At 42.4% G+C, this 72089-nt stretch overlaps 1 protein-coding gene across 1 annotated transcript; it reads left to right on the top strand.

The window, feature by feature from the left end:
* Window positions 1–38670: 38670 nt before the first annotated feature.
* Window positions 38671–40556, top strand: LOC147427220 (uncharacterized). The gene has a single exon (XM_086498658.1). It carries the CDS (start codon window positions 38671–38673, stop codon window positions 40129–40131), a length of 1461 nt encoding a protein of 486 aa, XP_086354784.1. The 3' UTR covers window positions 40132–40556.
* The last annotated feature ends 31533 nt before the right edge of the window (window positions 40557–72089 follow it).

Here is a 72089-nt window from a genome sequence, read left to right as displayed (position 1 = left end):
GATAATGTGGTTTCTACATCTCCTATCACGCAAGCCGTTGTCCAAGCAAAGAATGTAGAGAATGTGGACACTCAAGAATTGCAAGAACGACAAAAACGCTCAAAGAACATCGTCATTCGTGGAATCAAGGAGGAAAGCATGGAAACACCCCAATCTCTTGCGGTTGCTATTGAAGAGTTTTTTGCTACACACTTTGGCATGTCAGGAATCATGGCTTATGGTGCACATCGAGTTGGAAAACAAGGAGTCCCTCGCTCGGGAGAAAGACCTATTGTATGTACCATGGCTGATGAGGTAAAGAGAAAGATCATCCTTGACAATGGTTGGATCTACCTCAAAGGAACGGGTTGTAATGTATATGAGGATCGCACTCTTATGCAACAAAATGTACGTCGCAAAGCATACGAGGAAAGAAGCAAGAAGGTTAAGGTATCATCTCAAGAAGAAAAGTCACTTGAGGAGGATGCAAGTCCACCCAACAAATAGGGACACATGATCTATGAGACCAACTCACGCTTGCGAATAAGCTTTTGGAATTGTAACGGGTATCCATGGAATGCGGGAATTGGCATTGATGAGCTTACCAATGACTCCGATGTGATACTTCTTGTCGAAACATGGGAGCATGATGCGCAACGAATTCATGGATTTGACAAATACGATGTACATTCTTTGATGTGGGCCAAAAATGCAAAGCAACGAAGAGGCCAAGGAGGCGTAGCATGTATGACCAAAAAGGGTTTGAAAGATGTTTCCATTGTCAAAGAAGATACGTATAAACGCTACTTATGGCTGAAAATCAGCCCACCAAATGGTCAAGTCATGTTTGTGGCCGGCTGCTACATTCCTCACTATGACTCCAACTTTTATGGTCGCTTGAATATGGATAGAGATCAGCCCTTTGTTGAACTAGAGGAAGACATTGCTCATTACAAGGATCAAGGTGAAGTCATTGTTTTTGGAGACATGAATGCTCGCACAAATATGTTACAACACGACACACAACAAGTCGACATGCCGCATGTATCAAGAAGAGTGGATGACTCATACATGTATAATCGAAGTTCTAATGATGCAAAAGAAGTGGATCACTATGGAAAGTCACTTCTACATATGTGCAATAGTACCGGAATGCTCATTGCAAATGGTGTATCTCTATGGCAAGGCACCAATGACTTTACATGTAGAAAGCACAATGGTGCTAGCGTGATTGACTATATGTTGTTCTCAGAAGCCACTCTAGAATGCATACAAAGCTTTACACTTGGTGAATGGAATCCGGAATCGGATCATAGGATGTTATGTATTGACCTCAAGTGTGGTAAACGGCCCGAGCATGTAGCCTCCAATCATGATGTGAATCATTTGTACCTACGTCTAGACTTCAAACAAGCACTTATATATGCTGATATGGTGGACCAAATGTTAAGCATGATAGAGCATCAAGGGATCCCAACATTAGAATGCAAGTGGAAAGTTTTCAAAGAAGTAATTTTCTCTTGTGCGAAGGAATGCTTTTCGGTGAAACACATGTCTTGCAAAAGGTCTAAGAAGGGTAGCACCAAGAAGAAATGGTTTGACATGGAATGTAGTCAAGCCCGAAAACACTTGCTAAGATTGGATGCAATCAAAGACAAGGAAGTTTACTTGGAATGTTCACACACATACAAAGCACTTGTTCAAAAGAAGAGGAGAAGGTGGGAAGTCGAAAAACAACTTCTTTTAGCACAAGAGAAAGCACATGCATGTGGCAAGTTTTGGCAAAATCTAAAAGGCAAGCGCGTTGAGAGCTTTGGTGACTTGACTCTTGAGGATATGTATATGCATTGTAAGAACCTCTATGAGAAACCCAATGTTGATAAGATGGAGGGTTGTAGCTCCCTTCCATTTATGTCTCCCTTCTTTACCATTGAAGATGTATGCCGCGCGCTTGAGAAACTTGCTACTCGCAAGGCAGGTGACCTTCAAGGTGTCAAGGCTGAAATGATTAAATGGACAAGCAAGAAAACACGATATTGGATATGCGATATGTTTAACCTTGCACTTCAGTATGGCATGCCTCATGATTGGAGTGCAAATTGGATCAAACCTTTGCACAAAGGAGGAGATGTAAACAATGTGAACAACTATCGCACTATAATGGTTGGTTCTTTGATGGCAAAGTTATTTGGATGTATCATGGAGATGAAGATAAGTGAATGGGCTGAAAAGAATGGCAAACGTGCGCTTGGCCAAGCAGGTTTTCGAAAGCATCATAGCACTATTGATCACCTTGTCACTCTTCGAGTTCTTATGGAAGCGTCTCGATTGAAAGGAAAAAAGTTGTATTGTTGCTTTGTGGATTTCAAGAAAGCTTTTGACATGGTACCGCGAGGAAATCTTTGGAGACGTATGCAAAGCCTTCAAGTGCCGAGAGAATTTATGCATGCAGTCTTTCGCATCTACCAAAAAGTGATATGTCGATTACGTATGGGAGATGGAATTTCAGAATTTTTTGCAAGCACTATTGGTGTCAAACAAGGATGCCCACTTTCCCCAACCCTCTTTGGGCTACTCATTGATGAATTGGAATACATGGTTCTTGATTTTATGCAGCAAGAAGGCATAGAAGAGGTTAAGATTGGAAATGCGGTGATCATGCTTTTGCTTTATGCCGATGATGTAGTGCTCTTGGCACATACCTTAGAAGATGCACAAAAGCTTATGAGTGTCTTGGAACGCTTTTGCCTACATAGCGGGCTGATCGTGAATGGATCCAAAACCAAGGTTATGCTTGTAAAGACCCTCAATGACGAAAATCCATGCATTGTATACAACAATGAGAAACTTGAAGTGGTAGATCACTTCAAGTACCTTGGACTTGAGGTTCCATCCAATCATAAATGGAAGGATTGTGCAATGTGTCGCTTGGAAGCCGGAAAGAGGGCTTATTATGCATTTGAGAACATGTGCAATGCAGGAGAGATCAAGTGTTGGGCTCTCAAAAAGTACCTCTTTGACACATTGGTGACACCGGTGCTTCTTTATGGAGTGGAGGTGTGGGGTGGAAGCATCGGGAAGTCTACTTGGAAAGAGTTTGAGAATGTCCAAAAGCGTTTTCTCACCAACTTTCTCCAAGTCAAGACACAAACACCCTACATGCTCTTACTTCTTGAGTCCGGATCGCTTCCCATTGAGGTCTTGGGCATGGAAAGGGTTGTGGAGTACATGCGTAAGACACAACGTAGCCCTTTGCATCGACTTCCTAGAATCGCATATGAAGCAAGTCAAAAGGTTCAAAAGACATGCAAGAGCAAAATACTAAGTTCGGGGTGGATGCTTGATATCAAGAAATGGTTTGGAAGATGGGATACATGTCACTTGGTCAAGGATGCGTCGATCGACTCCCAAGTTAATGAGGCCTTCTTACAACGCCAATGTATCATGGCTTGGGTGAAATCCGGAGGTTCTCGCTTCAGCCATTACACCACACACGTTGCCCCAAACTACAAATCTCTCTTCTTCTCGGAACAAGGTAACCGAACCCATTCCTACATCCTTGAGCCCATCCCGTTGAGTGCGATCCGCACCATTGCCTCCATTCGTCTTAGCTCCCATTCTCTACACTGCGACACAGGACGTTGGGGCACTGGCGAGGAGTGTCATCGACTTTGCACCTTATGCCCTCGTCAAGTGCGAGAGAGTGAGTACCACACACTACTTGAGTGCTCAGCTTTTGACCACATTAGGTCCTCTTTTCCCCATATATTCAGCCATGAGCTCTCCCTACATACCTTCCTCTCCCAACCACGATGTGGACTCTCTATTGCGACGCTCATTTCAGCCATTTTTGAGCATCGAGAGTCACTTATGAACTCCACTCACACCACGTGACATGTTCATTTGGTCCCATAGGTCATATTTGACCTCCCAGGACGATAATAGAACTATCTATCTCTCTCTCTCTCTCTCTCCCTCTCTCTCTCTCTCTCTCTGTGTGTGTACTAAAGGCACGCAGAGACAACCAAGTACTCTTTGGAAGTCTCTACGCACGCCTTTAGTACTATGGAGAGGCAAAGAGAAAGAGTGTGAGAGAGACACACTCTTTCTCTTTGCCTCTCCACAGTACTAAAGGCGTGCGTAGAGACTTCCAAAGAGTACTTGGTTGTCTCTGCGCGCCTTTAGTACACACACACACACACACACACACACACACACACACACACACAGAGAGAGAGAGAGAGAGAGAGAGAGAGAGAGAGAGAGAGAGAGAGAGAGAGAGAGAGTCTCTGTGCGCCCCTGTATTTGTGTGTGTGTATCTGTGTCTGTCTGTGTGTGTATGTGTGTGTGTGTGCTCAACAATATAGATTTGTTTGTTTCCACACACACACACACACACTCTGCTAGCTATTGTTAGAAATAGAAAGAGAGAGAGAGAGAGAGAGTGAAAGAGATGACCTTTTGTTGGGGGAGTTTGCAGAAACTCCATGGGAGGCATCTGCTCCATTGCGCTCTCTCTCTTTCTCTCTCTCTCTCTCTCTCTCTTTGACAAGAATCAGTCCCTCTCTCTCTCTCTCTCTCTCTCTCTCTCTCTCTCTCTCTCTCTCTCTCTCTCTCTCTCTCTCTGTGTGTGACAGTAATGAGTCTCCCTCTCTCTCTCTCTCTCTCTCTCTCTCTCTCTCTCTCTCTCTCTCTCTCTCTCTCTCTCTCTCTCTCTCTCGATCATAACTTCTTCATCCGAACTTTGATTTGGGTGATCTATAGCCTCAATCGAAGAGCACGAAGTCCTCTACGCATTGATGTAAAGACAGAAATTTTCAGAGTTATGGAAGGTGTTTCTGTAGCAGCATTTCCGAAGTGAACAGGTTCAAATTGCAAGAGACCGTAAACAAACAAGGCGAAGACTTACGAGCACTTGCAATGGAGAATGGCACACTAAGGGTACTTGTGGTTGAGAATGAGAATCTCAAGAGGACACTTGAGATGCAAACAACACGTTTGATGCAACTTGAAGAGGAAGTCAAGGAATGTAAACGCTCTCTTGTGGACTTGAATGCTTTGAAGGAGCGAATGAGCAAAGTAGAGCATGACCATGTATTGAAAGAGGAGAAATTTGACACTATGAGCCGGGATGTATGCGACATGAAAAATGTATGCACAAACAAGTCTTGGGCTGATGTATGTGGTAGCAATGTGGTTTCTAATTCCTCACTTATACAAGCTATGGTTCAAACAAAGAATGTTGAGAATGTAGATGTGGAGGAGTTGAAGGAACGGGAGCGACGTTCCAAGAACATTGTTATTCGTGGAATTCCCGAAGAGAAGTTAGAGACACCTCCTTCTCTTGCCATTGTTATTGAAGATTTCTTCAAAACCCACTTTGGCATGTCCGGAGTTATGGTCTATGGAGCACATAGAGTGGGGAAGCAAGGAGCTCCTCGCTCGGGAGAACGGCCAATTGTATGCACCATGCCGGATGAGACCAAGCGAAAGATTATCCTTGATAATAGTTGGATCTATTTGAGGAATACAAAATGTTTTGTATGTGAAGATCGCACTATTAAGCAACAAAATATGCGTCGCAAGGCATATGAGGAAAAGAATAATAAAAACAAGGAAATCTTTCATTAAGAAAATGTGCCCAAGGAGGAGGCAAGTCTCTCAAGCAAATAGGGATGCGTGACCTATGAGACCGAGTTACAATTGAAAATATGCTTTTGGAATTGTAATGGATACCCATGGAATGCGGGGGTTGGCATTGATGAACTAACAAGCAAAGCCGATGTTGTACTTCTTGTTGAAACTTGGGAGCATGATACACAAAGGATTAACGGCTTGGAGGATTACAATGTACATTCATTGATGTGGTCAAAGAATCTCAAGCAACGAAGAGGACAAGGAGGGTTAGCATGTATGGTTAAGAAAGGATTGGAAGATTTTGTGTCAATTGTGAAAGATGACAAGTACAAACGTTATGTATGGCTGAAAATTATGACACCAAAAAGAGCACCCATTTTTGTAGCCGGTTGCTACATTCCTCATCATGATTCTCCCTTTTATGCTTGCATGGATAGAGATCAACCATTTTCTGATTTGGAAGAGGACATTGCTTATTTCAAAGGTGAAGGTGATGTTATTGTATTTGGGGATATGAATGCTCGCACAAAAACATTGCAACATGATACTCAACAATTTGATATGCCATACATTTCAAGGGAGTTGGAGGAAGTTCACTTGTATGATCGTACTTCAATGGATGAGAAAGAGCCGGATCACTATGGAAAGTTACTTTTACACATGTGTAATAGCACAGGTATGCTCATTGCCAATGGTGTATCTTTGTGGAGTGGAACTAGAAGACATAATGGGGATAGTGTGATTGACTATATGCTACTCTCTGAAGCCATCATGTATCGCATAAAGAGTTTTATGTTTGGTCAATGGACCCCGGAATCCGACCATCGCACCTTATGTATTGACCTTTCATGTGGAGAAGCAACTAAGCATGATAATCTCAGCCAAAGGAAAGAGAAGTTATCACTATGTATGGATTTCAAACGGGCACCAATGTACATTGAAATGGTTGAGCAAAAATTATGGATGACAAAGCTTCAATGTGATGCACCATTGGAAACTAAATGGGAAGCTTTCAAGAAAGCTATTTGTTCTTGTGCGGAAGAATGCTTTGCCATAAAGCATCCCCATGGTATCAACAAAGATAGATCACGCAAAAGGTGGTTTGATAAAGAATGTCAAGATGCTCGAAAGTCCTTGATAAAGCTTGATGCAACTATGGACAAAGACAACTATCAAAGTCATTTGTATACATACAAAGCATTGATTCAAAAGAAGAGAAGAAGATGGGAAGTAAAGCAACAAGAATTTCAAGTCCAAGAAAAGGCACATGCATGTGGAAGATTTTGGAGAAACTTGAGAGGCAAGCGGGTTGAGAATTTTGGTAACTTGAGTCTAGTGGATATGTACACACATTGAGGGAAATTATATGAGCAAGAAAATACTGAAAAAATGCCATTTTATGGTTCACTCCCATGTATGCCGTCTTTTTTTACTATTGAGGATGTATGCGGTGGGCTTGAAAAGTTGCCCACTCGCAAAGCGGGAGATCTTCAAGGTATCAAGCCGGAGATGATCAAATGGACGGGAGATTTTACCCATGAGTGGATGTGTGATATGTTCAACCTTGCACTTCAACATGGTATGCCTTATGATTGGAGTACTAATTGGGTTAAGCCTTTGCATAAAGGAGGGGATGTAAAGAATGTAAGCAACTACCGGACTATAATGATTGGGTCTCTTATGGCAAAGTTATTTGGGTGCATAATGGAGATGAAATTGAGTGATTGGGTTGAAGAGAATGACAAGCGTGCAAAGGGACAAGCGGGTTTTCGTCGATGCCATAGCACCATTGATCATCTTGTCACTCTTCGTGTTCTCATGGAGGAAAGTCGGTTGAAAGGCAAGAGATTGTATTGTTGTTTTGTGGACTTTAAGAAAGCCTTTGATATGATTCCACGTAACAATTTGTGGAGAAGGATGGAAGAACTCCAAGTGCCAAGTGAGTTTATGCTTGCGGTTTCTCAAATCTATGAGAAGGTGATTTGTCAATTGCACATGGAAAGAGAAATTTCAGAAATTTTTGTAAGCACTATTGGGGTTAAACAAGGATGTCCATTGTCACCAACTCTCTTTGGTCTATGCATCGATCAATTGGAACAAATGGTACTTGACTTTATGCAAGAAGAAGGCATTGAAGAGGTCACTATTTGCAATGTGGTAATCATGCTTTTGTTGTATGCGGATGATGTAGTGCTTCTAGCACACACTTTAGAAGATGCACAAAAGCTTATGGTTGTCCTTGAGAACTTTTGCTTGCATAGTGGGCTGATTGTAAATGAATCCAAAACAAAGGTTATGCTTGTGAAAACCAACCATAAGGAGAAGCCATGCATTGTGTACAACAACGAGACACTTCAAGTTGTTGAGAGCTTTAAGTACCTTGGCCTTGAGGTTCCATCCAATCACAAGTGGCATGAATGTGCTATGCGTCGTTTGGAAGCGGGAAAGAGAGCATATTATGCATTTGAGAACATGTGTAATGCGAGAAACATCAAGTGTTGGGTTCTCAAGAAGTATCTTTTTGATGCATTGGTGACACCGGTTCTTCTTTATGGAGTTGAAGTGTGGGGTGGGAGCATCTCAAAGTCTACTTGGAAAGAGTTTGAGAATGTCCAAAAACATTTTCTTACAAACTTTCTCCAAGTTAAGACACAAACACCATATATGCTCCTACTTCTTGAGTCGGGATCTCTTCCAATTGAGGTTATGGGCATGGAAAGGGTTGTGGAGTACATGATAAAGATGCGTCAAAACCCCTCACATCGACTTCCTACAATTGCATGGGAAGTAAGCAAAAAAGTTCAAAAGACACATAAAAGCAAGATCTTGAGCACGGGATGGATGCAAGACATAAAGAAGTGGTTTGGGAGATGGGATGCATTACACTTGCTACATGATGCTTCAATTGACTCTCAAGTGAATGAAGCTTTTCTACAACGCCAATGTATTACGGCTTGGGAGAAATCCGGTGGGTCACGCTTCATACATTACACCACCTATATTGCCCCCAACTACAAAACCATGTTCTTCGCTGAGAGAGGAAACCGTACTCACACTTACATGCTTGAGCCTATTCCCTTGTCCGCGATACGCACTATCGCAGCAATTCGGCTTAGCTCCCATTTCCTTCGATGCGAGATAGGGCGTTGGGGCAATGGAGAAGAGTCAAATCAATTATGCACATTATGCTCACTGCAAGTTCGAGAGTCTGAGTACCACACACTACTAGAGTGCTCAGCTTTTGATCACATCCGAACTTGCTTCTCTCACATTTTCAGCCATAACTTAGACATACACACTTTCCTCTCCCAGCCAAAGTGTGGGCTCTCCATTACGACTCTCATCACTACAATTTTGGAGCATCGAGAGTCACTCATCAGCCATACACATACTACATCACATGTAACTTTGGTCCCATAGGTCATATTTGACCTCCGAGGACGATAATAAAATCTATCTATCTATCTATCTCTCTCTCTCTCTCTCTCTCTTTCTCTTCCTCAATTTTTGAGTTTTCACTCTCTTTCTATGATTCTCTCTCTCTCTCTCTCTCTCTCTCTCTCTCTCTCTCTCTCTCTCTCTCTCTCTCTCTCTCTCTCTCTCTCTCTCCCCCCCCTCTGGACACGTATAATGGTTATCACCCGGCGGTGCCCCACATGTTGATTAAAATAGAATCTATACGGAATGATGCCGCACGTTCGATCATTTAATGCGGCGAGATATGTTAGTAAGTGACACCTAAAAAGTATGAGAGAAAGAGAGACACCGAGAGAGTCAAAGAGAGTGAGAGAAGGAGAAATTGAGCGTGCGTCTGCATCTGCGACAGAGAGAACGTGAAAAAGAGACTAGGTTTGGCGTCTTCTACCAAGGTTTGGCCTTCTCTCTCTTGCTGTGTCTCTCTCTCTTTCTCAAAGGTCTCCGTGTGCCTCTCTCTCTCTCTCTCTATCACCCTCTCTCTTTCTCAAAGGTCTCTCTCTCTCTCTATGTTTCTTTCTCTCTCTCTCTTTCTCTGTCACAGGAAATTTCCATATCTCTCTCGCTTACACACACACAAACACACAAACGCCACACACACACACACACACACACACACACACACACACACACACACACACACACACACACACACACACACACACACACACACACACACACACACACACACACACACACACACACACACAGAGAACCTCTCTCTCTCTCAGCTCGGCCATGTCCTGTGGCCATCTGTGCTCGGCCCTCCCGTGGCCTTTTGTGCTCGGCCCGAGCAAAACCCGTGCCGACCTGCTGACCCGTCTATACAGAGCTTTGAGCAAGGCTTAATTTCCTCTATTTTCAAATCAAACTAAGCCCTCAATCCCGCCCACCACACTCTCAGATCGAGAGAGTTTCCAACTAGACAAGGTATCACTAGCACCGATGTCATCATTTGACACTCCCACTGCACGCAAGAGTTTTCTTGCAGTGGCTGCAGCACCAAGGAAGGACCCTGCCGCCCGCCAAGAAGCAAGGTTCATAGCCCTCAAGGCTCGGATTCAAGAACTCATTAGGGAAAATGAGAAACTCAAAGAACGGCTACGCAAGCTTGAAGACGCAAAGGAGGTAGAGAGCCAAGCTCTACTTGCAAAAACACAGGAGGTTCAAACCTCACTCACCAAGACTGTCATGGAAACAATACAAAAAGAATCACACGAAGCAACACATAAGAAGATCGACAGCAAGATACAGGCAGCCATACATGAATGCCGACTACAAGAATCGCTCGGCCTCAAGGTCAAGATTGGGGGCCTCCACTCACCGTGGTGCACCATCGAGGACACCCTTGAGGAGGCAATCTCCAAGCTAAATGACATTCTTCAACCTGTCTACATCAAGCCCGAAACTATTTCATGGATCAACGACACACATAGGCATGTGCCACCCGAACATTGCATACTCACCTTTAAGGACAAAGATGAGCGTATGAAGCTGTTATGCCAATCTCGACTTCTCAAGGGAAAAAAGCTTTGGATTGCTGAAGAATTGACCACGAATCAACTCAAGAGTAAAGCAAGTGAGCTCAAGAAGATGCATGAGGCACGTAAACAAGGAAAATGGGCAGTCTACCGAAATGGCAAAGCGATCATCCAGGAATTTCGAAATCCTAAGCCGGCTATCCCCTCAGTTGAACCCCCTTAGTTTTGTTCTCTCTTTTATTTACTTTACCCTCTTGATGGACCCTCAGTCCTTAACTGATATGTATCACACCCCGCTCCAAGAAGAAATTGTTGTAGTGCTCCTTTTTGGTCCCATTGGTCATATATGACCTCCGTGGACGATAATTCAATCAATCTATCTATCTATCTATCTATCTCTGTGTGTGTGTGTGTGTGTGTGTGTGTGTGTGTGTGTACTAAAGGCGCGCGGAGACAGCCAACTACTCTTTGGATGTCTCTACGTGCGCCTTTAGTACTAAGGAGAGGCAAGGAGAATGAGTGAGAGAGAGGGAGTGTGTGTGTGTGTGTGTGTTTGTGTGTTTTGGTCTGCTTTGGAGAGAGAGAGAGAGAGAGATAGATAGATAGATAGATAGTTCTATTATCGTCCTGGGAGGTCAAATATTCCCTATGGGACCAAATGAACATGTCACGTGGTGTGAGTGGAGTTCATAAGTGACTCTCGATGCTCAAAAATGGTTGAAATGAGCGTCGCAATAGAGAGTCCACATCGTGGTTGGGAGAGGAAGGTATGTAGGGAGAGATCATGGCTGAATATATGGGGAAAAGAGGACCTAATGTGGTCAAAAGCTGAGCACTCAAGTAGTGTGTGGTACTCACTCTCTCGCACTTGACGAGGGCATAAGGTGCAAAGTCGATGACACTCCTCGCCAGTGCCCCAATGTCCTGTCTCGCAGCGTAGAGAATGCGAGCTAAGACGAATGGAGGCAATGGTGCGGATCGCACTCAACGTGATGGGCTCAAGGATGTAGGAATGGGTTCGGTTACCTCGTTCCGAGAAGAAGAGAGATTTGTAGTTTGGGGAAATGTGTGTGGTGTAATGGCTGAAGCGAGAACCTCCGGATTTCTCCCAAGCCATGACACATTGGCGTTGTAAGAAGGCCTCATTAACGTGGGAGTCGATTGACGCATCCTTGACCAAGTGACATGCATCCCATCTTCCAAACCATTTCTTGATATCAAGCATCCACCCCGAACTTACTATTTTGCTCTTGCATGTCTTTTGAACCATTTGACTTGCTTCATATGCGATTCTAGGAAGTCGATGCAAAGGGCTACGTTGTGTCTTACGCATGTACTCCACAACCCTTTGCATGCCCAAGACCTCAATGGGAAGCAATCCGGACTCAAGAAGTAAGAGCATGTAGGGTGTTTGTGTCTTGACTTGGAGAAAGTTGGTGAGAAAACGCTTTTGGACATTCTCAAACTCTTTCCAAGTAGACTTCCCGATGCTTCCACCCCACACCTCCACTCCATAAAGAAGCACCGGAGTCACCAATGTGTCAAAGAGGTACTTTTTGAGAGCCCAACACTTGATCTCTCCTGCATTGCACATGTTCTCAAATGCATAATAGGCCCTCTTTCCGGCTTCCAAGCGACGCATTGCACAATCCTTCCATTTATGATTGGATGGAACCTCAAGGCCAAGGTACTTGAAGTGATCTACCACTTTAAGTTTCTCATTGTTATATACAATGCATGGATTTTCATCATTGAGGGTCTTTACAAGCATAACCTTGGTTTTGGATCCATTCACGATCAGCCCGCTATGTAGGCAAAAGCGTTCCACGACACTCATAAAATTTTGTGCATCTTCTAAGGTATGTGCCAAGAGCACTACATCATCGGCATAAAGCAAAAGCATGATCACCGCATTTCCAATCTTAACCTCTTCTATGCCTTCTTGCTGCATAAAGTCAAGAACCATGCATTCCAATTCATCAATGAGCAGCCCAAAGAGGGTTGGGGAAAGTGGGCATCCTTGTTTGACACCAATAGTGCTTGCAAAAAATTCTGAAATTCCATCTCCCATACGTAATCGACATATCACTTTTTGGTAGATGCGAAAGACTGCATGCATAAATTCTCTCGGCACTTGAAGGCTTTGCATACGTCTCCAAAGATTTCCTCGCGGTACCATGTCAAAAGATTTCTTGAAATCCACAAAGCAACAATACAACTTTTTTCCTTTCAATCGAGACGCTTCCATAAGAACTCGAAGAGTGACAAGGTGATCAATAGTGCTATGATGCTTTCGAAAACCTGCATGGCCAAGTGCACGTTTGCCATTCTTTTCAGCCCATTCACTTATCTTCATCTCCATGATACATCCAAATAACTTTGCCATTAAAGAACCAACCATTATAGTGCGATAGTTGTTCACACTGTTTACATCTCCTCCTTTGTGCAAAGGTTTGATCCAATTTGCACTCCAATCATGAGGCATGCCATACTGAAGTGCAAGGTTAAACATATCGCATATCCAATATCGTGTTTTCTTGCTTGTCCATTTAATCATTTCAGCCTTGACACCTTGAAGGTCACCTGCCTTGCGAGTAGCAAGTTTCTCAAGCGCACGGCATACATCTTCAATGGTAAAGAAGGGAGACATAAACGGAAGGGAGCTACAACACTCCATCTTATCAACATTGGGTTGCTCATAGAGATTCTTACAATTCATATACATATCCTCAAGAGTCAAGTCACCAAAGCTGTCAACGCGCTTGCCTTTTAGATTTTGCCAAAACTTGCCACATGCATGTGCTTTCTCTTGTGCTAAAAGAGGTTGTTTTTCGACTTCCCACCTTCTCCTCTTCTTTTGAACAATTGCTTTGTATGTGTGTGAACATTCCAAGTAAACTTCCTTGTCTTTGATTGCATCCAATCTTAGCAAGTGTTTTCGGGCTTGACTACATTCCATGTCAAACCATTTCTTCTTGGTGCTACCCTTCTTAGACCTTTTGCAAGACATGTGTTTCACAGAAAAGCATTCCTTCGCACAAGAGAAAATTACTTCTTTGAAAACTTTACACTTGCATTCTAATGTTGGGCTCTCTTGATGCTCTATCATGCTTAATATTTGGTCCACCATATCAGCATATATAAGTGCTCGTTTGAAGTCTAGACGTAGGTACAAATGATTCACATCATGATTGGAGGCTACATGCTCGGGCCGTTTACCACACTTGAGGTCAATACATAACATCCTATGATCCGATTCCGGATTCCATTCACCAAGTGTAAAGCTTTGTATGCATTCTAGAGTGGCTTCCGAGAACAACATATAGTCAATTACGCTAGCACCGTTGTGCTTTCTACATGTAAAGTCATTGGTGCCTTGCCATAGAGATACACCATTTGCAATGAGCATTCCGGTACTATTGCACATATGTAGAAGTGACTTTCCATAGTGATCCGATTCTTTTGCATCATTAGAACTTCGATTATACATGTATGAATCATCCATTCTTCTTGAGACATGTGGCATGTCTACTTGTTGTGTGTCGTGTTGTAGCATACTTGTGCGAGCATTCATGTCTCCAAAAACAATGACTTCACCTTGATCCTTGTATTGAGCAATGTCTTCCTCTAGTTCAACAAAGGGCTGATCTCTATCCATATTCAAGCAAGCATAAAAGTTGGAGTCATAGTGAGGAATGTAGCAACCGGCCACAAACATGACTTGACCATTTGGTGGGCTGATTTTCAGCCATAAGTAGCGTTTATACTTATCTTCTTTGACAATGAAAGAGAGAGAGAGAGAGAGAGAGAGAGAGAGAGAGAGAGAGAGAGAGAGAGAGAGAGAGAGAGAGAGTCTCTGTGTGTATGTGTGTGTGTGTGTGTTATAGGGAGAGGGAGAAATAGGTGGAGATAGGGGGAGAGGGAGAGAGAGAGAGAGAGAGAGAGAGAGAGAGAAAGAGAGAGAGTGTGTGTTCTCTCTCTCTCTCTCTTTTCTTTTCACTAACGGCGCGTGGAGGCGTATTTTATCGTCAAAAAATTCTTTCACGCGCGCCGTCAGTAATGAGATAAGTTTTGGTGAGAGATAGGGAGAGTTTTGGGGGGGGCGGGAGAGAGAGAGAGAGAGAGAGAGAGAGAGAGAGAGAGAGAGAGAGAGAGAGAGAGAGAGAGAAGGTTCTATTATCATCCTGGGAGGTCAAATATGACCTATGGGACCAAATGAACATGTCACGTGGTGTGAGTGGAGTTTTAGAGAGAGAGAGACACTCTTCTATTTGTATATAGTGGAATGGCTAGAACAAAGGCCACTGCAAGAAAGGTGGGCAAGGGACCAGGGTTAGCAGCTAAGGCAAGTAGCAGATCTGCAACCCCAAAGAAGAGACCTGGAAAACCAAGTAAAATTTTGAAAGGTCCAAGGATGAAGAAGTTACAGAGCTGCATGGGACTTTTCAGAGAAATCAGTAAGGCACAGAAATGTGTTGATTTGTGCATACCAAAGCTGCCCTTCCAGAGGATGGTGAGGTCCATTTGTGAGGAAGCGACCTGGGGCACTAAAAGGTGGAAAGTGGTTGAATTGATGGCTCTACAGGAAGCAACAGAGGACTTCCTGCTTGAGTACTTCAGTGACATGACCATTGTAGCAGCCCATGCACACAGGGTGACTGTAATGGACAAAGACAGCGAGACACTAAAAAGGGTAAGGTGGAGGTATGACAAACTTCTGGTACCCAATGACTGCAGGGATAAGAAAATGAGGGAAATTTTGCTATACCCCCCTGAACTATTGGCACAAGTGACAGTTGTAGATGTCACACATGATGTTAATACAAGGGAAAGGGCAGAGACGGTTTCTCGCCAAACAGAAGACATAAGGGAAGCAGAACTTAAGGAGAAAATGAAAGTAGTAGTGGAGTCACAGAGGCAAAGATAATTCAATGTGACCCGATCCATAGATGCCAACAACAAAGACACTCTACTTTCAATGAAGGATGGTTTGCTTGCAGAGATACCATTTATAGATGGAGTCAGAAAGCTGGCTCTGGATATAGTGGACATTAATAGATTCCTGGATCCAGATGCTTAGATATCAGATACACTTATCTACGTTTGTCTTAAGTAAGTTTTAATATTTTACTAACTTTGAAAACTCAAATGATAGGTGTACTAAATCAGGTACACTCCTTACAGTTTGATCAAAAGTCAACTTCCACTGCACACCCACACAGAGGTGTTTCTTCTTAATCCACAAATGTCTGTGATTATTAGACAGAAGAACAATCCATCTGGCACATTCGAAAGTTGGTTTCTCCACTATGCTATGCTGGAAGTAACCGTTATCATCTTTCCTTATGAGAACAACCATCACTGGGGTCTCATATGCCTTGATGTTGACCAACCAGTAGTGTGGGTGTTCAAGTCAATAAAAGGAATCCACCCTGAAATTAGGCTGTAAGTGTTATGTATTAGAAAGTGTTTCTTATGGATATCCATGTAAATTTAAAAGCCTCAAGCTAACATCATGATACTCCTTTATGTAGTTGTGTAAAGAGATTATTGCTTGCTTATGGCAAGCTATGTGGAAGGTACGAACTATACAAGGCCCCAATCAAAGAAGTGCCTGTACCAAATCAAACCGATGCAACTTCTTGCGGCTGGAGATGTCTTCTCCATGCAGAATATGTCCTGCAAAGCTACTTTTCATTACAACCTTTCATGACTAAGGTGACCATTTGGCAATGCATTCAGTCATTTTTGGTTTTCTTTATACAAAAATTCTCACCATGTGGTCTTTCAATTTTGCAGAGTGCTCTGAAAAAATACACATATGATTATTTGCAAAGATATCGGGCAAGTCTAATACAACACGTGCTCACTATGTCGAACCCCAAAGAAGCTGAAGATAGCTACTTGGATGATCGCACAGTCGATATGACAATACGTGATGAGCCACCACCACAAGCCACTACATCAAATACAGTGGAACCACAACGGGCCAAGGGGGTCATACCAGCCAAAGATAAAAGGGTCGAGGATGCAGAAAGGCCAAACGAGTCTATGCAAGGTGCTAGTGTACAAACAGAGGGGCTTATGGAGGAGACAATGAAAGAGGCAAGTAGGCCAGTAAAGGAGCCAAAAAAGCCCATGGAGGAAACCCTGGATGAGGCAAGGATGGATGAGGAAAGCAAGCCTATGGATGAGGCGATCCGGCCAATGGAGGAGCCCCAAAGGGATATGGATGAGGCAAGCCGGCCAATGGAGGGTGAGGAAAGTGACCTTGGAGGAAACCCTGGATGAGGCAAAAAGAGCCATGGGGGAGACCCTTGATGAAGATGAGAACAATGACTACAATGACGAAGCAAAAGTAGAGGATAAAAACAACGACAACAACACTATAGAGACCCAATATGGACCCTTGCTACCTGTAGATACGGTTGTTCCGATAATGTCTATTCAAGTATGGCAAAATATGTTCAGCTTCTAACTACTTATATGTACTTGTCAACTTTCACAGAGGTTGATTATCTTGGACATCAATGGATTGCTGCTGATGTGCGTGCCTCTTGGTATAGCAGACACCTACGAGGATTTGCAAACACTTCGGATGGGTACTTGTCGAGTTGTGGTTCGTCCAGGAACAAAAGAATTTATTCAGTTTCTTCTTCCGCGCTTCAGAGTTGCCGTATGGTCTTCAATGCAAAGGCAAAACTTGTCGCCACTAGTTACAATAGTTTGCGGTGTATCCGATGCTGATACGGCAGATTTTTCCTTTTTGTATGATCAGAGAAAATACGTTACTGTCGAGGGCCACTACCACCCTAAAAAACCCAACTTACATCTTTTGTACAAATCGTTCAGCCAAATCGATGTACCCTTTGATGCAAATAATACACTACTGATTGATGATACTCCTGAAAAGGGAAACCTAAATCCACCAGGAACAACTATTTCACCACCCTCTTTTGAGGGGCATACCTTTGATTTTTACCTTGAAGACATTTTGATTCCATACTTATAGAAATTGTATCTCAGTCCATTGTTCATGGACGAGTTTGTACTTTCTAATGAATTAAGATGACTCTTCTATCATGTCTTTGAGTTGCCTTACATTGAGAGAGAGAGAGAGAGAGAGAGAGAGAGAGAGAGAGAGAGAGAGAGAGAGAGAGAGAGAGAGAGATGTGGCAATGGCTAAAGAAATGTATTTCAAGAACACTTATATTCACAGACCACAATTGATAAATGAGCTAAAAAAAACTTCATGTATTGAAAGTCACTCGTATACACTTGGGTTCCCAAGAATCTCTGTTACATTGACACTATTTCAACCCGACCATCCAACTCTTTGCACAAAATATCTTTGTCCCTACGCCGCATCAGCTTATGGCCAGCTAGGAAAAAGGAAAAATCTGAAAGGTCCCTGTCCATTGACTCTTCAATTATGCTGTGCCGCAACTACAGAAGACTGCATAGCTCCCTTATTGTAACCAGTAGCATTAGGCCATGCTCTTCATCAAACACTTCCACATCCACAACAGGATTATCTTCCAAACCTGCAGAAACCTAGTCCATAGGAATGTACTTACCTCTGAGCATTTGTGATCGCATATACCAAAAGGAGACTAACATTGATTGGCTTGCAATCATGTACTTGACAACTAGAGTGTCAAGTGCGACCTCACACCATTTGCCAATCTCTTCCTTTACATACCATCCTCTGTCAAGAAGTTTGTCATAAGATGACTGCTGAAATGACTTGCACATGGACATAGTTTTAATAACACGTATATTGTAGTTATGAAACAACTCTATGAACAGTGTAGCAAGACAAAAGTTTGCAATTCTAACCAGTTTGGTGCGAATAGAGCTACGTAGAGACCTCTGTATATCGTTATAGAGCTTACTTCCCATTGCCTCCACCATTGTTTCCTCAGGAACTGGCCAGTCCAGAGTGTTCCAGTTGGTTGGTAGAGGCACTTTCACCAACATGCCATTCTTATTCCCTGGGCAGAGTTGGTAGAAGTGGTCATAGAAAAATATTCCTTCATCAGCCAGGTTTTTGCTGGTTCTCCCTGAATACTGTAGAGAACCAATGTGGGCATGAACGACAAGGAAGAGGCCTATTATGCACTCCACAGGCTCCCATTGCTCATACGAAGAGGGATAAAAATCTGCAAAATATATAACAAGAGTTAAACTAAGAGTATCAATAAGTGAAAATGACAAATCTAATGTAGTTGACATGTGAAGAATGGAGCCATTGCTCACAAGAAGAGGGATAAACATTGCAAAATATATAGCAAAAGTTAAACTGAGAGTATCAATAAATGAAATGACAAATGAAATGCAATTGAGATGTGAAGAATACTTACAATTGCAACGTGGTTGATGTATATTTGACACATTTCCACCGTTTGCTATCATGTTTGGATGGGTAAATACATGCTGAACAAGAACATCCTTTACAAATCTTTTGCCGGTTTCAACTTTGAAATCCTACACTCTGGCCTTCCATGCTGAGCGGTAAACATTGATAGCACTAGACCTCTTGGCTCTTCTTGGTTGCATTAGGACCCATGAACCTTTGTTTATCCTTTGTCCAACCAATTGGTTCTCTGCACTTATTGAAGTTGATATTGTAATTGATGATATGCTACTACTTGGCCTTCTAGGCAAAGTGCATGTATTGCTAGTTGGTGTGAGAGACCATATAAACACCTAGAGCTTCTTGGGTGGGAATACGTGGAAGCCATAGCTCTGAGAGAAAAGCTTTAGTGGAGGGAGATTCACTTTGAAAGCATCCTAATGGAGGTAAAGTGTTTTACAATTCCAATATCTTGTGCGGGCTTAATGGCCACCCTCTAGTACGTTAATGACCATAAGAATACGGTAATATGGAAGATAGTAGACATGTTCAGCAGACAAGCTCATTTTATACCCCTCAAAATGTAACATTTAATGGTCTAGTAACTTGTGTGTAGCGCAAAATAGCATGAACATAGTGAGCATTTCATTAGAATAGGTACCTAACGAGAATAACAAGAGTGCTTGGGTGGAGATAGCAACAAAAAACATAACACCTAGTTAGATAGCGTGAACAATACTTCAAAAGAGAGAGAAATTAAGCTATTGAAAAACAGTTGAGGACCGGATTTGCATGGAGCCGGTCCCCCGTCCAAAAGGCTTTGTATTATGGTTTCTCCCATAAAGAGAGACATTGTACAATACAATTCTTTGTGTTTGAAGCACTTAAAATGGAAACTTCAAGCACTAAGCAAAACACTTATCAGACACAACATCAATTCCGTCACGGTCTCAGACCCAAGACCTCACACACCTTCGAAGATGGTGAGAGCTAGCGGGGTATGAGAGTAGATTGAGAGGAAGAAGGAGTATTCTTACGAGAAAGATGTACATCTCCTCACATAATCACTCATATTAGCATAGCTTAGCTTAGTAATTAGCATGGTAGGGGAGATGAGCATGCATTGAAGATTGTCTCTTGGTTGGATTTGCATCACAAATCCAAGAGTTGTTGCTGTAGGCCTCCCTTCTCACAAGCTTGGAGTAGGTGATAAGCTTTCCATTAAATCTTGAGAAGAGAGAGAGAGAGTCTTCTTACTCTACACATGAGCTTGTGTGAGTGTGTGTGGATAACTGCCTTCGAAAAATCAGCCCCCTCTCTCTCTTGGTCGACCCCTCTTGCTATTTGCTCTTGCTAGCACCTCATTGGACCTCCCCAGGCTTAGCCAATAGGATTTCAAGAGCATAAGTGATAGCTTTCTCACATGTGTCCCCCTTTCCCCTTTTGTGAGAGCTTTACGTAATTAATAAATGCAATTAAACTCTCATTGGACCACTTTGTCTCCTGGCCAATAGGAATCAGGCAATCCATTGGGCTGTTGAATGCTCATTGGGCCCCTTGGGAGATTGTCCAATAGTCTTCTAGAGAGCTTAATTCTTATTGGTTCTTTTATTAAGTGTTTTCAAATTAATTAAACTAGATTTAATCTAGCCTACTTCTCATTGGTCTTGCTCCAAGGCCATCCAATAGGATTTGAGTACACCTTGTGGGCATCTGGCCTAGGGAGCTGACATGTGTCCCTCTTTCCCCTTGTTTACAAAGGAAGCTTTGAGTGTGTGTGTGTGTTTGTGTGTTTCTCTCTCATCCCCTACTTCTTGGGCTCGCCCCCTCCTATGTAGGAGTTTGTGAAGACTTTTTGGGACACACACAAAGCATCCAATTTCCTAAGCTTTTGACTACTGGACACAACCTTTGAATTTTGGACCCTTAGCATTTTGGAAGTCTTACTAGGCTGAACCTTAGGGTCTTTTTAGCCCATTGTTACTCATTGCTCTTTTGCAGATGGCCCCCATTTGGATCCCTATTTTTCCTCCTTTGGATCCTTACTGTGGCCGGTCTGCTAGCTTAACCAATATTCTAGTTTGTTCTCCCCTGGCACTTCGCGATATTAAATGATCAGTTTAAGATGAGAAAATGATTTAGGAGAATTAGATATTAGTTATTATGACATTACCTCTCACTTGAAATCATAGTCGTCCTCGACTATGGGGTAGAGAAGATAAAGCATATTCATTAGTCCTTATCCTAGCGGGTAGAGGATCCCTATATTACCCTACGACATCGTTCCAGAATGGATGACTAGTCCATTTGGTGCTTGAGAGCCTAAGCTGCCGCAAGCATGTCTGCACATTAGTCCTATCAATCTTCCATACTCTTGTAAGAAAAATTCACTTTTCTTTCGATTAACATAAAGTTTATTCTCTTTTAAAACTTGAAATATTACTTGGAGGTGCTGCTTGTGTTCGTCTAATGAATTAGAGTAGATGATGATATCATCAAAGAACACTTCAGTAAAGGTTCAGTGAGGCCTGAATAGCTTCTCCATCAAGCGGTTGAATGTGGCCGGTGTATTGGTCAAGCCAAAAGGCATGACAATGTATTCGTAAAGACCAAACATAGTGCAAAATGTGGTCTTTACAATGTCTTGATCAACTATCCTTATTTGATGATAGCCACTTTTTAGGTCAATCCTATTGAAGTAGGTGGACCCTTGTACCTTATCAAATAGGTCTTCTGTTAACATATACATGTGGTAGTGATGTGTGTGAACACACTAGGACTGCTGGGGCATTTTTCCCTCTTTAGGAGGTTTTTCTCCCCGTGCATAGTATATACGCCCATCACTCTAGGGTTATCTATCTTTCCATTGCACACTAAGTAACACACATTCTATTGTGTGCCTTGAGCTTCCTTCGTCTTCTCCAAGCTGTGTGTGTTTCTCTACAGCCCTAATTCCAATAATTGGAATCAGAGTAGGTTGCAACCTCCCGGGCTTAGTCGCCAGCTGCTCCAGCACACGCCTGCTCACTTCCTCCGATTTCAGTAAGGTTTGGCGAGTGATCGCAGGTCGACAACTATTTCGGGACTGCTCGTAGATCTTAGTCTGCTCATATTTTTTGATTTGGGCTCATTTCGGCCTCTGTTTCCAATACAGGCACGTCTGCACATGCAATTTTGTCATTTTGTGCAGAATTTTTGTCAGTGCTCTTTTCTGCATAACAGGTGCCTTAAAGTCTTCCATGGTTTGTGCTATATATCACGTGTTGTTCCGACTCCATTTCTCCTCTTTTCATGAAATTTTCACATCAGGTGCAGCATCTACCATGGCTGACAACTACACAAATGTGTTAAAGATGTTTGCTGCGGAGGACAGGTTGGATGGGGACAATTACCCTATATGGGCTTATATGATGCAACACGTTCTTGTGTCAAAGGGAGTGTGGAATATTGTGTAGGGCATTGCTGTATGTCCTGGCTCTGATGATGTAGGCGATGTTGAGGATGTTGCAGGTCTTGCTACAACGATTGCTGCTATTAGAGTTGTGTTGCCTACGGCAGAACAAGATCGTTGGGATGTGAAGGATGCGCAGGCTCATGCATTGATTGTGTTTTCTATGAAGCGCACCATTGTTCCTCACATTCATTCAGTAAAATCTGCAAAACAGGCTTGGATATTCTAACAGGTCTTTATGCAAGCCACAATCAGGCTAAAATTTCTTTGCTGCATAAAGAGCTGGAGTCGAAGATTATGCATGAGGTAGATGATATGGAAACTTTCCTTGCTGGTGTGAAGGATATCAATGAGCAACTTATTTTTGTAGGTGAAGTCATTTCAGACAGTTCCCTTGTGCAGACTGTTCTTGATGCCTTACCAGATTCTTACCAGACTTTTTCTAGTACTTGGAGACTTATGACCCAAGGAAATCTTGAAGTTGTCAAGTTTGATGAATTATGCGCATTATGATAGTACTTGGAGACTTATGACCCAAGGAAATCTTGAAGTTGTCAAGTTTGATGCATTATGCGCATTGCTGTTGCAAGAGTCACTTTCTAGAAAAAACAGGACTAGACAATGTGCAGTGAACAGGATTTTATTACTTCTCAAAGAAAGGGTGGTAACAGCAATGCAGCCACTTCTTATGGTTCTGCTGCGAGTGGCAAAACTTTTGTTCCCAATGCTTCTGCTAGTAGCACTTCTTCCAGCAATTCTGGTGATAAGGGTAAAAAGAAGATGCGTTGCCATTATTTAAAGCTAATGATCACTTGATCAAGTAGTGTCCTAAGTTGAAGTACAAAGAGGCTAAGAAGAAAGAGGGTGGTTCCACTACAAATGCTGGTTCCACTACAAATGTAACCATTGTTGATTCTCTTGTGAAAGGAGACTGTAATGTTGATGTTGATGCAAAATGGGCCTTTAGTGTAGAGTGCACTTACAATCATGTTGTCCATGATGCATGCATGTCAATTGTTGCAGATTCACATGTGTGGTATTTAGATAATGGTGCTAGAAAGCACATTACCTCACATCGCGAATTGTTCACCTCTCTCGATTCTGTCCCTCATGGAAATTCAATCACTTGTTCCAACAATGCCTCTTATCCGGTTCAAGGAGTTGGAAAGATTGTGCTTACTGTTGCAAATGGAAGTTCTTTCACACTTGTTGATGCACTTTATGTACCTGGGATCAAGAAGAATCTTCTGTCTGTATCCGCACTCGCTAGACTTGGACTTGTAGTCAAATTTGTGGATGACAGATGTACAGTTCATGATCTCAGTTTTGGTGATGAAGTTATTGCATTTGGGCTTTTGTGCCGTGGGCTGTATAAGCTCATTTTTTATGACAAGTGTGGACAAAATTTTGCAAATGTAGTTGCAGATTCAAGGGCTATTTCAGATGAAAAACTTTGGCATGCACGTTTTAGTCATCTGAATTGTCAGTTTGCTGCATTTGCAGAAATCTGATACGGTTGCTTCTTTGCCGCCTCTTGAAGCACCTGTCAGACATGTTTGTGAAGGCTATATTTTGGGTAAGATGCAACGTTCTAAGTTTCCAAAGGATGGTTCAGTTCGGACCACATGCAGGTTGCAACTTGTGCATAGTGATGTTTGTGGGCCCATGCAAACTCCGTCCTTGGGCAATTACCTTTACTTCATGACTTTCATTGATGATTACTCCAGGCATGCATGGGTATTTCTGCTTAAAGCAAAGTCCGAAGTTTTTATGTGCTTCAAATTTTTTTTGGCTATGGCTGAAAATGTATCAAAATGTACTATGGGCACCCTCCATTCCCATCGAGGGGGAGAGTATATGTCTCATGAATTTAATGCATTTTTGTCTAGTCGTGGGATAAAATGCCAATGTACAGTGCCTTATACACCTCAACAAAATGGTGTTGCTGAGAGGAAAAACAGGTCACTTACGAAATGGCACGATGTATGGCCAAAAGTCAAGCTTTGCCGCATTCTTTTTGGCTTGAGTCCATCATGTGTTCCACATATGTACTAAACAGGTGTCCTACAGAAGCTTTGCAGTCTATTACTCCATATGAAGCATGGCATGATAGAAAGCCTTCTATTGAGCACATGCGTATTTTTGGCTGTTTGGCATATGCTTTAGTGCCACAAACACAGCGCAGAAAATTAGATGATAAGGCTGTCAAATGTATTTTTGTTGGTTGTAGTGCTAAAAGCAAAGGTTACAAGTTGTATCATCCGCAAACAAAGTGTATTCTGGTTTCACGGGATGTAGTGTTTGTGGAAGATTCTGTTCAGCCCTTGCTGTCATGGACTAGAGACAGTAATGCAATACATTTATGACACTTTGTTGCCTCTTTTCAGTGGTGGAAATACAAATGTAAATTCCAATGAGGCAAATATACAACCTATGGGGGTTTTTGAAAATGTTATAGATCAGCCTATTACTGATGTAGATGTATATGATGTACTTGATGAGGAAAGGGCTGAAAATGAGCAAGGTAGAGGTATGCCAAAATGGTTGGTGCATACATTGCATGACAGTAATTTGGATGCACCTTTGTCTAGTCGTACTCGTTCAGGCTCTCGCCATGCATCTTATGCATCAGATTGTTATACTTTGGCTGTGTCTAGCTTACATGATGTTGAGGAGCCTATGTCTTTTGATGAAGCACAGAATTCAGATAATCGGATGGCTGCCATGCAATCAGAATACGATGCACTTATAGAAAGTGACACATGGACTTTATGTGATTTGCCTGCTGAAAAAAAGGCCATTGGTACGAAGTGGGTTTACAAGTTGAAACACAAGCCGGATGGTGAGATCGATCGCCATAAGGCTCGACTTGTTGCAAAGGGTTATGCATAGAAAAAATGCATAGATTATGAAGAGACTTTTGCTCCCACTTGTCGTATGAATACTGTGCGTTTTCTATGTGCATTGGCAGCTCATTTTGGTTGGGATGTACATCAATCAGACATTGTTACTGCTTTCTTGAATGGTGACATATTTGACGAAGTTTATGTAACGCAACCTCGCGGTTTTGTCAAGAAAGGACAAGAAGGCAAAGTGTGCAAATGTAACAAGGCTTTGTATGGGTTGAAGCAATCTCCTCGTGCTTGGTATGAGAAAGCTGACACTCATTTGGTCAAACAAGGCTTTCGTAACAGTCCAACAGAGAGCACATTGTATGTAAAGCGTGAGGGTTATGTAGTTCTCATTATGGTTCTTTATGTAGATGATTTGTTGATCATTGGACCAAATGGAGACATATTGCTGAATTTAAAGCTGATTTGAATGCTACTTTCAAGATGAAAGATTTGGGGCTATTGCATCATTACTTGGGTATATAGTTTAAGCAGTGCGATGGTGGTATTGCCTTGTGTCAGAAAAGTTACATAGAGACATTGCTATGTAAAATTCGACTTGAGGATTGAAAAACTATTTCCACTCCCATGGAAATAGGTTTAAAGTTGAGTCTACATGATGCTGGCGATCCCGCTAATGTCACTCTTTACCAAGCTGTTGTTGGCTGCTTCATTTATGTATGCAACACAAGGCTAGATATTTAGTTTGCAGTCTCGCAGGTCAGCAGATTTATGCATAGCCCAGGCTCTAAGCATTGGCGGGCTATCAAGAGGATTTTTTGCTACCTTAGTGGCACTTTACATCTTGGCTTGTTTTATCCCAAAGGGGGATAATTGCCGCCAGACTTACATGCTTTTTCGGACTCGGATTGGGTTGGTTGTTTTGACACGCAAGTGTGCACAAGTGGTTTTTGTTTCATGCTTGGCAGTTCATGTGTATCATGGTTGATCAAGAAGCAACCTACTGTGGCCACTTCGAGTTGTGAGGCTGAGTACAGGGCAGTCTTCATAGCTACGGTTGAGTGTGTATGGCTCAGACGCCTTATGGTTGATTTGGGTGTTGGACAGGACACTGCCAACACTATCTACACTGACATTCAGAGCACATTGGCAATTGTGAGGAACCCAGTTTTTCATGCTCGAACAAATCACATTGAGGTGCATTACCAGTATGTCAAGGAGAGGCTCGAAGCAAGAGAGATCAACTTGGCTTATGTGCCAACACAGGACAACCTTGCATATCTTTTCACAAAGGCATTGTCTCGTGAGAAGCTTGAAGCTTTCCACAAAGCTTTGGGCTTACTCCCCTTTGTGGACTGATCATGTCCTCAAGGCAATGCACTTCCCTTTACTCATGTGCTAGCTCTTGTTCACCGTATCATTCTAGGGGGGATTTGTTACCATATACATGTGGTAGTGATGTGTGTGAACACACTAGGACCGCCGGGGCATTTTTTCTCTCTTTAGGAGTTTTTTCCCCCTCTTTAGGAGGTTTTTTCCCTCTCTAGGGCTATCTATATTTCAATTGCACACTAAGTAACACACATTCTATTGTGTGCCTTGAGCTTCCTTCGTCTTCTCCAAGCTGTGTGTGTTTCTTTGCAACCGTAATTCCAACATCTTCTACCGGTGGAACGGGAAACCATTCTTGATAGTGATCCTATTTAGTGCTCTATAGTCGACACACATACGATATGTGCCATATTTCTTTTGCACTAGTAGCACAGGAGAACAAAATGGAGATGAGCTAAACCTAACCATGCCCTTCTCAGCTAACTCATGCACTTGCTGCATAATCTCCTCTTGTTGAGCTTGAGAAACTCTATAAGGAGGTTTGTTAGGCGGTGAACTTACTAAAAGAAGTTCAATTGCATGGTCATCATTGCCTCATTTAGGAGGTAGCTCACAAGGGATGTTGTCAATAAAGACATCTTGAAACCCCTTGAGAAAATTGGATAACTCTAATTCCTTTTGATTGCGTATATTTTCTTTTGCTAAAACATTAGGTTCATTTTGAGAGTCTTTAACAAAAATCATGTACACAAAAATAAAGCTCTTTATTGACTTATTGAAAGCTTATGTATGTACAATGGGTATGGTGTTACCTATTTCCTTAGCATCTATGTACATATCTTTTTCCCTGAACCTAAAGGAGATTCTCCTTTAAGGGAATTTAACATGGGCAACCATGCGATCAAACCATGGTGCCCCTAGGACTACATCCTCATGCTTGAGAGGAGAGATAAAGAAGTCATTTTTGTCCACATATCTTTGGACATGGAGACTCAATTGTTGGGGTATAAAGCCCAATGTGGTCGCCCAGGTAAGTGGGTGGGCCGCCAGGTATGTACACATATTCTTTTGTAAAAACCTAATAAGAACTCACTATGCTCTACACATTACAGTAGAGCGATTTCACCATATCGTCGTGCTCTTCTTCTCGCACTCTCTCTCGCGTCGCACTTCCGCTCGTACTCCTTCAACTGGTATCAGAGCTCAGATCGAGGCTCGGGGCAGCACTGCAGGAGGCTAGAGTCACCAACTCAGATTGGAGTGAAATTCGACAGGCGAAGACACGGCCCCAAATCTCGTGGGTAAGCCCGAAGGACTTGGTGTTGTCAGAATTTCATTCTGAGGTCATCTCGACCACCGTTTGGCTTCGACAAAGGTCTGTGCAGGCCATTTTCGACTACGTGGTCTCGACGAGTGCAGATCTGACTCTGCAAATTTGGGGTTTTCGGCCTACGACTGCAGGTGTTGAGGATATCGACACTCCCAGAGTGTTGATTTGTGGTTGTCTACACATCGAAGGACGGCTCACAGTTCTTGGAGGCATGTCACATACGACACGGGCGCATCTACACACAGACTATAGGCGACATCCACTAGTTCATCACGTAGCTTGTGTTTGCTGCTTGATATTCCAGATTTCATCCTGACATTGCAGGTACTTCCACATGGGATGTATTGTCAGAGATGATGTATGTCTGTTGAGGGTTTGCTGGCTGTGAGTCACGCAGCAAACAACCGCCGCAGCGGTTACAGCATACAGTGGGAAATTTGTGGATGTATGACTTTGTGGGAAGTCTATGTACTGTCAAATTTACTGCAGCCTTTTTTGAGGGTCGAGTGAGGTTTTATTGAGCTGGGGGATTCTCGAATGTTGAGATCCTTTCGGTGATACAGGTCTTGGAGCGATCCCTCGAGCACCCTTAGATAGGCAGCTAGGATGTATTGACTGTGAGTTAGACAGTTGGGATTGCATCTTTGCTTTACTGCCGTTGAGGCATTGTCGCAGTCTATGCTTATAGGACAGTGACAGGACAGTGAGAGACAGTACAGGTGCAGAACAGGTTTACCCGCAGCTTACAATGTCAGAGAGACAGTGTTTTTTGAGCTGTTTTTTGGTCTGTTTTTAGTACACCAGAGCCATTTTACAAAGGACACTCTGCCAAAATTTCTGCAGAATCTAAAGCTTTCTTGGTTCATTTGACAGGTTGATATTGGTTCAGAGATCAGTTTACAGGGGAAACTCTGCCGAATTTTTCCCAGAAAAGTAAACTACTGTGAAGTGTAGCTATGGCTGGATCACAGGATACTGCTCTTTACAATATCAAGAAGCTGGATGGAACCAATTTCCCATTGTGGAAGAAGCAGATTTGGCACGTGTTGGTACAAAAGAAGCAGATAAAACCTATAAAGCTCAAGGGGATAAAACCAGAAGATATGGATGAAGATGAATGGAGCGAAATGGATGAATTGGCACTTTCTACCATTATGCTGACTTTGGCAGAAAGCGTTTACTTCAATGTAGCAGACGAGATGTCGGCTTATCAAGCATGGTTAAAGCTGAGTGATCTTTATGAGAAGCAGAGTGCAGCTTCACAGGTATACTGGCTTAAGAAGCTTGTTGACTTGAAGATGAAAGAAGGGACACCTATGTCCAATCATCTGAATGAATTCAACACAATCTATAGTTAGTTGTCAGCTCAAGGTGTCAAGTTTGATGAACCTGTTAGAGCTATGTTCCTGTTGATCACATTGCCGGAAAGTTGGGACACTTTTCGCACAGCTTTGAGTAATTCTGCACCTCCAGATGGTTTGAACATAGCAGGTGTAGAAGGAAGTCTGCTTACTGAAGAAACCAATAGAAAGACAATGGACAAAGGCAAAGGAACAGCCTTAGTTGTCAAGGGAAGGACCAAAGAAAAGTACAAAGGTGGAAAGAGGAATCAATCTTGTAGCAAGTCCCGCAGTGCTAAAGGCAAGAGTGACATAGAATGCTACCATTGTGGCAAGAAGGGTCACATGAAAAGAGACTGCAGACATGTGAGATATTAGGTGTTGGAGATGTTCAATTGAAGTTTCAGAATGGCTCTTCTTTCACGCTGAAGAATGTGAGACATGTTCCCGCAATTACAAAGAGCTTGATCAACACAGGTTTACTTGATGATGCTGGCTACGTCACCACTTTTGGACAGAACATGTGGAAGATATCCAAGGGTTCTATGACAGTAGCACATGGAGTAAAGTCTGGAGGACTTTACATGATTTATGTATCAAATGTCTCTAAAAATGTAATCAATGTAACCGAACAGCCGAACGTTTCTTTGTGGCATAGCCTGTTAGGACATATGTCCAAGAAGGGAATGGAAATCTTGTCTCGTTCTGGTTATTTTACTGGCTTTTCATTTAATGATTTTGAATTTTGTGAACATTGTCTGTATGGTAAGCAAACACAGCAGCCACATAAGCATAGAAGCAGTAGAAGAGATACACAATTGGCACTTGTTCATAGTGATTTGTGTGGACCTATGCCTAACCTATCTCTAGGGGGAGCTTCTTACTTTATGACATTTATAGATGATTACTCGAGGAAAGTATGGGTTTACTTTCTCAAGCACAAGGATGAAGCGTTTAGTGTTTTCAAAACGTTTGTGACACTTGTGGAGAATCAGAGTGGCAAGAAGCTTAAATGCTTACGCACTGACAATGGTGGAGAGTATGTTTCAAAGGCCTTTCAGGACTTTTGTGAGTCAAAAGGTATAAAACGTGAACTTACTGCTCCTTACAATCCTCCTCAAAATGGTGTTGCTGAGAGGATGAATAGGACCATACAAGAGAAGGTCAGAAGTATGTTGTCTAATGCACAACTACCAAATGGGTTTTGGGCTGAAGCTGTATCAACAGCTGTTCATCTTGTAACTAGATCTCCTAGCAAGGTTTTGCAGAAGGATTCAGTGCCAGAGATGGTATGGTCAGGCAAAATGCCCTCATACAAGCATCTCAGAGTCTTTGGCTGTGAGGCATATACTCACGTTCCAAAGGAATTTAGGAACAAACTTGAGCCAAAGAGTAGAAAGTGCATCTTTCTAGGCTATGGTAATTCTGGTGAGATGGGGTACAGACTTTGGGATCCCGAATCCAGAAAGGTTGTCCGCAGCAATGATGTTCACTTTAATGAATCCAAATATCATTCTAAACCAGAGAGGGTTGAGGAGATTAGAAGAGTTGTCTTCCAAGAAGATGGACCTGCACGTGCAAGACAAAATGTCAAGGCTCAAGAGGAGCAAGGACAGGATAGAGTGGAACCACAGGTTGTGGCTGAGCCTGAGCCACCTATTGTGCGTAGATTTGGACGTGTCACGCGACCTCCTGATAAGTTTGTTCCATCTATGAATTATGTCATGTTGACTGATTGCAATGAGCCTTCATGTTACAAGAAAGCAGTGCAAATGAAGGACTCCGGGAATTGGCAATTGGCCATGCAGTCAGAGATGACAGCTCTGCATAAAAACCAGACATGGAAGCTAGTTAAATTACCACGGGGCAAAAAGTCTCTACCCTATAAATGGGTTTACAGGTATAAGATCACTGCTCATGATAGTCAGCCAAAGTACAAAGCAAGGCTTGTTGCCAAGGGCTTTAAGCAAGAACAAGGCATTGACTTTGATGAAGTCTTCTCTCCGGTGGTCAAGATGACTACATTGAGATGCTTTCTTGCATTGGTTGCCATATTAGATTTGGTGTTGCACCAAATGGATGTCAAGACAGCGTTCTTGCATGGTGATTTAGATGTGGAAATTTACATGCAGCAGCCAGAAGGTTTTGTTGAGAAAGGCAAGGAAGATTGGGTATGCCAGTTGTTAAAGAGTCTTTATGGCTTAAAACAATCACCGAGGGCATGGTACCATAAATTCCACAAGTTTATGCTTTCTCAAGGCTACAAACGTAGTGAGTTCGATCACTGTCTATATACAAAGAAGGATAAGGATGGCAGTTGGCTGATCCTTATTTTGTATGTGGATGACATGTTGATTGCTGGCAAGCACTTGGAAGAAATTTCAGCTTTGAGGTCAAAGATGGAAAAATCGTTTGACATAAAAGACATGGGTGAGGTAAGTCATATACTTGGTATGCGCATTGAGAGAGACAGATCAAAGAAGTTGATTTAGTTATCTCAAACAGAGTATATTGACAAGGTTTTGCAACATTTCAATATGGAGAAGGGAAAGGCATTGAGTGTTCCATTGCCACCATATGTGAAACTTAGCAAACAAGATTGTCCTGTGTCTGAGGAAGAACAGGCTGAAATGGATAAGATTCCATATGCGTCTGCAGTGGGTAGTTTGATGTATGCAATGATTGCTACTCGCCCAGACATTGCATTTGCAGTGGGAGTAGTAAGTCGATACATGTCAAACCCAGGCAAGAAACATTGGGAGGCAGTGAAAGGAATATTGAGATACCTGAAAGCTACAAAGAGTATGTGTATATGCTATGAGGGTTATCATTACGATAACGCTCAAGATCTTCAAGAGAGAGTTTATTTTTGCCTTGTAAAATCCCTTCTCTTTAGCTTTGTTGGAGTTGGCCTTAGGAGACTTTGGACATTGTCCTTCCCCTTAGGCTCATTGGAACCCTTGTTTTTCATGGGCTTAGAATTTCTTTTAGCCCCTATTTGGAAATTGATTCGAGAAGCCACCATAGTATGGTGTATAACCGCCGATATGGTGCGTGGCCTTTGGGAGTTGACATACTCCGCCATTTCTTCAGTTAAGCCCGCACAAAACTGTTGCTTTTTCTCTCCAAAATCCAACTTCTTGAAGAAATGGAAGGATTCAGTCTACCCTAAAAGGGATAGAAACATATTTCTATTGGCCTGCCATGAAAGAAAACAAACAAGAGTATGTTTCTAAATGTGTGGTATGACTAAAGCCAAAGTTTGATAGAGGGAAGCAACCTGGATTTCCTCAACCTTTGCCAATACCTAATTCACGATGGGAGAGAATATCCATGGATTTTATCTTTGGATTGCCCAAGTCTATCCATGGGAATATAGGAACATGGACAATAGTAGACAGGTTTAGCAAACAAGCTCATTTTTTACCTGTCAAAATGTAACATTTAATGGTCTAATAACTTGTGTGTAGCGAAAAATAGCATGAACATAGTGAGAATTTAATTAGAATAAATTCCTAATGAGAATAACAAGAGTGCTTGGGTGGAGAGAGCAACAAAAACCATAACACCTAGTTAGATAGCATGAACAATACTTCAAAAGAGAGAGAAATTAAGCTATTGACAACAATTGAGGACCAGATTTGCATGGAGCTGGTCCCCCCTCCAAAAGGCTTTGTATTATGGTTTCTCCCATCAAGAGAGACATTGTACAATACAATTGTTTGTGTTCCTTCAAAACTAGCTAGTGCAATGAAGATGGAGACTTCAAGCACTAAGCAAAACACTTATCAGACACAACATCAATTCCGTCACGGTCTCAGACCCAAGACCTCACACACCTTCGAAGATGGTACCTAGTAGATTGAGAGGAAGGAGTAGTCTTACGAGAAAGATGTACATCTCCTCACATAATCACTCATATTAGCATAGCTTAGCTTAGTAATTAGCATGGTAGAGGAGATGAGCATGCATTGAAGCTTGTCTCTTGGTTGGATTTTCATCACAAATCCAAGAGTTGTTGGTGTAGGCCTCCCTTCTCACAAGCTTGGAGTAGGTGATAAGCTTTCCATTAAAGCTTGAGAAAAGAGAGAGTCTTCTTACTCTACACATGAGCTTGTGTGAGTGTGTGTGGATAACTACCTTTGAAAAATCAGCCCCCTCTCTCTCTTGGTCGACCCCTCTTGCTATTTGCTCTTGCTAGCACCTCATTGGACCTCCCCAGGCTTAGACAATAGGATTTCAGGAGCATAAGTGATAGCTTTCTCACATGTGTCCCCCTTTCCCCTTTTGTGAGAGCTTTAGGTAATTAATAAATGCAATCAAAGTCTCATTGGACCCCTTTGTCTCTTGGCTAATAGCAAGCCATTGGGTTGCTGAATGCTAATTCGACCCCTTGGGAGACTGTCCAATAGTCTTCCAGAGAGCTTAATTCTTATTGGTTCTTTAATTAAGGGTTTTTAAATTAATTAAACTAGATTTACTCTTGCCTAATTATCATTGGTCCACCTCCAAGGCCATCCAATAGGATTTGAGTACACCTTGTGGGCATCTGGCCTAGGGAGCTTACATGTGTCCCTCTTTTCCCTTGTGTACAAAGGAAGCTTGCCAGTGTGTGTGTGTGTGTGTGTGTGTGTGTGTGTGTGTTTCTCTCTCATCCCCTACTTCTTGGGCTTGCTCCCTCCTATGTAGGAGTTTGTGAAGACTTTTTGGGACACACACAAAGCATCCAATTTCCTAAGCTTTTGATCATTGGACACAACCTTTGAATTTTGGAACCTTAGCATTTTGTGAAGTCTTAATGGGCTGAACCTTAGGGTCTTTTTAGCCCATTGTACTCATTGTTGTTTTGCACATGCCCCCCCCTTTGGATCCTTATTTTCTCTCCTTTGGATCCCTACTATGTGGCTAGCTGCCAGCTTAACCAATATTCTAGCTTTTTCTCCCCTGGAACTTTCCCATATTAAATGATCAGTTTAACATGAGAATCATTTAGGAGAATTAGATATTAGTTATTATGACACAAAAAGACTATAAAAGCCCATCAAATGGCAACCCTCTTCATATCACAAATCTTCAAGTACCATGGCTTGCCAATGTCTGTAGTGTCGGATAGAGATCCTAGAATGACCATTAATTTTTGGAAGGGTGTCTTTGAGAATTTAGGAACACGGCTAAACTTCTCTTCGGCCTATCACCCGCAAACGGATGCCCAAAGTGAAATAGTGAACCTAACAGTTCTTGATCTACTAAACACTTGTGTACAACGGAAGTAGATCAAAGGTCCCAATGGGATAAGTACTTACCCTTGGTGGAGTATCCCTACAATAATACTGTACATACTTCCACGGGAAAAGCACCTTTTGAGGTAATTGAGGGAATATCAAAAAGTCCCCTGCTACTTAAGGTACACGGGAAGATCTTCACTGCTGATGAGTATAACCGAGACCTACAAGAATCTTTCAAAAGATTAAGGATGCTATCTCTATCTCACAGCAAAGGCAAAAGGCTGTTGCTGATGAGCACAGAAGAGACCAAGCCTTTAAAGAAAATGATTGGGTCTTGCTTAAATTTCCCAAGGCTCGATTAAGGCACACGACGGGAAAGAATCCTACGGGACACGAAAAGTACTATGCTAATTTAGCAAAAAGATAATATGGTCCGTTCCAGATTCTTACACCAATCAATGAAATGGCCTATCAACTCAATTTGACCGGTCATTGGCTCATACACAATGCTTTCCATGTGAGCCTACTAAAGCCTTACAAAGGAGAGCCACCTCAAGAACCACCTATTAAAGACCCACCGGAGATCAAGGACCAAGAAGAGGTGTTGCACCCCGAGTCCATTCTCCGACATGAAGACAAGGTATTGAGAGGCGGTAAGATTATCCAACAATATCTTATTAAGTTTAAGAACTATCCTTCTGAGGATTCTAGATGGATAAACTAAACCTTGTCAATGCTTACAATGCTTCCCTAGAGTAAGCAAATGTACAAATGTTTAAAATGAACAAAGGTTTTTTTGTCTTATAAGACTCTCTTTTTCTTTATTGTGCACAAATGTTAAGAATGTATGCATGCTTAGAATCAAGTTTGCGGAGATGACATCTTCCAAACACCAAGTAGAGCTTGTCACTCTACTATGGAATATTGATAGGACTAATGCGCAGACATGCTTGCGACAACTTAGGCTCTCAAGTGCCAAATGGATTAGTCATCCATTCTGGATTGACGTCGTAGGGTAAGATAGGGATCCTCTACCCGCTAGAATGAATAGGCTTTATCTTCTCTACCCCATAGTCGAGGACGACTAGGAATTCAAGAGAGAGGTAATGTCATAATAACTAATATCTAATTCTCCTAAATGATTATCTCATGTTAAACTGTTCATTTAGTATGGGGAAGTACTAGGGGTGAAAAAGCTACAATATTGGTGAAGCTGGCAACCGGTCACAATAGGGATCCAAAGGAGGAAAAATAGGGATCCAAAGGGGGGGCCATCTGCAAAAGAGAAATGTGCAACAATGGGCTTCAAAGACCCTAAGGTTCAACTCATTAACACTTCCAAAATGCTAAGGTTCCAAAATTCAAAGGTTAGGTCCAATGGTCAAAACCTAGGGCAATTTGGATGCTTATGTGAAGACCCTAAAGTCTTCACATATCCCTAGATAGGAGGGGGCTAGCCCAAATTTTAGGGGAGGAGAGAGAAACATATACACACTCTAGCGGGCTCCCTTTACACAAAGGGAGTATGGGACACATGTCAGCTCCCTAGCCCAATTGCCCCAAAGGTGCATTCAAATCCTATTGGATGGCCATAGAGGTGGACCAATGAGAATTAGGCTAGAGTACATTTAGTTTAATTCGTTTTAAAACACTTGATAAAAGAACCAATAGAAATTAAGCTCTGTAGAAGACTATTGGATAGTCTCCCACGGGGTCGAATGAGCATTCAACAGCCCAATGGCTTGCCTGATTCCTATTGGCCAGAAGACTAAGGGGTCCAATGAGAGTAATTGCATTAATTAATGACCTAAATCTCTCACAAAAGGGGAAAGGGAGACACATGTCACAAGGCTATCACTTATGCTTTTTTGTTGCTCTCTCCATCCAAGCACTCTTGATATGCTCATTAGGAATTTATTCTAATGAAATTTTCACTATCTTTATGCTATTTTCCGCTACACACAAGTTTCTAGGCCATTAAATGTTACAGTGTATAGGGAGATGAAAAGAAACAGTACGCTGCACTGCTAATAGTTGATGATGATGGAGCCATGGTCATTGATGAAGTTAGCTGCTGCTGTAGAGAATATGAAAGAGCCCCACAGCAGCACCTGGAGCTCCTCTTCCCGCAACATCTTGCCTTGCGAAAGTCTTCGAGTTCGCAGTAGTGAGAACGGGATGCCATGGCCTCCTCTGTTGTGGCTCCCCTTCAACAAAAGTGGTGATGCGGGACCCCATCATAGTGTTGTCTCCATTGCCCAAGAATCCATGAAGTCCCCAGAATCCTAGTCGTAGCCTGTCAAGCTGTCATGACTCATCATCTTTTGTGCTATCATAGCAAGGTCCTTCAATCAGACGAGCACAGTCACGTCGCTCATGAGAGAGAGAGAGAGAGAGAGAGAGAGAGAGAGAGAGAGAGAGAGAGAGAGAGAGAGAGAGAGAGAGAGAAGAAGAAGAAGAGAAGAAGAAGAGAATTTTAACATTGTAGGAAACTATCCCAAGAGACCTTAAAGATCTAGCCGACGAGGAGAGTTGAACTCAAAACCTGTTATTAAGAGGGAAATGGCATAACCAATCTACCACACTTGGGTGATAGAAAGGTTATACCTTTTTCCTCTTTTTATTAGCTGCACACACACACACACACACACACACACACGAGAAGAAGAGAATTTTAATGTCGTAGGAAACTACTTCAACAAGCCCTCCATCATCTATGCTAATATGAAAACAACTAATTAGGGTCATACGAACACAATTTAATTAAGAGCGAACAAGACCCTCCGAATATGAGGTCAAATATGACATATTAAAGATACATGTGATATATGCTATGTATGGGGTTGATAAGTGATTCTCGATGCTCCAAGAATTTGGTGACGGGAATTGCAATAGAAAGCCCACACTGTGCCTACGAGAGGAAGGTGTATAGGTCTAAGTCGTGGCTAAAAATGTGAGCAAATATGAGCACTCTGTTAAGGTGTGGTACTTAAACTCTCGAACATGCAGTGAGCATAATGTGCAGAGTCAATACGATTCAACATTTTTGCTCCTTCACATCCCAGCATCCCTTTGCTTCATACCTCTTTTCCTCATACCATCGTGCTCTTGCAAGTACACGCACAACCTTTACACAACAAAGAGGTAAATAATAGGTTTTGATGTAAAATGAGCTTGATTGTGCAAATTTGAAAATTTTAAGGTTTGTGTACTTCAAATCCTTTTGTGGATCTCTACATAGCACTGCCAGAGGCAACGTCACCGTCGAAGGCGGCGCTGTTGTACTGATATATATACACGACGTATGGTAGAGGACAAAAGCATGTGCGCACAATGATGCGTCTCTTTGCATCTTAAAAGTTGTGAACAATCTCATTAATGCATCCCCTTCCCATATCCATTGGATGGCAACGATGCTTCAGCTGTTGATCTGCTAGTACCGTCAAGGTCGCTAGTCAGCGGGGCAGTGCATCCTGGCGCTTCATCAGCTGTCTTTTCTGGAGCAGAATCACTGTTGCAGCCGACAGATTGACGACAGGTCAGCAAGCGTAATAAATTAGCAGCAGCCTCTCAATCATTTCCAATGATTGTGAGCCCCGTCAGCAGTCATAATTAATCATCAGCTGGTCAGTCTTCATCGCGAATGATAGTAAGCCGAATCAGCATACGTAATCTTCACTACGACAGTCAGCAAGCGTAATAAATTAGCAGCAGCCTCACAATCATTTCCAATGATTGTGAGCCCCGTCAACAGTTATAATTAATCATCAACTGGTCAGTCTTCATCGCGAATGATAGTAAGCCGCATCAGCATGCGTAATCTTCTCTACGTTGGCACGTATCCTTTGAATTGTACCCTGTGCAGGCCTAGCAGCAGTTGAGAACGTATGTGCAGCTCTGCAATCTTCGTCAGCATCACATCAACTTGGCCTGCCTCCTAGCGACCCTTGACGGTCGGGAATGGACACTTAGTGTCCATTCTCTCATAATACCTACTCCCCCATGGCTCCCGGCCTCCGCCGGTCACCAAGGGGTCGCAGGTATTATGAGGAATGGACACCAAGTGTCAATTCCCTATCCCATAAAGCCATCGACGGGCAGTAAGGATCCACGCTCACTCGTTTGAATTTTGAAAAGCGCATTTTGCTTTTCAAGATGTAAAAGTGGAATTTTTAATCACAGAAAAGGCGGAGTTTTTCCTGTCGAAGGGGCGATGGAGAAGCAGAGTAGGCCTAGGTACAGGCCGTCCATCAGGCATGTAGTCAAGCACAGGAGGATGGATCGTTTTGGGTCATCGGCAAGAATTAGCAGCACAGAATATGACGCTGCGACTCGTGACAACAGAAAGCCCGTTGAACCCACCAATCAGGATGCAGGGGACGATGATGATGACGACGGGCTGCCGCTTCCTGCCCACGCCCGTGATCTCATTCTGGATCGGCTGCCTGTGCGGCAGCGTTGCCGGATGCGGTGCGTTTGCAAGGCATGGAATAGCTCCATGCAGAGTTCTACGTCGGAGGAGATCTGGTTCGTGATGGCTCGCCCCCCCAAGTATGGCCCTCGTAACTGGCGTGTAAGGTCCGAGTATGGCCATCTTGAGTGGCGCTTTAGGGCCTACAGCACCTGCTCCTTACACAAGACGAAGACGGAAACCTCAGAGCTAATTGAACAGAAATCCTTCTGGCCTCCCCTTCCCAACCCTGTTCATTCCACGCTTTCTGCCTTACTGGGTGGCCGCAATTGCTCTCACGTGGCCCGCAGACTCAAGTTTATGGACATTGATACCCCCTTTTTTCACGACCTCTTTCTTTGCTCTGCAGGAGGCCTCATCTCAGCCATTGTCCGCAGGCCCGATGCAGCGGAGTCCTACGACTTTATTGTTTTCAACTGCCTCACTGGGTCTGTCAAAGTGCTCCCTCCTCCCTCGCTCTCGATGCAAGGCCCCAATACTTTTAACCTCTCCATGACCCGCAATGGAAAGGATCCAAGCTGCTACTACATTCTCCTCAATACTCGTTTTCCAAGTCCGACTTCTTTCGAGTTCTTTGAGTCCAGGAGCGCACGCTGGAAGGAGGTCAACAACCCCCATCTTTATTTCAAGTCAGGGGAGTCCCTGCGCAGTTTTGTATGGACTCATCGATCCTCTGATCAGCTGAGTGTGGTAGATGCTGATTTCTGGTGGCTGGTATCGTCCATGGACGACCGGGAGCATTGCTTGCTGGCTTATCATGTAAGCCTTGATGCATGGAGCAGTTTGCTGGTGCCGTTGATTCCCTGTGAGATTGTGCTTGCTCAAATTAAGTCAATTGTGAAATTCGAAGGGAGGCTTCTTCTGGGTGTTCCGCGTGTGGGCCCTAATCATGGTAATACACTTGGTTTTGAAGTTTGGGAGTTGCAACTAGCTACCCCCTGCACCTGGGTGGAGGTAGCAAGAACTCCTCAGCATCTTACAGGGCCCCCTTCGATCAGAGAAGGTTCGTGGCGTTGTAGCCTTTTTGCTGATGGAGGCATCTTCTGGATGACGCTTTGCAACCCGTTTACTTATCGCTCTTTTACGCCGCCTCTGGTCTTTGACATGGCTCGGAATGCTTGGTACTCCTTGCCGCTGGAGAGGACTTCAAGGAAGTTCGGTTGCATCTTTGTGTATCGGCCTAGCTTCAGTGCTTTCGTGTAGGCCTACTGTGATCAAAGTGTAAGCTACATCTCTTGGTCAGACCTTCCTGACAGAGATTCTAGTACACAAACGTGTTTGGCACTTTTCACGATCGTTGCATGCTCTGTGCAATTTGTAATGGCTGATTGTTGGTGCAATGTAGTCTTACTCATCGTGTTGTCCAGTCATATGCCAGACCAATACATATTGAGGCTTCTGTTAACTTTTGAGATTTGCTGTAGAAATCTAGTTGTTATATTCAATGTCCTCAGCTTCTCAAGAAGAGAGATGTCCATTAGTTATTACATTCTTTACATCTCCTATTTTATGCAAAGGCTTGTTCTAGTTAGTGCTCCACAATCACGAGGCATATCATCATCTTGAAGTCCAAGGTTGAACATATTACACATCCAATCATGTGATGAATCACCCGTCCATTGGATCATTTCCGGCTTGATACCTTGAAGATCTCTCGCTTTGCAAGAGGTCAACTTTTCAAGCCTGTTGCACAAATATTCAATACCTAAAAACGAGGATTTACATGGAAGTGAACCATAAAGTGGTATTTTTTTCGGCAGTTGGTTTCTTATATTGTTGCTCATAATGCATGTACGTATCCATACTACTCAAGTTACTAGCACTCTCAATCCACTTGCTCTTCAAGTTTCTCCAAAATTTTACATGCACGTGTATTTTCTTAAACTTAAAAGTATTGATGCTTGACTTTTCATGTTCTTCTCTTCTTTTGAATCAATGCTTTGTATACATGCAAATGACTTTGATAGTTATCTTTACTCATAGTTGCAACATCTTGACATTCTTTATCAAACCTCCTTTTGAATGATCTATCTTTGTTAATAGCATGAACATGCTTTATGGCACAGTATTCTTTGGCACAAGAACAAATAACTTCTCTTGAAAGCTTTCCATTTAGTTTCCAATGGTGCATCATATTGGAGCTTTGTCATCCATAACTTTTTCTCAACCATTTCAATATATGTTTGTGCCGGCCTTTCGAAATTCATGCAAAGAGATAACTTTTCTTTACTTTAATGGTTGGGTTTTCATGCTTAGTTGTTTCTCCACATGTAAGGTCGATACATAAATTTTGATGGTCTGATAGAGAGCGTCTCTACTTGTACGCATCAACGTAGAAGATCTTTAGCCGCACTCAAGCGAGTAGCAAGTGGAATATGAGTGCGGACAAAGTATGCGTGCGGTGAGTCTGGGAAGGGGAAGACACATAACATATGGTGAAGCCGAGGATGAGAAGAATTCTCATCCGCTCGTTATTATTCTATTAAACCAATAAGTAAATTATGTTAGTGTGATGGGTTACTGAGTGTCCGGCTTAGTTATCGTGAAACCCCAACAAACTCTCACTCGAAGGTCAATGTGGCTCAAGTGGTCTATGTATGTATAAACCTCTACAATTGTGAAGCATGCATGTGGCTTCACCCTATACCCATAATCTCAATGCAATGTGCAAACCGCTCCGAATCTAAGCTCTTCATAAGAGCATCTCTAGGATTATCATCCGTATAGACCTTGATTAACTTGATTTCACTTGCAAGCATAAACTCACTTGGGACTTCCAGTTTTTTTGTCCGTTTTCACAAATTGTTGTGTAAAATCATATCAAAGGCTTTCTTGATGTCCACAAAGCAAAAATACAATCGTTTGCTTTTCAATCGTCCTTTTCCACAAATTGTTGTTTAAATCATATCAAAGGCTTTTTTGAAGTCCACAAAGCAAAGTTACAATCATTTGCTTTTTAATCAACTTTCTTCCATGAAAATACGAAGAGCAACAAGATGATCAATGGTGCTATGATGTTGTCAAAAACTCGCTTGTCTTTTTACACGCTTGACATTGTTTTAAACCTAATGACACAATCATTTGGTTTTTGTAAAAATTTTGATGGGTCTCTTTGCATCTTACACTATGAAGATCTCCAAGTGTTTACCGCGTTGTTTTACCGCGTTTTGTAGAGAGAATGTACAAACTTAGGTAGAGAAAGAAGAGAGAGGAGGATGGGGTTGTTTTTGTGTGTTTAAAATATTACCGCGTTTATTACTACCGTTATTATCGCATGTATTACCGCGTTTATTTTTTACTACAAAATTTAGCACCTAAACTTTCAAATTTTGGCTTAAACTCTCCCCCGGTCCCACTCTCCCCTTCAAATTTTGGTTTTTTCCTCCTCTCAATAAAAATTAAAGAATATTGTATAAAATTTTCAAATTTTAAAAATAAGAGAGAGAGAGAGAGAGAGAGAGAGAGAGAGATTGAACTATTGTCCACGGAGGTCAGATACGACCCATGGGACCGAAACCAAAACAATACAAAGGGGTTCTTCTAAATGGAAGGATCATGTGATACATCTCAGTTAAGGACTGAGGGTCCAAAGAAGTGTCAAAAGGAAGCGATACAATGAACAAAAATGAACAAAACTAGGAAGGGGAAGGTGAGGAGGGAGCCGGCTTGGGAGTTCGAAATTCTTGGATAATGGATTTACCTCCTCGATAAACTGTCCATTTTTGTGTTGTACATGCTTCTCGCATCTTCTGGAGTTCTGCCTTTTTCTGTTTGAGTTGGGTGGTTGTGAGATCTTCTGCAAACTAAATTTTAGTATCCTTGAGAAGCCAAGTGATTGCTCAAGGAGTTTGATTCAATTTGCCTTGGTCTTGAAAGTGAGAATTGCATGGTTGGTGCGATGCTCATGTGTAAGAGAGGTGATTGTTGTTGGATCCCATTGTACCAAGTGGGTTATTGCTTGGATACGGGCAAAGCACTCGTGAGTGAGATCCCCCTCCCCTTTCCAGTCACTTGGGAGCCTGCCGATGCGAAGGTTGAGAGAGATTTCCTCTTGTCGTTGCCGCTCGTGTAGCGTGGATGTCACACGGTCTTCTACCTTGCGGTGGATTAGAGAGAGAGAGAGAGAGAGAGAGAGAGAGAGAGAGAGAGAGAGAGGATAATAAGATTACACTTGGTTACAACTAAAATAATCACTATCAATTGATTAACATAGTTGAGCATGTTCCCAAATCGAGAGAGAGGAAGAGGGGGGAGAGAGAGATGAATGGATTACATGACCAAAAAACTTCATAACTGCAAAATGTTTATGAATCATCTTCCAAAAGATCTCTACGTGAGGCATCATCCAATTCTAAGCCCATGGCTCCTAAATCAATAAAGAGAGAAATGGAATTGTTGTTTATGGATGCATTGGCTTCATCATCTTCGAGTTCGTCATCCTCCATCTCATCATCTTCATCATCATGACAATCATCCTTGCTAAGACTTGCTGCCGCCGAACTTGATTCATCGACCTCTCTCTCCTCTGTTTCCACCTCATCCAAAGTCAGAGGTGGAAGAGGGTCGAAGATGGTCTCCACTTCATTAGTGAAAAAAATGGTTCTTCCTTCATTAGTGGAAAAAATGGTTCTCTCCTGAGGTATTACGAAAATTACGAACCAGAGTTTTGGTTGGTGGATTGCTAGGATATAGATGATCTATAAAAGAGAAGCTCAAAGTGAGTAACATTGGTATAATTAATTCTACAAGCAAATAAGAATAAAAAAGATACATGTCACTCACCTGCTCACCATTGCGCGGTAAAACTAAATTGTCATACCTCCCTATGTGATGCACACTAGAGTCCACCATGTAGAGGCCATTCTCATCTCGTCTAGACACATTTGCAAACCACTTGCACTCGAAGATGAAGGTATGAAAGGTTCTAAAATTAACCTTTAGTATCCTTTCGATAGTTTCGTAGTACCTGGCTTCATCACCGTCTGTGTCAAAGTTACCCATGATGGCACAATCCATGGTGGCTCTACGCTCGTCAATGTGGCGCGTACGAAAGTGACGACCCTTTGACCACATAGAGTTAAAGAAAAGGCACTACAAAATAGAAAAATATATTTTATCAAATACATATTAAAGATAATTTCAGGAAAAAAATTTACAATATGGTTTAAGTATATGAGTACTCTACCTTTGTTACGCAGCCTCATGCATACTCCCATTCTTTGTCGGTGATGTCTTCTTCGTGCACTTTTGCCTCGGTCATTCTCTCATGAATCCACTCTGCACTAATTAGATATGGGAAACATACAAGGTGTTTAGGCACTGGGGTGCCCTCCTTCCTCCATGTGCTTGTTTCCATGCTTCTCTCGCTTGGAAACGCCTTGCCTTTGCCACTGTCCACAAGTCCACGCACTTGGTCATAATCTTTGCATTGAGAATACAAAAGTTATTGACCACACGGGATAGATTCATATCCATGTTAAGTAGTTTCTACTTTCCATGTAAATCCATCCTTGCATCTTCCTCGTATGAACACATGCGAGATATTGAAGGATCAATTTGTGCCAAATACTCTGATATGTAAACAAATGCCTCTTGAAAGATCCACCCTTCGGCCATACATGCCTCTAGTTGAGACTGTAGCCGCACAAAATCTTTGAGAGTCTTTAAAAACCTCTCTAAGAAGAACATCCATTGTGCGTGCACTACTCCACATATAGCCATCTCCTCCACCACATGAACCAAGAGGTAAATTTGACTAAGAAGGACCAATCGAGAAAATGTATCCTCAATGGCACACACAGTTTCTGATGCAAGTGTTTGAGCAGCAGGGATAGCATCTATTTCAATTTCCTTGGAGCTCACAAATCTGCAAGAAAATACACAAAGTGCTAGTTGAAATTATTGTGTACATAAAAAAGGTGTAATTGAGTGGAGTCTTGTGGTGTACCTTACTAGCTCTCCTAGTTTGAAAATAGCATCCCTGACTTTCTGGTCCCGACATATACACATACTCACCGATAGAATGAACTACAATGTAAATCAGGGGAAGGAAAAGTGAGTGAAAGTCATACACACAAACTATAGATATAATAGGGAGTATGAAGATTACCTGAAGCATCTTGTGCCAATCATGGTACTTTAACCCATACAATCGAACGCTTCCACTCTTCTTCTCTTTTGTGAAAGCTCCCTTTAGCAACCTCATGTATCATGTTGGTGTGCAAATAGAGGAAACGGCACCCTTCACCTTGTCTAATTCTTCTTTGGCTAGCATCGATGGCTAGCATCGATGGTGCTTTAGGAAGCACAATCTTTTCATTTGGGGCATGAGGTGGAGTATCAGAGGCGGGGAGACATTTTAAAAGCTTCAAATCCTCCCTCGCACCCAAAGAGTCCTTCTTGCCAATAATGTGGTCCCATAGTGTTTGGGCTAAATTCTTGAATATGTGCATGAAATCCAAGAGGCGTTGTATTTTTAAGTCCTTCCAATATGGACGCCTTATAAAAATGGAATACCTTGACATACCTTTTGGTGGAGGACATGGAGCCAGATTGTTGTTGTGGTGTTCTTCCCAATTGGTTGCCCAATCTACCATTGTGAGCTTGAGAGGGGTCTTCCCATTTGTTGGAGCCTTGTGCTTGTTATGCCCTTGGGGTAAGAAACAATGGTTGTTTGGATAGATTACCTTGCGCAAGGAATCGGGCCTTGGCGTCACCAAAGATGACCTGCAAGTAAGACATGCATTGTGCCTCGATGTGGACAACCCTGCATACATATGATATCGTTAGAGAGAGGGAAAGAACAAAAGGGAGAGAGGGAAAGATAGAGAGAGAGATAGAGGAAAAGGGGTTACTAAAAATCTCTCCAAGCCCAGGATAGTTGTGCATAGTCCACATAAGGATTCCCCTCACAATGGCCTTTCTCCCCCCCTTTGCAAGTCAGACATAGACAACAGGAATGCCTCTCCATAACTCCTCCAACTCCTCAATGAGGGGCTCGAGGTAGACCTAAATATTTGACACTTTGTACTTCCCTGGCACAAGCAAGGAAAGAACATATTTCCCTTCTTGGTTGTCTTCGATGGTGGAATATTGTAGTTGATGATCACCACAGGCCAAGTGCTCCATGAAGTAGACTTAGTGCCAAAGGGATTGACACCATCACTTGCTAACCCAAGCCTCAAGTGTCGAGGCTCCAACCCAAACTATGGCCATTGAGTTTTGATGTGCCTCCATGAAGGTGAATCGGCAAGTGACACACATCATTTCATCATTTGACTGGTGGTTGGCGTGCCATGGGAGAAGCTCCACGATAGACCTGCTTTTGAACATGTGTTGGATGCGAGGAATTAATGAAAAATGTCTCAATATCTTGCGGGGTAGTTGCATCCCACTCATTCCGGTCTTATATTGTGCCTCCCCGCACATGGGACATGAGGTAGCATGTGCGTACTCATTGTAGTATAGCATGCAATTGTTGACGCACGCATGGATACGCTCATACTCCATTCTAAGTGCAGTGACATACGATCTAGCTCGTCGACAATATGGAGGCATGTGGTGATCTTCTGGCAACATTCTGTTGCCCATCAAACTACAACAAACAAGCATATTAGTATAATTTCTAGAAGATGGCACCATAAAGCGAGTGGAGAGATAGAGAAAAGCCACATTCGCCACTTACATAAGTAGTGCATCGACACTTGAATTACTCTAACTAAATTTTTCTTGCAAGTTGAGGACTTCCAACGATTCTCGGAGCACCGAGTACCGTGCACTGTTGTAAAGAGGTGTTTGGGCACTCACCATCAATCTATCGTCCATTTCGGTAGCCCGTTTAGTGCAGGGCTGACAATCCTCCTCGCACATGTCGTGCTCATGATCTAGTAGCTCATCACACATGTCAAACATGTGCTTATCCTCTGCCTCAAAGTGCGACAAAGACACCATAGGAGTGGCCGAAGTAGAGCCAATGGGAGGATCACCATGTGGTACACCCAAATCGCCCAGTCGCTCTTGCCTCTACCGTTCGGCCTGCCAGTGCACCACCACCGAACACAGACCAATGGGGCACCTCCTCAAGCAACGAGTGAGTCGTACTCTCATCTCTCTGAGTGTTTTTTTGAGGATGTCAAAGCCCTTCGTTCTCCCTGTGCTCCAAGGAATGCACCTCAAGCGAGGGGTTGCCATTTTGCACTTGGCACAAGGACAAGGGAGTTTTTTCTTGATCCAACGTTAACACTCAGGGCCTCCAGGGGGACCACGATCCATTAGGGGAATTTTGAGGTCATTTTTGTGCCTTTTAGCGTGTAGAGAGAGAGTGGTCTCAACCAATGGTTGAAGAGCTTCCGTTACGGAACCTGTATTTTTGAAAACTCACAAAAAAATCAAATAGTCTATCTTTACCGCAACTTTGAGCTGGTAAATAGCAATGTAAACAAGTAAAAGTGCAAAGGCATTTAATAGCTGTCGCTTTTAGAAAGACGTACTTCTCATATTATATTGTTTTCATTTTGCACGTTGCCATCATAAAACAACGTTTGGATTATATCTCATGATCTTTTCCAGTTTTGAACCGTTTTTTGCACATTCTGCTTATTCTTCTCTTGAAATCAGACTAGACTTCTCTGCTCATTTCTTTTTTCACCATGGAATCTTCATCACGATCAAAACGACCAAGAACTTCCATTGAAGCCATTATCACTTACAACACGACTGATCAAAATGGACAGAGTAGAATTTCTATATTCATGCCCATTGTAGTTTCTATAGACTTGTTCTCTAATGCTGAAGTCAGAAAATCTAGAACAATGTTTTCAGTGAAGACTTTAGACTCAGCAAATGTACTTGAATTTGTGGATGAGGGTTGGAACACCAAAACAGTGAATGGAATCACTTGTTATGTGCAAGCTGGCTCAATTGCTTGCAAATACATGATAGGGACACAAAACTTCATTATGTCATTTTATTACTGAAGATGGCACTATGTTGGTGGTCAGCTAACTCCACTTGATCAAGACATGGAGGACTTCATTTACAGCCCAATAGAAGACATTGATATATGGGTAAACAATGAGCATCTGTCAATTGTAAAGATAAGAGGCATGTGTAGCTTACAACAATTGAGATTGGACCTGCAAAATGATGAAATTGAACTGCCCACAACATTCTGCTTTCAAGTAAATGGTAGAAAGGTAACTATTATGCCTAAAAGTATCTTGTTCTCTTATTGGTTCTTTATTTAACTTTGACTGTTTTTGTAGGTATCAAAAAGGAATGAAAACAGGCTACAGTGCAAGGACATCTTGGATGGCATTGTACATTTGGTGCCTTAAACATCCTTCAAGGCAATTTTGTAACACATGCCCTGCGAGGATCTTATTTTGTATCACATGACCTACAAGGATCTTATTTTGTATCACATGATTTAGAAGGATCTTTATTTTGTTATTGAAATGCAACTTTTTCAAACATCCAATGATTTGATTTTGTAACAGAGTCTTAAAACAAGTATTCAATTTCAAATATTTGAACTTACATACAAGGGTCCATACAAGGGCCAATTGGTTACAAGTGGGCTATAGAATAGACAATTAGATACAATAGAGAACTGAGAAGCTTGATACAAGTGGGCTACAATAAGCTAGAATAGTTTTTTGGCAGGAGTTTTCCTGTCCCTAGGGGACTTCCTTAATGGGGTTGGTGCTTTTGCAGGATATTTTCTTTTTGAAGTGGGCTTGACTGGAGGGCTTGAAGGCTGCTTCCTCTTTCTCTTATCATCCATCTCTTCACTTGCCTTTTCCTGCTCACCACTCTCTTCTTCATCTTCCAGCTTTGCTTTCCCCTTCTCTTCAACATCATCATCTTCAAATACCTCTTGCAGTTCTCCATTTGCTTCAATCATATACTTGATAATCCTTGCTCTTGTCAACCATAGCACTCTCTGTTGATCTATACAAGGCAATAGAAAGCAAGTTTTAGGAACAATAAAATGAGAAAAAATACAGCTGGAAAATATGAAATATGCTATACTTCTATATCCTGATTGTCATTGCAGTATATGAAGTCCAAGAGGAGCTTGGCATTTGTCAATACCCTCCATCCACATGAATGGCTTTCAGGCTGGATTGGAACCTGCAATTCATTACATGTATTTTTGGGAAAAAATCTTTGAGGATAATCCATTGAAGTGAACAAAGCATAAAGAATTCCAACCTTCACCACTACAAAATGGATTTCATTCAACATCTATAAATCTTATAGTAGCACTATTCAAAATTCTTTATAAATGAGGTTCTACTTTACTAAAAGTATGTGCTTATGGTTTACAAAATGTGTCTGCTACTATACTTACAATTTTGCTTGACCATGTACTCCAGCAAGAGAATTGACAAAGTAGCATTTTATTTTCACAATATCAATTGCAATTAAACTCCAATGTGAGCTATAAAAACAAGCCTCAGTTAGCCTTCTAACGTGAATTAGCAAATTCTCTTCACAAGGTGTAGGTAGAAAACATACCTCTCATGATAAGGAATCAAGAAAAATTCACAGATTTCCAAGTCCACATGAGTCAACCACTTTGTGAGCTCTCTAATGTTTGTCTCTGTCCTGAGAAATTGGGAGATAGCACCTTTTGTTGAAGGTCTGGCTCATATGAATGCATCATTAACCTGGTAAAGAGTTCTTGTTATATAAAGAGTTCTTGCTATAAACAAAAATACAGAGGAAAACAAAAACAACCTAAGGCATGTGATAAGGAGTGGAGAATTCATCTCCTTGGTCCAGTCCTTGAGAATTTCCAAGGTCTCAGAGTCAAGTGAATTGTAATCCTCCCTAGGATCCTCCCCACTGAATAGAGTGACAACAAAACCAGTAGGATTGACACTCCTCAAGAGGGGCACTGGCTGAGGTTCCAACAGGTCAAGCTCCTTTCTCTCTGCAATTTCCTTGTCTTACTTGGCTCTCTTTTTCCTTTCCTTTTCCTCTTCTTCAGTAATATCAAAAACTCCTACTTCAGGCTCCTTGGGCTTCCTCCATGGAGGAATGTTGAGAATATTGAATGCCTTTATATCATGCATAGGGACAGGCTCCAAAATTTTTGAAAACCTGTATGTCAGCCTCCTAAGAGTGATCATGTCTTTGTCCATCAGAGTAACCCTATGGGCATGAGCTGCACAAATATAGGCATCTTGGAAAATCTCAATCATAAAGTCCTCAGAAGCCTCCTGGATACATGCCAATGCAGTACTAGTCCACCTCATGGAAATCTTATACTCCTCTACAACTTGTCTGCACAGTCTCTGGAAGGGCAGTTTGGGAATTGCAATATTGATGGCCTTTATGGCCTTCCTTATCTCTCTTAGACATTTGACCCCCTGCTTGAACTTTCTCTTTGTAAGGAGAGGCTTAAGCTACACATGCTTGGAAGCTTTCCTCTGATGTGTATCTTTCCTTTTGCTTGTTTTAGGGTCGGGTAGAGAAGAATCCTTCCTCTGAGATTTGGTCTTCTTTGTGCCAACAGAGGTTGGTTTTCCAGGATCTTTAGAAGTGGATGGTTGGTTTGGTAAAGTACTAGCTGAAGCTTTGCTAGGCTTAGGAATCTCTTCTTCATCTTTGGATAGAGGCTCATCAACTTTCCTTGCAGTCTTCTTGGTCCTTGCCATCTTCAAAAGGAATAGGAATGATTGTTGCACAACAAACAACAAACATTAGTAACAAACAACAAACATTTTTTTCCTATTATGACACCCCGTGCGGGATAACCATAGCATTGGAAGTTTCCACCTTCCAAGCGGCTCGCGACCGAGTGACGAAATAGCAAAGCGAGGAAAAAGTTCACACATACAAAGATCGCGCACGGGGTGACGATTGTTCTTCTTGGTCCTTGCCATCTTCAAAAGGAATAGGAATGATTGCTGCACAACAAACAACAAACATTAGTAACAAACAACAAACATTTTTTTCCTATTATGACACCCCGTGCGGGATAACCATAGCATTGGAAGTTTTCACCTTCCAAGCGGCTCGCGACCGAGTGACACCCCGTAGGCGAAATAGCAAAGCGAGGAAAAAGTTCACACATACAAAGATCGCGCACGGGGTGACGGGGTGACAATTGTTCCAAGTGCGGGTAAAATTGGGTTGTGAAAGCGCCGCAAGAATCAGATAATAGCGCAGCAAGAATCGGGAAAAATTGGGCAAGAATGTGCTCGATTTGAGTGCTTCTCGGGCTTGTATAGGGCGCTATGCGCAACTCCCTAGGTGCACAACTCCCTAGGCGCATACTAGCCGTTGGGCACAAACTTAGAGGCAGAAACCGCTTGGCACACCCCCCGAGGCGGCATTTTTGGCCATATAAACAACCTACCCAACCCACTTTTCCGCTCATTTTCCTTCACAAGGCTAGAAATAAAGCCTCCAAGCGACACCCCGCGACACCCCGTGCGCGAATTTTGAAGGTGTCGACCGCTCACCCAGTGACACGCCGTAAGCGAATTTATTGAGTGCCAACTCTCTCCTCACCCTCACAGCTCGCATAGCAAGTGACACAATTTGTTGTAATTCTTTCTTTCTTGCTTAGATTTACAACTTGCATACTTGTTTGTAAACCATTATTAGTTTTTTGCATTATTAAGGAAGGGTAGTTTATTGATATATTTTAGTCATAGAAGAAATATATTTCTTAATGTCATGTCTACTTCTTAATGTCTTGATGGACTTCTCTTTTCTCTTTCTCAGACATTTGTGGATTGTCATAATGGATACAGAGGATATGCAAGAGACCGCTGATGAGAGGCTGCTGTCTTCTCTTTACAAAGTTAATGAACTTGCAAGATTTCAAAGTGTCAAAGAGATTTTTAATGATGCCTTTGAGCTTCAACTACTTGTGGATGGCTTCTCCACACAAATTAGTGAATTGATAGAGATATATACAGCATTGACCAAAGATCACAGGCTTGATAATCTTGTCCATTTTGCTTTGTCTAATTAATGTGCCAAACAATTAACCAAGACATATTTTTGCAGATTGAAATACTGGACACAGACAAATTCCTTGGCAGGGGGAAGGGTTCCAGACCATTAAATTTAGAAAGGAACCAGAGCTTGGGACACTTTATTGGGAAGCTCAACAAATAGACTGTCATTATATTCTATAACAAGTTTACAAGAGAACCATTGCTGCCAATGCTTGCAATTAAAGCACTTGCAAAGGTTGTTGGTTGATATCAGCTTCCTCCAGGGTTAGAGAAGTTAATATTGGTGGAAAAGGAGGAAGCCATCAGAATTTTTGGATTCTTCCCTGGACTTATTGGTTCTAGAGCTGTTTATTTTGCCACAATGGCATCCTATGTGCTTGCCCACATCCTATGGGACCTCATTTCTTGATGTACCTTCAAGACCATGATCATTGATGGCATTGTGGAGAGCTTTCCACTGGTTATACTTCACATTGGATGAACCCTTCTTGGCATTTACCTATCCTAGTTTTCCATGAAACCCTAGGAAAGCTCTGGCCTTCACACCACCAACAAAGACCTATCTAGGCACATTGTTTCCATTTGAAGATCTCTTCAGGTCTGTTTCAATCTTAACCTTATTGATAAAACCCTTTCAATACATTTCATTGCAGCATCTCTAGCTGCTTTTGGCTGTAACTTCCAGGCAAACCCCACATACAGATGTACAATTTTCTCCAGAATTCTGCAAAGAGCATGCAGAGTGCATATGTGGACATTAGCAAGTGGAATATTTAAAACTGCTTTGAAGTTTGGATCTTGAGTATGCCTATTGGGTGCTTTGTTCCAATTTGCAGGATTACATTCTTTTGTTGATGCCATACAATACAGACAAGGGCTCTTTGCCATAGCTCCTTTGGAGACATTGTACATACATTTAAGGGTTTTAAGGTCTCCTCCCATGTGCCATTCCACCCTGTAACTTCCAAACCCTTCAACTTCAAGCTCTTCCCCTAATTCTTGTGCATTAATGACTTCGGGTATTGTTGTTTGATGGAAAACCCAATCCAGAACATCAAAGTCTTCACTCTCTACTTCAAAAGCACCTAGCCACCAGACATTCTTCTCCGATTGCATGCTGAAGTACTTGGTATCCTTCGGTTTCAATGCTCTGTTCATTAAAGTTATGGAAATCCTCTCAATTTTTCTGTTCTTAACAATCTCGCATTCATCAAGATTTATCACAAAACTGACAACACCATTTGCTTCTGTATGCTCCAGCTCATAGAATCTGATCATTTCCTTCTGAAGTGTCTTCAAGTCAAGGAAAATATTATTGAACTCGTCAAATTGAAGATCCCTCTTTTTACCATGATAGGTACCATGAATGTGGTGAGGCTCACCCAACATCTCCATTATCCTCTCATTGATCTTTTTCCTTGCCTGCTGCACATGTAAAGAATGAGGATGCAAGAGAGCTACACAAGACAAGCACAAAGCACACAGAGATGGAAAGCTTCTTCTTCTTCTTCACAGAAAAGAGAGTACAAAATGACTAAGTGCTAAAGCTGAAAAGTAGCACATATGTACATGCGGTCACTAAGTGTGAACTCGCTAGAAGCGTACTAGGCTGGCACTATAAGTGTAGTCCAGCTGTAGAATCACTGGCAGAGATCCTTCGTGTGGGTCACCTAACGCGCCAGTGAGTAAATGCCGTAAGCGGCCAAGACCCGTAGTGGATGCCAGCTCAAGGTGTAGAGCTCGACATCTCAACACTCCCCCTCGAGCTCTGCATGTCGTAGAGTCCAAGCATAGTCCGGAAACGTCGAAGCTTCTCAGCTCCGAGGGCCTTGGTAAAGATATCCGCTATCTGCTCCTCTGTGCTGACGTAGACCAAGTCGATGTCGCCCGCCAACACTCGCTCTCGAACGTAGTGGTAATGGACCTCTATGTGTTTGGTCCTAGCATGGAACACTGGGTTCCTAGCCAACTGCATGCTGCTGAGGTTTTCACAATGAATGACAATCTGCTGGTCCACCTGCACTCCCAAGTCCTCAAGTAATGTGCGTAGCCAAGCTACCTCGCACGCCGCAACTGCTGCACCTCTGTACTCGGCCTCTGTGCTCGATAAAGCAACCGTAGGCTGCTTTTTGCTACTCCAAGTAACAACAGCACTCCCAAAAGAGAACATGAAGCCACTCGTAGATCTCCTATCAACAATGCTACCTGCCCAATCTGCATCTGTATACCCATACAATGCTAATGGTGCATCTGTTGCATAGAACAATGCGTAGTCAAGAGTCCCTTGCACATACCTAAGTGTGCATCGTACTCCATCCAAATGTGGCTTCCTCGGAAGCTGCATGAACTGACTCTCCAAGCCTACTGTGTAGCTCAAGTCTGGCCTTGTGATAGTCAAGTAGATTAGACTACCCACCATCTTCCTGTACATATTGACATCCTCAACAACATCACCCTTCTCTGCACTCAGCTTTGCATTCACATCCAAGGGAATGGAAATCGGCTTACAATCAGCCATACCATACTTTGACAACATGTCCAAAGCATATTGTCTCTGTGACAGCCATACACCCTCTGGAGTCCTGATCACCTCAATGCCAAGAAAGTAGCGCAACTCGCCCAAATCTTTCATTTCAAACTCCTGTTTGAGAAGACCCTTCACATGGTCAATCTCCATAGCATTGTCACCAACAATAATAAGGTCATCTACATATATGTTAATGACCACAATCCCCACATCACTCTCACGTACATAGAGTGAATGATCAGCATGAGCTCTCCTAAAACCAATACTGACAAGATACTTGGCAATCCTATCATACCATGCTCTAGAGCCCTGCTTCAAACCATACAAAGCTTTGAGAAGTCTCCATACATAATCTGGGTAACCTGGATCGACATAACCAGGTGGCTGATCCATATACACTTCCTCTTGCAACTCACCATTCAAGAAGGCATTCTTTACATCCATTTGATGCATAATACATCCTCTATATGTAGCCACTGCTATGACAGCTCTCACAGTCGTCATCTTTGCCACTGGAGCAAAGGTCTCCTCATAGTCTATGCCATACGTCTGTGCATAACCCTTTGCGACCAGCCTTGCCTTGTGACGCTCAATGTTACCATCAGCCTTATGCTTGGTTTTATACACCCATTTACAGCCAATAGCTTTCTTGCCACTTGGCAATGGAACCAACTCCCATGTGTCATTTGCTTCCAATGCAGCCATCTCTTCATTCATTGCATCATCCCAATGCACATTTCCAACTGCATCCTCAAAACATGTGGGCTCCACATCCTGTATCACCTTAGCCATGTAGGCTTGGTGATGCGCTAGATACCCATCATAAGTCAATTTCTGAACTGGATTTCTGACTCTATTAGATCTGCGCGGTCCTTGGTCACTCCTTTGACCTCTAGCATCTTCTTGTACTTTCCTTACACCAGGTGTCCTGACAGCCGGAATTCCAAATTCCTCATCAAGACTTTGTTCAGAACCATCTGAATCCATGTCTACATGTGAAAAACCTGATGATGCATCAACCATAAAGGGAGGCTCATCAACCTTTTCCTTTCCTTTTCGTGATACATTCCCTGTACCTGTTGGTGGAGTAACCTGCGTACGTAGTCTACCATTCCATGGTTTCTCAACAGAGCCACGAGAAGAGGACTCTTGTGGTCCACTCAAAACCTATGACTGTGGCCTCACATTTTGTACAACCACATCATCTTTTACATCAGCCCCAATAGTGCCATGTGCATTACTGTACCACCTGCTCATCTCATCAAAGACTACATCTCTGCTCACTCGTAATTCTCGTGTAGTAGGATTGTAGCACTTGTACCCCTTTTGTTCAAGGGAATATCCCACAAGAATACATTTCTCTGCTTTAGGATCCAATTTCCTACGCAACTCATCTGGTACATGCACGTAAGCTATGCAACCAAACACTTTCAAGTGTGCCAAATCAGGCTTTGTACCTGTAAACTTTTCCTCAGGTGTTACATCATGCACCGCAGCTGTAGGTGTCCTGTTCATAATGTACACAGCTGTATTTACAGCTTCAGCCCAGAAATGATGAGGCATGTTCTTCTCATTCATCAATGCACGTGCAACCTCTGCAATGTGCCTGTTTTTCCTTTCTGCGACCCCATTCTGCTGTGGAGTATATCTGCATGTAAACTGCCTGTGTATACCATGCATTCGCAGAAAATTTGAAAAATCATTGGAGAAGTACTCTCCCCCTCCATCTGACCTCAATGTCTTGATTTGCATATCTGTCTCCTTCTCAATCATGACTTTGAAGTCTTGAAAGTGACCAAACACTTCACTTTTGTTACGCATGAAGTAGACCCATACTTTCCTTGTATGGTCATCAATGAAAGAGACATAATACCTGCAACCATGTATACTTGCAGTATCGGTTGGACCCCAAACATCTGTGTGCACCACCTCAAGTGGCCTTTTACATACATTGCGCTCATGTGGAAATGAGCCCTTTGACTGTTTTCCAAACTGGCATGCTGCACACACTTTATGCATACCATCCACCTTGAATTTGGGCAAACCTTTTACAATCTGTTTTGATTGCATGCTGCGCAATCTCTGCTCATTGACATGGCCAATGCGTTTGTGCCAAATGTCAACATCAGCCACAACACCTGTGCCCTGTGCAAATAATGCAGCTTTTACCTCAGGCATGTCTACATTCAGCGTAAACATTCTGCCCACACATTTGCCCTCTGTGATCAGCTTACAGCCATTCTGGAAATCTTCTACATAACAGCCATTTGGATTGAAGCGAACCTGCAAACCCTGATCAACCATTTGTCCAACAGAAACAAGATTCTTTGTAATGTTTGGGACATGAAGTACATCTGCTAAGTACTTTGATTTCCCACTCTTCGTATTTAGAGGTATGTCCCCTACATGAGCAATGGGGTGAGCTGTATCATCTCCTGTCTGCACATAGCTTGACACATCTGGTTTGCGCATATCTCTAAACCACTCTCCACGAGACGTCATGTGATTAGAGGCACCTGAATCCACATACCAAACATCATCTTGGGTGGAATTCTCTGCAGTCATTGTATTCATTACATGCTGCATAACAAACATGCGCTCGTTTTTGTTGTCATCTGCATCTCTGCTAGTAGATGCATAGTTGCCCTGTTCTCTCTTTCTACTTGCTTTTCCCTTTGGACAGTCACGTGACATGTGACCTCTTTCACCACAAGTCCAACATTCTCTACTATCTGGAGTATGTTGCTGCCTGCTTGATCCTGCACCACGACCTCTTTGACTCCCCTTGCCTTGAGACTGGTTTCCCCTGCCACCTGTATTGTTTTGATTTGATTGACCTTCCAGAAATTGGCCCCTGCAACCCCTTGGGCCTCGACCACGACCTCTACCTCTACCTCTGTTGGAGTTAGAATAGAAGGGCTGTTCAGAATTATTTCTGCCATGAGAAGAAGATGTGTCAAAGTTCTTCTCCTCAAGAATAAGCATAGAAATCAAATCTTGGAACACGGGGATGTCGTCTCTTGTATTCATGGAAGACCTAAAATGTACATACTCATCTCCTAGACCATCCAAGCATGCACGGACAATGTCATCGTCTTCCACTGAGACTTTAATAGATCCAAGAGCCTCAATGATACTCTTGATCTTCAAGGCATAATCATTGATTGAGAGGTTGTTCCTCTTAAACTGATTTAGCTCCGACTTTAGTTGAAGCTTCCTGGCCTTGGTGTTCACCTCGAACACTCTGCCTAAGTTTCTCCATGCAATGGCGGGGGTTTCAGCATCCTGTAGATAGCCCATCATGCCATCTGTGATGCTCATAGACAGCCAATACATCACTTTGCTCTGGCCTTGTTGCCAGCCCCTCAAATCTTTCCTTTGTTCTGCTGTAGCATTTGCCTCGGGAATCTCTGGTTCCGTTTCATTGTCTCCTTCTACATAGTCCCAATAACCTTTTCCTTTTAGGAAATTTGTTATTCTGAACTTCCATGCAGGGTAGTTATTTTTCTCAAGCTTCTCAGTAACAATCTGACTGAAACCGTCAGACATCTTGAAGCACTAAGACAAAATAGCTGCAATCTGTAAAAACCTGCAAATCTGCTGAACCTGCTATCGTGGTTCCTGTAACGCTTTCTACAATCAACGAGTGTCCACAATCAAGCGTACATACAACCACTGTACTTGTACAGTAAATCTCTGTATACTGCACTTTGGAGACCTGTTCAGAAACTTGTGCGAAAAACCCCTAAACTATGTATTGCACTTTGGAGACCTATTCAGAAACTTGTACGAAAGACCTATTTGGCATCTGGTCGTGGATTGCGAACGAAGGGATTGTGATGCTCTTGCTCTCTTAGCCTCTCTTGCCTGCACCAGGCTCTGATACCATGTAAAGAATGAGGATGCAAGAGAGCTACACAAGACAAGCACAAAGCACACAGAGATGGAAAGCTTCTTCTTCTTCTTCACAGAAAAGAGAGTACAAAATGACTAAGTGCTAAAGCTGAAAAGTAGCACATATGTACATGCGGTCACTAAGTGTGAACTCGCTAGAAGCGTACTAGGCTGGCACTATAACTGTAGTCCAGCTGTAGAATCACTGGCAGAGATCCTCCGTGTGGGTCACCTAACGCGCCAGTGAGTAAATGCCGTAAGCGGCCAAGACCCGTAGTGGATGCCAGCTCAAGGTGTAGAGCTCGACATCTCAACAGCACAATGGATGGCTTTGGAAGCAAAGATGACCTGACTTTACATTGCTTTAACCTTGAGTTCACATTTCTAAACAGCTTGCTATAACCATCTCTGCTAATGCCTACCTTATCCATAGTATATTGCACATCCTCCTTGTCCAAGCAAGAGCTCTACAAAAATCCCTCAATGCACTGCTCCTTTGCCTTGTTAAACTTCTTCTCTGTGAAAATCTTTTTGGCAACCTTGGGAGGTAAAACATCACAATAATGTTTAGCTGCCATTTCCATGTTTGATGCAGAGTTTGGTTGTAGCAAAGTCCTAAATCAAAAGGTACAAAATTAAATGATTATTGATCTTGTCCAAATGACACCAACAAAATAAACAAACAGTGATCAACTAAATTAAATCATTTAATAAAGAACAGCTGCAATAGGGTCTTAATAACAACCTAACAAAAAGATTAACAACCTAACAAAGAAAACTAACCTACGCATATTAACAAAGAAAAGTAACCTAAGCATATTAACAAAGAATAGTAGGAACTTAACAATATAAAATAAGCATATATACCTTGCTGCTCTGATTCTCCTGCTGCAACCTCTTCCACCACGTCTCAAGGCTTCAATGTTCTTTGACTTCTTTTCTCTTTGTCTGTTTCCTAACATTGTATTCTTTCTTCTAGCTTGTTTGAGCTGAGTTTGTAGCTTTTCGTTGCTCTCTTTACATTCCTCAAGCTGTTGTTTAAGAGTATTTATCATTTGTTTGGCCAAATGATCTTCTAACTTAAGAATATCTCTCTCTACCGCAAGACTCTGTGTATAACCCAGCAACCCTCTTTCACCATCACCCACAAATTTTATCAAAGATGAACAATTTGATAAAGGGGGAGTGCTCTTTGTCATTGGGTCCACGGGATACAATCTTCCATCAGTCCAGAGATCAATGTGTTTTTTTAAATCTTGCCGCATTGCTTCAAATATGGACGAGGACACCTCTGCACATTTGTTTCTCTTGCGCACTGGACAATATTCTTCATTTAGCTCAATGTGTAGATGGTATAAGCTTCTCTTCTCCATGGAAGTCTATTAACATTATTTGTTAGAGATAGTACTATAGAGAAAAGCTCTGCAGATACGAGGAAGAAGACGACACAGAAAAGGTTTGTTTCAGCAAGTGAAATTTTGAATTTTGGGCTAGAACTGACGTTTTCGTTAGTTTTGGAGGGAGTATTTTTTAGAATACTAAAGATCCTAGAAAGATTTGACAATGACATGTTTCCGCGGAGGTAAAAAGGACGCAAACTCACCTTTTTACAAACATTTCACTATTTTTTAAATAAAGTATATATTCTCTCTCTACATATTCTTAACACAAAAGTGACCTCAAAATTCCCCTAATGATCCCAATCGATGTCCTGCACACGCAAAATGTTGTTTATTTAGTCATGTATCCTAAAAAAATATAGAAAAACCCTAAATTCCATTAAAAAAATTACTTGAAGTTAAGTTCAAAGAGAATAAAAAACAATGAGTGCAAAATGTACTTTTAACTAAAAGAGAACTTAAAAAACGTACTACAAAATAAAGTATCCATTAAATTAAAAATCTTTAAAAAACTCAAAAGACTAACAAATGGAATAATGGATAGCTAAGGGTAGAGGGGGTGTTTTGTACCCCCCCTCCCCCCTTGCAACCTTGGATTCACATGCATCCATTTGAAATGACCGGTTGCGGTAATAGCTGCGGTAATATACGTGGTAATAATTGCGGTAATGCTTGGCGCCTAAAATAGAAAATGAGGCAGAGTATTTCAAATTTTTGCTGCATACTCTGCTCTCCTTCCTCTCCACCATCGCTCCCTCTCCAAGCTCCCCCCCTTCCCTCATCTCCCCCCTACCCCTTCCCTCTCCACCTGCCAAACCATCAACCCCCCCGTCTCCCTACACCTTCTCTCCCTATGATCCATCTCAAGCACAACATCAACACATACACACATACAAACACACACGCACGTTCGGGTCAAGGAGGAGTTCGTCGAATGCGATTTTCCGCATTCATCATTGGAAGATCAACGTAGCTGGTAATCGCGCTACAACAAAAGATTATCACAAAACAATGTTCCTTCTCCCTCTTTTCCTATTGTTTTCTACTACACACACACACACACACACATGCATAAACCCTAAAAAAATAAAAAAAAGTAGAGATATCATGACATACCTCATTCATTTCCCAAATGGTTGTGTTGTTGAAATGTCTCTTTGTGTGTGGTAGAGAAGAGACGCTTATTTGGAAATGGTTGCGTTGCTCGGCTTATTAATTTGCAAATGTTAGGTTTGTTAGAGATACTAAATGTTAGATATTAGAGATAGAAATAGTGAATGTTAGATAGAAATTTTAAGTTTGTTAAATAGAAATGTTACATAAAAATAAAGAAAGAGAAGGAGCAATGGAGAGAGAGAGAGAGAGAGAGAGAGAGAGAGAGAGAGAGAGAGAGTTCTATTATCGTCCTCAGAGGTCAAATATGACCTATGGGACCAAATGAACATGTCACGTGGTGTGAGTGGAGGTCATAAGTGACTCTCGATGCTCAAAAATGGCTAAAATGAGTGTCACAATAGAGGGTCCGCATCGTGGTTGGGAGAGGAAGGTATGTAGGGAGAGCTCATGGCTGAATATATGGGGAAAAGAGGACCTAATGTGGTCAAAATCTGAGCACTCAAGTAGTGTGTGGTACTCACTCTCTCGCACTTGAGGAGGACATAAGGTGCAAAGTCGATGAGACTCCTTTCAAGTGCCCCAACGTCCTATCTCGCAGCGTAGAGAATGGGGGCTAAGACGAATGGAGGCAATAGTGCGGATCACACTCGACGGGATGGGCTCAAGGATGTAAGGATGGATTCCGTTACCTCGTTCGGAGAAGAAGAGAGATTTGTAGTTTGGGGCAACGTGTGTGGTGTAATGGCTGAAGCGAGAATTTCCAGATTCCTCCCAAGCCGTGATACATTGGCGTTGTAAGGTCTCATTAACTTGGGAGTCGATTGACGCATCCTTGACCAAAGTGACATGCATCCCATCTTCCAAACCATTTCTTGATGTCAAGCATCCACCCTGAACTTAGTACTTTGCTCTTGCATGTCTTTTGGACCTTTTGACTTGCTTCATATGCGATTCTAGGAAGTCGATACAAAGGGCTATGTTGTTTCTTAAGCATGTACTCCACAACCCTTTGCATGCCCAATACCTCAATGGGAAGCGATCCGGACTCAAGAAGTAAGAGCATGTAGGGTGTTTGTGTCTTGACTTGGAGAAAGTTGGTGAGACAACGCTTTTGGACATTCTTAAACTCGTTCCAAGTAGACTTCCCGATGCTTCCACCCCACACCTCCACTCCATAAAGAAGCACAGGTGTCACCAATGTGTCAAAGAGGTACTTTTTGAGAGGCCAACACTTGATGTCTCCAGCATTGCACATGTTCTCAAGTGCATAATAAGCCCTCTTTTCGGCTTCAATGCGGCGCATTTCACAATCCTTCCATTTATGATTGGATGGAACTTCAAGGCCAAGGTACTTGAAGTGATCTATCACTTCAAGTTGCTCATTGTTGTATACAATGCATGGATTTGCGTCATTGAGAGTCTTTATAAGCATAACCTTGGTTTTGGATCCATTCACGATCAGCCTGCTATGTAGGCAAAAGCGTTCCAAGACACTCATAAGCTTTTGTGCATCTTCTAAGGTATGTACCAAGAGCACTACATCATCGGCATAAAGCAAAAGCATGATCACAACATTTCCAATCTTAACCTCTTCTATGCCTTCTTGCTGCATAAAATCAAGAACCATGCATTCCTATTCATCAATGAGTAGCCCAAAGAGGGTTGGGGAAAGTGGGCGTCCTTGTTTGACACTAATGGTGCTTGCAAAAAATTTTGAAATTCAATCTCCCATACATAGTCGACATATCACTTTTTAGTAGATGTGAAAGACTACATGCATAAATTCTCGCGACACTTCACTACAACAAAAAAGGGGACCTTTGATGCAGGTTTTGATGCATCCCGTCGAAAAGCCCGTCGATATACGCGTCCCTACAAAAACGTCGCTATATGCGTCGATATACGCGTCGAAAGGTAATATTATCGATGCATATTTCAACGGGCTTAGCGACCCATATAGCGACGACCATAACAGAAAATGTTTTTCTTGGGCAGAGGACAGGCAGCGCCCAGTGAAAAGATGGACATAGCCACAGCCAGACTGCCTGTCCTCTATCCAAGAAAGCGAGCAGCACCAAAATCAACCGTTCCCGCAGAAATTTCGGCAAAGTTCCCTTAGTTTTTACATAAACTTAAAAAAAAAAACCATATCATGTGTACGCCTCCTACATGCTATCCATGTAGGATCTCACATGAGATTTAAGGCCTATGAAAGAAATGAAATGAACTTTGTGCAAAACCATAACTGTACCAACTTAAAACCATAACCATAACAAACTTAATTTGTGCAAAACCATAATCAAATTAAAACCATAACCGGCCATAACCACTTTGATCAAAACCATAATGCAAATAACCATAACCATAAACAAAATTAACAATAACCATAAGCATAACCAGAAAGTTAAACATAACCATAAACAAAACAAGAACCATAACCATGTCTATACAAGAATAAGAGAAATAACCATGTCTATACAATGACAATGACAATAACCATAACCATAAGGAAAACAATAACAATTTAAACAATAACCATAACCATATATGTCTATACAAAACAGAGACACAGAAGCGTGTCTGTGTCTCACAAAGCATATATATGAAATCCACTGATGACTAGGCGTCACAACCTGCACATAGGACAAGTCACAAAATTAGTATTGATATTACTTCACATATACTTATTTAATTAAATCAACTCACACATATTAACGTCTCACCTCAAGTGATCAGCGAGACTCTAAGGCCTCCTAGTCTATAGGCTCTCTTGAAGCATCAAGATCATTCAATACTTCATAGATACCTTTGCGATATCCATCTGTCTCCTCCTCGCGTGTTGGGGCTCGATGCATCGCAAGATTCTGCGTTTATACAAAAATCAAAGTAATAAGAATACATGTTCATCACGTTTTTAAAAACGCCATAGCTAGGATTGGATTTGAAACTCACAAAATCATAGCTAAAGGTGTCGAAGCCTCCGCTGCCAAAATGAGATGTCCCCCTGGTCATCTGTTGTATCTGCGCGGCCTGACGCTGCTGTCTGAACCACGTGTCCGCTGTCCGCTCATCATCCCTGATCTGCTGCCACATCTCGTGTGGGATGCTCGAAGGCTTCGGCGAGCCAGTCCTGAAAGCATGCCGAGCTATATCTTGTCGATGTTTCACGGTGTCCCGTGCAACACCCTTGATCCACCTCCTCGGAACAGCCTTTGAACTCGGAGCAGGCTGGTACTCTCTCATGATGGTGTCCACTATATAACTGACTTTGTCCTCATCCTGCTCAGGCCAAGGCGTCAGAATGCTAGTCAAAAACTGCAGCTCCGCGAGCTAGCGAATCCACTGTCTCATCTCAGTCCTGACTCTATCCATGTCAACAAAACTCAGTACTGAGAAGCCTTTGCCATCTAATTGGGCGTCATCCGTGTGACGAAGCCCATGAATGCATTTGCACTCATAGAAGCGGGATCTGGAAACTGGTCTGCCATACTAAAGTCTTACACAAAGAAAGTAAAATAAAGCATCAGAACACCTTTGTTTAAATTAACTTTAAGCTTAATTTTAAATCAACGTCTTCACACAAACACTTACAGGCCTAGGCCTCGACGAGTGAGGCATCATCGATAGGATCTTGCACCGTATCATCGTCTATCTCTAATTGCAGACATAACTCTGCCCCAACTCATTCTGGCAGATTGTCTTCATCCATTGCATCTTCATCTACAAGTGTCTCGTCTACGTCATCCCCCGTATATCTGTCAGCTTCCTCTGCCATACCTTCGTCCATCTCATCTAATGTCACAGTAGTATGGACATCGTTTGACCGACTTTCCTCCAGGAGCTCTTGCCCTTCAAATACTTGTTTATTTCTTGGAGCAACCTGAACCACAAACCACCATTGTCGCTCTCGAGGGTGTGGTACAAAGAACACTTGCTCACAATGTTCGGGGAGAGCAAATGTGTCGCTCGCATTTGTCCAAAGCTTTTTATACAAGCTTGTTTCCATCTTTGCATACTGTTGCATTGCGACCATAAGTAATCACCTTGAACCAGTTCACATCCAACAAAAACATCTCAAACCGCCTGAAGATGACTTTCAAGATATCTGACACCAGACCATAGTAATCCATGTTGCTAGTGCTCTCATTCGTGTCTCTAGCACTGGCCCTGGTCTTTTGCATGAAACTAACCATTACCCCAATGTCAAACGTGTTTCTTCTGCTGTCAATTTTTTGTGTTTTGAAATGCTTTCCATGCGACCACAGAGCCATGTATGTATGATGCTTCCAGTCACATCCAATAGCTAGCTCTTCCTCTTCTAGAGATATGGGTTCTCTGATCTGTCAAGCTGCTCTCACTGTCTTGTCCAACCATGCCATTGTAGGGAATTCAGGTAGAGGAGCGAGACAGTCTGGCAAGGGTAAGCCTCCAGTCGTTCGGCTTCGCCTGAAATCCTGTCTCTCCCTATTGCGTCTCTCTTTCTCTTCTTCGTACCTTTCAAGCCATTTTTGCATCGGTGCTGAATTTAGTATACAGAACTTCATGATCTTTTCTCGCATGGCGTCATTCATTTTCTTTGGCACCTCTTGCCCTTGCAGCTCCTCTCCCACCAGTCTTGCATCCTCCTCATTGCTCCACAGTGGAGGCATTTCTGGGTCAGAAACGGATAGAAATTCGGTTGTCAAGACAAGAGACTCTTGCACCAGCTATCCTTCTTCCATGCTCCCCTCTGGACGCATTTTTTGGCGAACAAAACCCTTAAGTGTTTTCATAAACTGCTCTAGAAAGAACATCCAATGGCTGTGGACTGTACCTTCCACTGTAACCTCATCTACTACATGGACGAGCAAGTGCATTTGGATAGTTAGGCAGCTTGTGGGTAGATACTTCTCAATCATGCAAACTACCTCAATGGAGTTAGCCCTTGTGACTGCAATAGATTCCTCCCGTATCTCCTTGGAAGAGATCCATCGCACTAGCTCTGAAATCTTGTATATGTAGGTCCGCACTTCCTCCGTTAAACACCCCTTGATTGCAATTGGAAGAATGAATTGCAAGAACTTATGCTAGTCGTGCGATTTCAGTCCTGATAGTTAATCGTCACGGGTGAATGTTGTCTTGAGACATCGCATATATCCTGTTGGCATCCTGAACTTCGAAATCACCCTTTTAACTTGTCTCTCTTCTCTTTTTAGCAATACCCATGGCGCTCTTGGACGTTTTGTTTGGCCAGCTCCATTGGTGAAAGGCCACAGCTTTGGCATCTTTCCAACTGATTGCAAATCATCTCGTGAAGCTTGATTGTATTTCATTCCAATGATTGTCTTCCAGAGGAGCTCTCCCACATTCTTGAATATATGCATTGGATCCAGAAAATGTTAAATTAGTAGATCACCCCAGTATGGCAACGTATGGAGAGTGGAAAAACGTTTCATTCCTGGAATAGGTTGCCCCTCATGTTGCTCCCATCGGCGACGCCACTCTTGTACATGCATAGGAAGACATTTGACACGACCAAGCTGACCTTCGTGCAAGTGATGGCCATCTGGAAGATAACGGTGGTGGCCTTGATAAATTGTCTTTCAAAGAGAGGCAGAATAGCGCACATCCAAAGACTGCCCGTAAATTGGACATGCATTGTATCCCGAAGTTGTTAGCCCTGCATATATTAAAGCATGAATCAAGCCAAGGCAAAGTGCTTGCGAATAGCGAGAATTTTGTAAATCAAGAACCATTACCAGAAGCTTCTCCGTATCCTGGCCAATCATGCATAGTCCACATAAGAAGTCCATGGATCCGTGCATGCTGTTCTCCTACTGGTTCAACCGCATCTGCTATGTCGATCCCATGCCATAACTACTGGAGCTCGTCAACTAGTGGAGCTAGATAAACATCCATGTTTTTTGCCTTGAACTTACCAGGTACAATCAAGCTTAATATCAAATGACCCTTCTTAATGGCAAGCCACGGCGGGAGGTTGTAATTGATAAGGCACACAAGCCAAGTGCTCCATGACGAGCTTCTCAAGCCAAATGGATTGACTCCATCCATTGCCATAACCAAAATCAAATTGCGTGGTTCACTCTTAAAATGTGGCCATCTATCTTCAATGTGCCTCTAGGCCTTTGAATCAGCGGGCACCCTAAATGTTGCGTGAGTGGATCTATTAGTAGAATGCCACCGCATCAACTTTGCAATGGAACCACATGAAACATGCTTTTTATCCTAGGAATAATAGGGAAATGACACAACACTTTAGCTGGCACTATCTTGCCAACTACATCTTGTTTGTAGCGCATTGCTCCACACTTAGGACACGACAGACAATCTGCGAATTCATTGCGAAAAAGAATGCAATCATTTGGACATGCATGAATCTTGTTGTAGTCCAAGCCAATTGAGGTCAATAGTTGCTTTGTGTCTGGCCTGGAGGAGGGCATTTCATTGACAACAGGGAGAAGTTGCTCCCGCAACAACCTGTTTAAGCCACATTAAATTTAAAAGCTCTCCAAGCACGTCACCATTGCAATCGAAAAATCTCTTTTGTAAATTACGTACCTAAACAAAGCAGTGAAGTTTGCATCTTACCACCCGTACACTAATTGAAGATTTAAAAACGCCAGACAAGTACGAAGCACATATATTTTGGCGCCTTCATAGATTGGTTGACATGCCAACTTCCTCAACATGTCTTCAAGAGATAGGTGCACGACTTCTGGTGCTGCTTCGTTAGCGTTCTCCTCGCTTGTCTGGAAGAAGGCATCCAGCATCTCCTCCATGCCGTCGTCTTCTGTCTGTAAGCCCTTTTTTGCTTACATCCTTGGCTCTATATTGGTCGGACCTTCATGCATAATCCATTTTCTCTCTCTCTCAGATGTAGGTGCTATGTCACGAAAATCAATGCCCGTTCCATAGTAGTCGTATCGTAGATTCTGTACGATTTCTCTAGAAAACTCTCCGTACTTGTGCACATGCTCATTACATATCCTACGCTTGCGCAGGATTTGATACTTGCAGAGGGTGCACGAGCATGCAATCGTTTCCTCCATGTTAGTTGATGATGTTGCCATCTACAATGACTATGAATGTTGTTTTAATATATATACTCCTCACAATGTAAACTACCTCGCATTCTCTAGTCTTGCCCAATCTCCGTACACCTCGGTCCAGAGGTGTACGGAGATCAGGACCACCGGGTCAAAATCTCCTCTTTATTGGTCAAATCCTATATGGGTAGACACATACGTGCACTCCCAGGTGTACATGGCAATGCATGTAGTGGGAAAAATCCCTTTGCCTCTTTTAGTTCCATAGTTTCTCTTAGAGGGACAGAGAGAGAGAGTTTCTGTCCTTTTCACACAATTGGTCAGCCAACCTAACTCTTTCTCTCTCTCTTTCTCTATCTACTATCTATCTCTGTCTCTCTACCTCTGTAGCTATCTCTAGTTAATTCTCTCTCTGTCTCTCTTTCTCTCTCTCTCTCTCTATATATATATATATATCACTCTCTATCTCTCTATTTCTCTCTCTGTCTACGTACCCTATCTCTCATTCTTTCTCTCTCGATCTCGCTCTCACTATCTCTCTTTCTCTCTCTCTCTCTCTCAATCTCGCTCTCGTTATCTCTCTTTCTCTCTCTATTTCCCTATTTCCCTATCTCTCTCTGTCTCGCTCTCCACTTCCCTATCTCTCTCTCTCTCTCTCTCTCTCTCTCTCTCTCTCTCTCTCTCTCTCTCTACTTCCCTATCTCTCTATTGATCGAACGAGCGACTGAGCTAGGGAGATCCAGACGCCCACGATTGTGGAGGCCAAACTACACAACATCGACAGAGGCTGCATCAAAGGATCCAGGTCACTTTGGCTCGACATGCACAACACCCAGTCAGACTACTGACCATGGAGGAGATTGATGAGGTCTTCCAGCGACAGATGTTGGATATCCTATGATCTACCTATCGCAGCTAGCTGTTTTAGCTGTTTAGTCCACACCCAACAGTTTAGGATTCCATAATATTTTATTTTGTCATTTTGTCATCTTGTTATTCCGACTTTGTATCAGATCCACCACATTGTAACTTTCTAGTCTCATAGGTCACTTTGGCCTTTTAAAGACGTTAATATAACATTTCATTTCATTTCTCTCTTTAATTTCTCTTTCTTTAATTTTAATTTCCTACGCATACATTAATTCTCTCTCTCTCTCTCTCTCTCTCTCTCTCTTTAATTTCCTACACGCACACGCACTTCTCTCTCTCTCTCTCTCTCTCTCTCTCTCTCTCTCTCTTTCCTACATATACACCGCTCTGTCTCTCTCTCTCTCTCTCTCTCTCTCTCTCTCTCTCTCTCTCTACACACACACACCGCTCTCTCTCTCTCTCTCTCTCTCTCTCTCTCTCTAACACACACACACACACACCGCTCTCTCTCTCTCTCTCTATCTCTTTCCTACACACACACACACACACACACACACGATGTAGAGAGAGAGAGAGAGGGGTTGGGGGGGGGGGGGAAAGAGTTCCATAATACCTACGCAGCAAGTTTCGGCCAAGATCTGAGCGCGCGCGTTGAAGGTGAAAATGGCCCCTGCGCGGGTTCCCCTTTTTTCCCCCCAATTTTTTAGCGTCGAAATATGCGTTGATATATGCGTGGTAATGTCCGTCAATATAAGCGTGGAAAATCATGCCTTGCCACGCATATTTCCACGCGCATATCGACGGACATTTCGACACGTATATCGACGGGGTAAAAGAACATCGATATCCGTGTGGAAAGGTACGGGCGTCGATATATAGTGTGTCGATAACTTTGGGTTATGTTGTAGTGCTTGAAGGCTTTGCATACGTCTCCAAAGATGTCCTCGTGGTACCATGTCAAAAAGATTTCTTGAAATCCACAAAGCAACAATACTCTTTTTTCCTTTCAATCAAGACACTTCCGTAAGAACTTGAAGAGTGACAAGGTGATCAATAGTGCTATGATGCTTTCAAAAACGTGCTTGGCCAAGCGCACGTTTGCCATTCTTTTCAGCCTATTCACTTATCTTCATCTCCATGATACATACAAATAACTTTGCCATCAAAGAACCAACCATTATAGTGCGATAGTTGTTCACATTGTTTACATCTCCTCCTTTGTCCAATCATAAGGCATGCCATGCTGAAGTGCAACGTTAAACATATCGCATATCCAATATCGTGTTTTCTTGCTTGTCCATTTAATAATTTTAGCCTTGACACCTTGAAAGTCCCTTGCCTTGCAAGTAGCAAGTTTCTCAAGCACCCGACATACATCTTCAATGGTAAATAAGGGAGGCATAAACGAAAGGGAGCTACAACACTCCATCTTATCAACATTGGGTTGCTCATAGAGGTTCTTGCAATGCATATACATATTCTCAATATTCAAGTCACCAAAGCTATCAACGTGCTTTCCTTTTAAAACTTGCCACATGCATGTGCTTTCTCTTGCGCTAAAAGAAGTTGTTTTTTAACTTTTCACCTTCTCCTCATCTTTTGAACAAGTGCTTTGTATGTGTGCAAACGTTCCCAGTAAACTTCCTTGTGTTTACTTGCATCCAATCTTAGCAAGTGTTTTTGGGATTGACTGCATTCCATGTCAAACCATTTCTTCTTGGTGCTACCCTTCTTAGACCTTTTGCAAGACATGTGTTTCATCGAAAAGCATTCCTTTGCACAAGAGCAAATTACTTCTTTGAAAACTTTTCACTTGCATTCTAATGTTGGGCTCTCTTAATGCTCTATCATGCTTAACATTTTGTCCACCATATCAACATACATCTAGACGTAGGTACAAATGATTCACATCATGATTGGAAGCTACATGCTCGGGCCTTTTATCACACTTGAGGTCAATACATAACATCCTATGATCCAATTCCGGATTCCATTCACCAAGTGTAAAGCTTTGTATGCATTCTAGAGTGGCTTCCAAAACAACATATAGTCAATCACGCTATCACCATTGTGCTTTCTACATGTAAAGTCATTGGTGCCTTGCCATAGAGATACACTATTTGCAATGAGCATTACGGTACTATTGCACATATGTAGGAGTGACTTTCAATAGTGATCCAATTATTTTGCATCATTAGAACTTTGATTATACATGTATAAGTCATCCATTCTTCTTTATACATGCGGCATGTCGACTTGTCGTGTGTCGTGTTCTAACATATTTGTGCGAGCATTCATGTATGACAATGACTTCACCCTTGTCCTTGTAATGAGCAATTTCTTCCTCTAGTTCAACAAAGGGCTGATCTCTATCCATATCCAAGCGAGCATAAAAGTTGGAGTCATAGTGAGGAATGTAGCACCCAGCCACAAACATGACTTGACCATTTGGTGCGCTGATTTTCAGCCATAAGTATCATTTATACTTATCTTCTTTGACAATGGAACCATCTTTCAAACCCCTTTTTGGTCATACATGCTACGCCTCCTTGGCCTCTACGTTGCTTTGCATTTTTGGCCCACATCAAAGAATGCACATCGTGTTTGTCAAATCTAAGAATTTGTTGCATATCGTGCTCCCATGTTTCAACAAGAAGTATCACATCGGAGTCATTGGTAAGCTCATCAATGCCAATTCCCGTATTTCATGGATACCCGTTACAATTCCAAAAGCTTAATCGCAAGCGTGAGTTGGTCTCATAGATCATGTGTCCCTATTTGTTGGGTGGACTTGCATCCTCCTCAAGTGACTTTTCTTCTTGAGATGACACCTTTAACTTCTTGCTTCTTTTATGCTTTGTGAAATACATTTTGTTGCATAAGAGTGCAATCCTCATATACATTACAACCCATTCCTTTGCGGTATGTCCAACTATTGTCAAGGATAATCTTTCTCTTTACTCATCAGCCATGGTACATACAATAGGTCTTTCTCCCGAGCGAGGGACTCCTTGTTTTCCAACTCGATGTGCACCATAAGAAATGATTTTGGACATGCCAAAGGATGTAGCAAAAAACTTTTGAATAGCAACCACAAGAGATTGGGGTGTTTTCATGCTTTTCTCCTTCATTGCACGAAAGATCATGTTCTTTGATTGTTTTTGTTGTTTTTGCAATTCTTGAGTGTCCACGTTCTCTACATTCTTTGCTTGGAAAACTGCTTGTGTGATAGGAGATGTAGAAACCACATTATTCTTACATATATCAGCCCATGATTTGGATGAATTTATCATCTCACATACATCATGTCGTATTGTATCTATCGTTT

This window comes from Adiantum capillus-veneris, chromosome 24, assembly GCF_014529385.1.
Source record: "Adiantum capillus-veneris isolate H3 chromosome 24, ASM1452938v2, whole genome shotgun sequence".
Taxonomy (NCBI): domain Eukaryota; kingdom Viridiplantae; phylum Streptophyta; class Polypodiopsida; order Polypodiales; family Pteridaceae; genus Adiantum; species Adiantum capillus-veneris.
The sequence above is the reverse complement of the archived record's forward strand: the minus strand, read 5'-3'. Positions and strand labels throughout refer to the sequence as shown.

Bases quoted from the DNA above. Each gene is read 5' to 3' on its own strand.
- LOC147427220 (XM_086498658.1), top strand. From the start codon at position 38,671: ATGGAGAAGCAGAGTAGGCCTAGGTACAGGCCGTCCATCAGGCATGTA.